We start from the raw sequence: 68,364 nt of genomic DNA on the forward strand, positions 1-68,364 counted from the left end.
TGATGCAAAATCCTTTTCAAATGATAGAAGGACAAGCCCACATAGCCTGCCAGGTGACATGAAGGTGTGAAAACATTAGTTTAAACTTTGAAACGCTTTTCTCGCACAATGCCATCACTGGGAGAGTCAATAGGATCCTGAGTTCATTTCACAGTTGGGGAAGGTTCCTTTAATCCATTTGAGAAAACGAAGTGTTTGAAGTACTGTTCCCTTTGGAATTATTCTCAACTCGTGGAAGAAGTCCACTGTATTTATATCCTGAGATTCATACATGTTCAGAGCATCATAAAGTTTTGTGCACTGTCTTTGCAGGTCAAATTCCTCCATTTCACACAGTTTGGCCAGATCAGAAAGAAATGCCAATGGCCAAACACAATTGCTCCTGCATTGGTTTAAAATGGGTATGGAGAGCAGTGAGAGGCTGATCCAGTCACAATAAAGTAGTCCATTTTTGGCTAGTCCATGCTTGCACTAGGTCTGGGATATATAATGTTTTTGATTTTCATGCAGTTTGCATTTCACTTGTGTTGATTTAAATACAGTTTCAATGTCCATATTGTAAGGAAAAACAGACTCATAGATATACAGTGAAACACAAATGTGGTTTATTGATGAACACACGTTGAGTATCAGACAACAGAGCAGATGAGGATATTGCAACCAGGTGAGTTGCACCACACACACACACTTGAGATGATTGTAGCTGAATAGATTGAATGACAGTCTTACACTTTCCTTTACAGATCTTTGGTGATTATCATTGGAGGAACTGGAGACAGGAGGTAGCGGAGATGAAGAAACAACACACAGGTAGGAAACCACAGTAAGTAGTCCATACAATGTTTGACGGAGTCCGAGTTGTAGAGCAGATGCCGATGAGTGTGTGGAGCTGATGAAGGTGAATAATGGCAGATGTGGATGATTGAGGAGAGTGTGCAGGTGGGAGCCAGGAGGGACATGGGAAATGTAGTGCACAGGTGAATTGTGACACATATGAAGTAATCTCAGCTGGAGAGGATTTTGCAGCCACCAATCTGGTGTCTCTCTATTTTTGCATAATGTCAGTTAGTTCATTTAGCTGTGACAATGCCACATCCAGTTGCATGTCCCTCAACTGGAGTTTCTTAGGGGCTGTTTACAAGACACCGTTTTCAACTTAAAACTTTTTATGCACCTTGGGCATTCATTTACATGACAACAGCGTTTTGGGTGGCTGAAAACACGAACTTTTGAAAACGGGTTTCAAAGTGCAAGTTTTTGAAAACGGTCTCCGTGTAAACAACAAAAACGTGAAACTCTGAAAACGATGATGTCATCCACATGCGTATTACGTGTTCAATCCATAGTGTTTCATCGCCATCTAATGGCCTGGCAACAAGAATAAAGTGTTTTTAGTCATGGGGATCATTTTGACGATGATATCTGTACACGGGAAAAACTTCTCGGTATAGTTGTCGTGCAAACGTACCCTTAGTGACAGTGTTCACTGGAAACAGAATATCATACCATATGGCAAAATACATATTTAATTCAAAGCCTTAATAAAGAAATAAATAAAAAATATATATATTTTGGGTAGCTGCAGTCCTCTGTCACTTTAAGCAACATGGCCCTAATATCACTTGTTATATCACTTATTATATTTCCTACCATTTAGGAGTGCCTGCAAATATCGTGCAAAGCCGTTGTACAATACCATTGAATTTTTTTTTTACCTATTGAACATTGCTTTTTAACAACATGTTAACATATCTCCCAGTGTTAAATTCAGGTTGTGACAACCGCATGGCATGAGGGATTAAGAAAGAAATTGTCTTGGACTTCCAGATTTGTCCTTTCATGTTTGCCCCATTATCGTATATTTGGCCCTGACAGTCATTTATGTTCAGTCCAAGGGCCTCTAGTTCGGCCAGGAGTGCATTTGATCCTTTTTTTCTAGTTTGGTCATTTACGAAATTGAAAATCAGTGAAGTGTTCTTCTACATTTATTCTAATGATTATATATTAACAAAACAGAGAATCAGTGACATTTGCTTTTGGTGGCTCATATCTGGTGTGACAAACTATTTTGCTCTCTTTGTGTCATTCACAATAATGTTTTTGACATTTGTGGCCATAATCAAAATGATCTCATTTTGAATCTGATACCCTAGATAATGTGAATGAGTTTCCGTATTTCTTATGCGTGTTCTTGCAAAGTGGGATCAAATTTGGCATTATCCCCAACAAGTTACCGTTGTTGTCTTCATAAAGCTTTGCATTTGTTCCTCGAAATCCTAAGCCCAATTGTGCTCAGACAAATGTTGTCTGTTTACTATAGAAGTCTACAGAAGTCATTAATCTAAGTCTCTATTCTTTTAGTCTACATCCATTTTACGGCACTTGTGAAATGATCACGGGATGTTTTGTTGTTTAAGCATGTCTCCAATCATTATTGCCCTGATTAGCAAGTTTGATCCAACTCTGACTTGTACAGTTGTTAAAGAGTTTACAAGAAAAGTAAAATATAGAATCTGTTTTCTTTGAATAGACAAGTCAGTATCTATGAGCTTGTACACAATTGGGCAAATTTCTTACATAGAAGTAATCAAAAAAGTGTATTTTTTTTTCTTGATTTGAGGGGGAAATAAAGCTGCACACGACGACAGGACCTTTTTCCACGAGTAAATCCACTGTCTTGGCATCTATATGCACAGGCCAATTACTAGGGTCGTTAAGGTCTAAAAGCCTCGCTGACACTGGTCTCTCGCTGTCGGCGGCGGAGCAATGCTCTTCATCAGTAGATGTTTACAGGACCTTGTTTTCCAGCCCAGTCCCTAATAAGCTGTAGTACAAAAAGAAGTAAATTGATTGTGTGTTTCAATTTAAATAAAATGTTCCAAACCTTATTATAAATAAATGTCTGTAGCGCGACCAAAAGCTACATTCTGTTTTTGCGTTTTGATGAGCCTGCAATGCATTGAAGCAGCATCTTCTTATTAGACACAAACTAAAATTGAGCATTACCGCTATCTATTGTTATGTCACGCGTCTTGTGGCTTCACAGTTCACTGAAGAGATCGTCTGATGATTGTATAAAGAAGTGGTTTCAGAAGGAAAAGCTGACCATTGGAGAATGTAAGGATGAACTCATGGTGGCCATTGGACAGTTCACACTTCTGCTTGATGGTGAAGTCCACAGGGCACATGCTGATGCTGACAGAGACAAGACAAACTTACACCGGGGGTTAATTGAAGAGTTTGAAATCAGATATGACTCCCTCAAGCCATGTGATCCTTTCTTAGAATTTGATCCTTCAACATGGCTTCAGGAAATGCAAGACCTCCACCGTTTTGGAAACTCAACAGTTGGCAGCATTCTCAAGATATATGAGGCCACCTTGCAACTTGACAAAGACACCACTGTGACAGAATGGATGCGCTTAAAGCAGGCAGGAAAACGCCTGGGAGCCTCTTCTGTGAATGACTTGGTCCAAATAGTAAATACAAGTAACCCAGATGCTTACTCCAACATCAACAAGGTGGTTAAGCTGTCTCTAATGGTGCGTTCACACCGGACGCGAATAGCGCATCAGGCGCGAGTGATTTCAATGTTAAGTCAATGCAAAGACGCATTACGCGCGTAAAAAATTCCTGCGTCAAGTTCGCGCGAATGGCGCAAATTGAGCGTCTGGCGCGTTACACGCGAATTATTTTATTAAGTGCTTTTTGTGCATTGACGCGTTTGACGCGAAATCGCGTCTGCCGCCCGAGTTGAAAAATCTAAACTTTGGCGTCAATTCGCACCGCGTTAACCCTCTGGGGTCGACAATCACGCCGGCGTGATCTGCTCGCTTTTTTTCTTATCAGTGCAAAAGAGACTCCAAATACTCGGTTGATTTTGATCTTACATTTAAGTGTTATACATCATTAGATCCTGTTAAGTTTCGATTTTTTTTGTGGATACTCACAATAAAAACAAAGTGTTGTGCTTTTCACCAAATAAAGAAAAACAAACATGATGCGAGTTCTGCGTTCTCTCTGTCAGTGAAGTCCATTCTGAAACGCGTCCTAAGATTAACTGTAACTCCGCGATTACTTGTCACACAGGCACGAGAGATTTTTCTTTATGAAGCTTGAATTCTCTTCTTTTAAATGAAGTGATTTATATAAAAAACAAATATTCTCAGTTTATGCAATCTGTATGAAAAGAGAGTGCTGTCAGTATTTTTTTTCCCAGCTCATTACACTTCATTACGCGTTAATCTGACACGCCCACGGAGGACGCGCGCTATTCAAACGCAAATGTCGAGGCAAGCCATGACAATGCCCACATCAGCCGTTCCACCGCGGCGGTAAAATGTGTGGTGTATTTGCTGCCTTTTACCGCTAAGAGGCGCTACAATCATAGACTCTGAAAAGTGTTCGTTTGTTCCGGGTTAATTCTCTCTAAAGCGTAATCTCCTTCCGCAGATATGCTGGCTGATTCAGAGCGATTGAAAGCTGGTAGCAGATGAATTCAACAAGTTAAATGTAGTTAAAATAATTCATAATCACAATACTGAAATTAGGCTACTGAAATGCAATTGAATAAATAATGAAAACATTTCAACATAAAACATTCCAATAAAAACATTTAGGCTACATCAAAGAGGCTTTACGACTTTAACAGCGTACAGACGGTATAGCTCAATGATCAACGCAACAACACGAGCTTCGAGAAGTTTCAATCGACCCGAGATCGAATCTCAATGTAGCATAGGCCTACATGTTGTTAACCGATGTTGTCCTACAGCGTCTATATTTTACCACCTTCATGCTTAAATAGGTAACTGTTTATAACTGTTTACTTATTTAAAGTCAAGAGTTTTGTTTGATTATCATTACAACATAAATTTGCTACATTCCTGTAGAACCGCAGCCGCTGCACAAACGACAAAAACTGATGAAGGAAGATTGTCAGCCGATTGCATCAGAAAATGAAAATGAAGAAGCTCGTCTTTAGTCTGCTAAATTATTGTGTAATGTAAAAGAACACTAAAATTACTTAAGTTTGAAACCAATTTCGGACATTTCAAGGTTTAAATAAAGTGTCGGGACAGTTTTTTTAAATTTAAAACATGGGTTGCATCGGGTTTAGAGTTTATTTCTTTTGTGATGCAAAATAAGAAACACTAGGCTAATCTTATTCTTGCGACATTTTAAATTTGTATTGCCAAAGAAATTACAGCTAAATTAAACAATTAAAACCGTACAAAACGAAAATTGTCCAAAGAAACATAATTAAATTAAAAACATGCGTTTTTCTTTGCCTCTCTCGAGCTGGATCTCTTTTTAACAAGTTTATTTAGTCTCCCTCGCTGCACGCGCCGGGTCTCTCTCGAAATTAAACATTTCAGGGTAAAAGCACATCATACAGCTGATAATACTGTATATGTCGCTGCGTGTCAGCCATACAAATCACGAAAAAATTATTTAGCCTTTAATTCTTGCTTCAAAGACACAGCATGCCTTGTTGAATTCGCCTTACAATAGTTTCAATTGAAATTTTGTGTGAAAAAAAACTTAAAATAGGCTACAATAAATAAACTACAATATTTATAATTTAATAAGATATGGGGCCTACATTTGGACACAGATTTATCCTTACAATCATTTTGCCTGCTCATCAGGCTGGCTATCCGACACTCTCCATATGAAAGAGGAACATTAACACCTTTGTCCAGCAAATGGCCCTCCAACCCCCCACAGGCTATCGGAGTCTGAGGCTGACTTAACACAAAGAGAAGTCGCAATTCACACTTAAATCGCTATTCTAGACAGTGTTGATAATGAAGGAATTAAATGATTTAAGTTACATGTAGCCTAGTGATATTTCTGTCATAAAAGTTTATTACTAAATATTTCATTATTTCAATAATTGATGAAATAAAACTGGTTTGGGGCAGCTTTTTCCAAGCAAAACTAAATATAATCTGAAAAAACGCTTGTTAATTTGTTGTCATGAACAAAATGTTCAACTTAATATTAAAGTCTACAGGGATCTTTGGATCCTTACAACCAGGCATGCAATTTGTGAATTAAGTTTTTATTTTATTTTGTATTATTCAAATAAATATCGAAACACGGTGCTTCGTGGTAATGCTGCTAAATTAAATAACATTTATAGAATAATTATGAACTTAAATGAAACAATATCGCAACATTTCGACAAATACATTATTATGTTTTTACATTTTAATTCAGGGCGATTTAGCCTACATTTAATTAGAGCGAGATTTTCACCCTTGTCTTGTCATTTTCTCATTGGGAAGCGCATGTTTGAGTAGATCCTCTGTACCTCTCGTTTTCATATAGATTATCCTACATAATCAGATAACATTTATTAGCCTAAATATTTAGACATTTAAATTCTTTAGACATAGCCGATTTCTTATCGTGACTGAGCTGAAGTGGCTTTCGGTTCATTTTTGTGACGCGCAGTTCCCGGAGACAGAGAGGACAGATATACTATTTTTGTCGTTAGCCAATATGAATACAAGTTTACAGTTTTGAACGATGTAAGCTACTCTACTCTTATCTGTATGACCAAAAAATTACGGAGTCGCCTATTAAGTTATTTTAGCTGTAATAATGAGATAAATAAATTAATCTAAATGAACGCGCCGCCGCGTTTGTCGAACACTAACTCACCATGCCAGAATAAAACCCGACTTTAGAAAAATGCATAGGGCCACTCGGCGTGGTGTGCCAAAACACTTAATTATAAACTTCAATATTTCGTTCAAAATAATCTCAACACGCTTTGTGAAATTTTGAAAAGCCGTGCATGCATTCAGGCCACTGGAACTAATGAACAACTGAAACGCTGCTTTTGATTTTATTGTTTGTCGTTTAAACGTGCCTGTTGCATATCTCTATTTTATATATTTGATATTGGTGAAGTAGCCTATAGCATTGATTAGCTGTGGAGGGAGGGGTGTGGGGATTAAAATAATTCAGCAGAAGTAGGGATGTTTAGACCAGAAGGAAATCCCAGTCCCCCCTGGCAAATCACACTTTACTTAAAACCATGTTTTTAAAAACTCTAGGTTGTAGGGAACAGACCTCTCTGCCATGCGCGCGCACGGTTTGGAGCACAATATCTGTCTCGCATGCACGCTCGCTCTAGATAGATTACGGGATATTTTAACTAATTTGCGGTATAACTAGTCGATCACGAGTGGCTCAACAGGTAGATCTATAAATAAACTATATCTTTCAGGAATTTGACCGACCGGGTTGACACTTCAGCGTAAGAAATCGGGGGTGTGGCGTGAGAGCCTGGAATAAAAAAAAAAAATATATATATAGCCTATATAAAAAAAACTGTATGGTGTAACAGAGTTTTAGAGCTAGACAAATCTCTCTGCAATAATAAATATAAAATTTACAGCAGACCATGTTTGTGCGGGATTTGAACCTGTGTCATCTTGATGATGAACCGTAAGTTCTACCGCTCGGCTATGAATTTTGTTATTGAGAAATATCCAAACGTTTGATTCTCACATGAGTGAGAAAACGTTTTGTCTTTAGCCTGTGAGTGTAGGCCTACTTTAGCCTTTTACAGTTTTAAAAGATTATATCTTATCTGTATGACCAACAATTTGTTGTAGGCTTATTTGGAAATTACCATAACTTGTAGTATTTCATCCTTAGGCTACTGTTAATAGACATTAGCCCCACTTACGTTTTGCTAAATGTCCCTTTGCGCCACCTGGCGGTCATTTCGCATACGACTTTGAAATGCGGTGGATGGCTAAAAATGGTATGTGGATGGCTAAAAGGTGTGACTAAAAATGTGCTTTTGGCTTTCATTTATATTTTGATTGTTTGTATATATATATATATATATATATGTATATATATATATACTAATGAGCCTTTCATTCAGGGGTGTCACACAAGAAGGAATGCAAGGACAATATATATATATAACTAAATAAATATTTATATACACACACACACACACACACACATATATATTATATATATATATGTGTGTGTGTGTGTGTGTATATAAATATTTATTTATTTATATATATATTGTCCTTGCATTCTTTCTTGTGTGACACCCCTGAATGAAAGGCTCATTAGTATGCAGTCTGCTCAGGTGAGAACCGCCTAATTATTCATGAGGGGGTTGGGCCGATCCGCCCATCCGCATATTGCCTTTGCAAACAAAAAAATGTTTTTCACAATTTAAAACAATCTATTGTTTTATGTGAATGATTAGGCAGAATGATTTTCAGATCAATTTGAAGCAAATACTCTAGGCGACAACATCCACTAGTCAAAAGTCTTGTGGACAGATATTTAGTATGTTATTTGTGGCCTTATATTAGAAACTTTATTTTTTTGTTTTTTCAATAACCACGCATAAACAATATTCTCTCAAAAATACAAACATGTACATACATGTTGCTCACATATTATGGTAGCCCTGTGTGTGCTATATAGAGTGTAATTTCACCTGTGCCATTAATATGTTTATAAGCAACTGAAAAAAGCACAAATGTCAGAGCATACCAAAACATCTCAAGGACCCCAAAAACACCTCAGACCCCAGAGGGTTAACCAATCAGGAGCCTAGCTGCTTGCTGCTGTCACGTGGTGAAGTATCTGGATGCTTCAATAAATTATGTTGTAATATGACTAAAAATATTTGCTTTGTTGTGCATTAGAACCACACCAGGGATTATCACATAAAACTTGATTTCAATATATGAGACATTCATTTTGTATTGAATGCTATTTATTCCATATGTAGATTATATGGAATATTATTATAATGTAAAGACAACCAACATACTATAGTGCATAAGTTCGTGTCTGGACAGTGTTGTGTGAGAGAGAGAAAAATCACAGGACAGGTTAATCACTTTTGGAGGCTGGCTCCATTTATCATCAACACAAAAATAAATGACATATTGGGTGGGTGAGGGCGAGGGTGATCCTCGCTCCGATGCGGGACAACAGGTTATCAAACTGGGTGCGGGACAGGCGGAAGTACCGCTGAAAGCGGCCGTCATCCAGGCTCAGCTCCTGGAGCAAGCAAATGGTGAAACTCGCCAAACTGGGTTCGCCTCCGAAGGGTCTGGTGGACACAAATACGGCGACGATGATCCCTACGCCGCTGTTCTGCTCTCCAGAGCAAATACAGAGCGGTGACTCTCCCGAATTTTACGCGCGTAAAAACAAAAGTTTGAAGCGGAATTTACTCGCGTCGGATTCGAAACCCGTTGGCGGCCATCTTTTTTATTTTGATCGAGCATTCATCGGGAGAGTCACCGCTCTGTATTTGCTCGGGAGAGCAGAACAGCGGCGTCGGGGTCATCGTCGCCGTATTTGTGTCCACCAGTTTCACTCTTGACACGCGAATTAACACAAAGTGGTCAAGCGTCAAACTAGACGCGAATTTGACGCACTATTCGCGTCCGGTGTGAACGCACAATTACACTGCCTTTAGCAGTGCAGCTTGTGAGAGGGAATTCTCACATCTCAACATAATAAAAACCAAGTACAGATCTCGTCTGTCACAAGCTCGTCTCACAGCCCTGATGCAGATACACCTGTCAAAGCAGGGAAGTCCCTAAGAAAACACCACCAGAACAATCAACACTCTATTCATCCTCACATTCTTCCGATTTCTCAGATGCAATTCTAAAATGTGATCCGCAGATCCATTTTGTCTTTCTCCAATCTTCAAGTGCTATACAGGGACACTATCCGCTTTAATATCAAGCATAGCAAAACGGATATGTTAATGAGCAACCATTCGATGTTCATTGTTAATTTACCTACACCGCTCCAACCTAACCAGTCTGTTTCCTAATTTTCAGATCACAAAGTTCCAAAATATTATCTCCTGCCGATCCCCTCTTCGTCAACGACAGTAATACTCACATCTCTTTTAAAAACATTGGTTCCAAAATGCTTTCCAAACAGACATCATTTCAAACGCGTGACACAGACAAGCTCATCAATTGCCCACCTCCTCCTTACCTACGCAATTGCAGAAATGTTCCCCTCCACCCTATATCTCCGATCAAGTGCTGCGAGCCCACCTAGCATGGGTTTCCCTTCAGGTTCTCCAGTTAAACTTTCATGTCTCACTGCCGCAGTAGTGCTTTCTCCCCTCATCAAAATACATTTATCTCACTACCGCAGTAGTGATTTCAGCTACTGGTCTAGCACCAGTTTTCAGAGTAAACTTCGTTTCTCACTGCCGGAGCAGTGATTTCGGCCACCGCTCCCACGCCAGCTTTCAGAGTACATTTCTCTCACTACCGCAGTAGTGATGTTGGCCACTGGTCTCACAACAGCTTCAGAGTAAACTTCATCTTCTCACTACCGCAATAGTGATGTTGGCCACTGGTCTCACACCAGCTTTTAAGACTAAATTTTACTCCCCACTGCCGCAGTAGTGATGTTAGCCACTGGTCTCACAACAGCTTTTAAGACTAAATTTTATTCCCTATTGCCGCAGCAGTGATTTCTACACTAACAGAGTGTGTCTGCTTCCCGAAAAATGCAAGGAAGACTTTTCCAGAGTTTAGGTGCTAAATAAGAAAAGGATCTACCGCCTGCACTTGATTATGATCTTCTAGGTATTATCAACTGGTCAGAATTTTGAGAAAAATTTCAGACTTGTCTGATATGTATTATCATTTATCATATCAAATGTTAGACAGTATTCTAGGTTATTACATGCAGGTGTTTTTGGTCTAATAATTAGAATCTCAGTTTTTTTTTTTTCAGAATTAAGTAGTAGGAAATTACTAATCATCTAATTGTATATATCAGCTTTGCATTTTGTGAATTTCTCACAGATTTCTGCTCGTTCTAAATCAGATATAGATAAAGTAGCACAGTAAAGATTACATTTATATGAATGCATTAGTGTGAGAGAGAGCGCTTGGGTGTGAATTGCACCTCCCAACGTTTCAGTGAAGCTGTGGGCTTTAGTTACTAAGAAATTATGCAAGAACTTTTCAGTCTCTACGCTACTTTAATGATATATCACAGAACAGAATTTATAATACATTTCTGCACTACTGAATGATTCTGTGTGTGCGTGATCTTCACGTGATGTGTGAGCTACTGTCTGTGTGTGTGTACATGCAGGCCCGTCGCCAAGGGGGGGCATTAGGGGGCCGTGCCCCCCCAGATGACACAACGTGCCCCCCTAATCATATGGTCATTGAGCAAACTTACTATTGAGAGCAAAAAAACGTATCCACGTATTCCATAACGAAATGTCACACAGGTGCACTAATCTCTGTAACTTTAAATAACACATTGTCTTCAGAAATATGAAAATTAGTCGGAGCGTGTAAGGCTCTGCGCAAGGCTTACCTTCCCCTGGCCAAGCGGGCTTGTTGAATTTTCTGATTCATTTGCCTGCTAAAAACAGCCTACTGTTTCCACGTAAAAAAAAAGGTAATTTTTCTCAGAATTGCGTGATATAAAATCAAAATGGCAAGTTATAAAGTCAGAGTTGAGTGATGTACAGTCACATTTGCGTGTTATAAAGTCAGAATTGTGAGAAAAACTCTGAATTGAGAGAAATCCATGTGAGAATTGTGAGATAAAAAGTCGCAATTATCTTTTAATTTTTTTTATTCCATGGCGAAAACAAGCTTCCATATATTTCTGATTGCTTTTAGAGGGAAAAGCTGTCCATAAATGCTGGTCTAGGATCAGTTTCCTCCGTAATAAAAGAATATTGGCTAAACTCCGGTGTTTTGAGCGGTGAGTGGATTAGTTCTACGCGCGTGCAAATCCTCTCGTTATAATAAGCAGTTAGGCTATGTAAATAAGGCATTATTGTGTATCAGCTTTACTGATAGCCTAGGAACTTTGTGAGATCGCGATGAAGTTGTATAACCGCTTTTTAAAGATAATAAAATTGGCGCTCTTTGCGAGCTTTCTGCCATGTCAAATCCTGCATATAGCCTAGTAAATGTTTTTAAAGGGGAAGCGCATATCCTCATGGTGTTAGTTCACCCTCCGCCTATGATCAGAAACTTAATATTTTGTGTTTTGGTGTTGTTTAAATATAGAATTTGGTCTATTTCAGTTATATTAGACTAAATAGGGGATGTTATTGTTTTTGTGACTGTCTGTTTTGTAGATCATAAAAAGTGTGCCCCCCCATGAAAATGAAATGCCCCCCCATTCTATATGTTCTGGCGACGGCCCTGTGTACATGTGTAATGCAGCCGCAGTTTAGAACAACAATTAACTTACCTGTACAATAGGCTGTGTAAAACGTGCATTCACCCGATCAATTTTGGGCATCCAGATGGTATAATCAAACATATGGAGCGCTCTCTGCGTATCCATTTATTTGTCATTTTGTCCAGAGTAAAAGTGGACTTTAAAGATTTCTTATCCTGTTGCGCCCTCTATAGGCCATGAATGATCAGCGACTAGTCGACGTCAAGCTTAAAACGTCATGGCAGACCATTAAAGTTGACTAGTCTACTAGTCTGTTCAACCCCTAGTCTCTATATAATGATATCTAGATGAAAGAGTCTCTATGTGTTAGGATTTATCTGACTTCTGTGTCGTTAGACACATTAGCCAGCACTTAAAATGTTTTGATGTCAGGTGCTCTGGCTCCCGGCAAACATGTGACTATGGTGGCTGGTGTCTCTATTTTCACTTTCTGTGTAATAGAATCGCCAATAACTAGGGCACATTCAACAGGATTCTCAGTGGGTGTTTCACTGAGTGGGGAGAACCCGTTTGATGTTGTAATCGGAACGGAAGAGCGGTGTTTTGTCCCGCGACTACAGCGTCTCACGGTCACCCAGTTGCCCTGCTGCACGGGCTCTATAGCCGGAACCGAACAATGTACAGAGTTCACTAAGCTAGTCGCATCCAAAGAAGTATCTAAAGCCCTTGCATTCTTTGGTTTGGATGTGTGTCTCTAGTTCTGAAATCTTCTCCGTCAGCCTGACTATCTCCCTGCATTTATCACATGTAAAGCCCTCAGTGCTGACAGAGAAGGTTATACTGTACACGTGACACGAAGTGAAAGTGACAATAACAGGAGATGACATGACTTACCGTGTTTGTTGACTGATCCGACTCACCACTGTTGTTTGATGGACTTGTAAATGGCGCGAGTGCACAAGAGAAAAAAGACGGCAAGCACGGATGGCAGGTTAACAGGCTAGCGAATGCTAGCACGTTGTGCTACCGATAGCGATAATCTGCCATGGTTCTTCTTTAAAATGAGACCAAACTTATGTCTATGCTCAGGGCCGGCGATTGCTATAGGCGAACTAGGCGGTTGCCTAGGGCGACAAATGTGTTGGGGGCGCGGGCGCCCTCTAGTGTCGCCCCTGGCCTACTTCCCATTAATCATAGAATTAGAATGACAAGCGAAACAAAAACATGTTTATTAAACACGATCATCCTAAGGCGCCCCTCAGCCATACGTTTAATTACTTGTCAACCTGATTATTAGATTGAATGGATGATTATTGTCGATCATTTCCTAAAGGGGGTGCGGGGGTTAGTTGCGTTACGTTCTATGGTTACGTTAGGTGAGTGCTCAGCTGCGCGCGCTGATCGAAAATGAAGCGGTCTAAACCCTCTGGTGCACAGGGATGAAAACGGAGAAAGCAACAAGATAAAAAGAAAGCCCAGTATAGAGGTAAGTCTTCTCATCTCATCCATTAAGGTGTCAAATGTTCTGGCCATCGGGACAACCGGGAGATTCCCGCGGGGCCGACGTGCTTTTTGGGCCGATACATATCTCATACTTTTATTTTTCTATTTTTGTCTTAACGGCCCATAAAACTCGTACATCGGTGGCCCATTCGTTTTGTTTTGTTTTGCTTAATTGGCGGCGCTGGGTTACTTCCAAATATATAACTTACTTTCAAGTAGGCCTATAGAAATTTGTACAATACTCATGAAAGTTTCCTTTATTTTTCAGTGCATTTGTTTTACAATATAGCCTATGGCAATTACTGTCATGGGATTAATATTATCTATTATTATGTAGTAGTGTAATTGTCAGGATTCAGGCTCGGAGACAGAGGTAAGTGATAAACATAAATGTATCTTTATTTAACTCAAAGGTAAGTATGCAGGGTTTCGGGAGTTCAACGGTGATCTCGAAGAGGATATATGTGGCAGGAATGCATCCAGGTGAGTGAATCCTCTTCTTAAGGAATAACGTGGCGGGTAACACAGATCAATAACTTGAGTTTTTCTCTCTTTTCAGATCGTTCGTGGATAGGCGTGATTCAGGAAGGATTCCAGGTGAGTAGATCCTTTGAAGTGCACTTGACAATGAGCTCACCAGTTCAGTGATACTTTCACTTTCTCTTGCAGCTCATCCAGTGGGAAACGGGACTCGTGGCGGATTCCAGGAAACGGAGAACATGAGTCATGGAGCGGATCCTGGGAACATCAGAACAAGGACAACAAGGTTAGTTTCTTTCAGGTAAGTATACTTTACGTCCGTTGCTGAAGGATGGCTCAGAGTGAGACAAGTGGTGACTGGTAAGGGTCGTTCCTGTTGGAGGCTTGACAATGACTGGGAGTGAATCGGGTGCTTTTGTGCTGGCTGGGAAGTGAGTGCTGAGTGGAAACAGGTGCAGGTGATCAGTAATCTGGGGACAGTGATCTTTGCGTGGTGACATGTGAGGGATCTGATTGGCTCCTGACAGTACCCCCCCCCCTCCAGAGTCCGCGCCAGCGGACCTTGGACCTCGACGTCGTGGGGGTCTGCCTCTGGGTCGTGGTGCAGGTTTCTCGGGATGCTGAGCATGGAATTCTAGGAGCAGACTGGGATCAAGAACATCATTACGAGGTACCCAACTTCTCTCTTCTGGCCCATATCCCTCCCAATCAATGAGGTATTCTAACTGACCTCCCCGACGTCGAGAGTCCAAGATCTCCTTGATGAGGTAGATGGGCTCGGGTTCAACGGGTGGTATCGGGGGGTTTTCTTCGGGTTCGACCTCGTTGACTGACTGGGGAATCTGTGGATGATGGGGTTTCAGAAGTGAGACGTGAAACGTGGGATGGATACGGTATTCTGGGGGCAACCGGAGCTGGTAAGTGACTGGGTTGACTTGCTTGACAATTGGAAAGGGTCCGATGTACTTGGGATTTAATTTCTTACATGACTGGCGCAGTTTGATATCTCGAGTGGAAAGCAAGACTAGTTGCTCAGGTTGGTATTCTGGCGTGGATCTTCGGCGGGTGTCAGCGAACTGCTGTTGTCTATTCACAGCTTGTCGGATGTGCTGATGAGTTTGGTTCCAGACCTGTTCGCTCTCCTCAAACCATTTGTTAACCGCGGGCACTTCTGAAGGTTCACCGGACCATGGGAATAACGGAGGTTGGTAACCAAGGATACATTGGAATGGAGTCAATTGAGTGGATGCTTGTCGGAGGGAATTCTGTGCATATTCTGCCCAGATGAGGTACCTACTCCAGATGTTCTGGTTGGAGTGGCAGAATGTGCGCAAGAACCGACCTAGATCCTGGATCTTTCTCTCGGTTTGTCCATTGGTTTGTGGATGATACCCGGAAGACAGACTCACTGTCACATTCATGAGAGTGAAAAATGATCGCCAGACTCGGGAAATGAACTGTGGCCCTCGATCGGAGACAATGTCCTCTGGCAGACCGAAATTTCGAAAGACATCTTCCATGAGAAGCTCAGCAGTATCAAAGGCGGTTGGAAGTCCCTTTAATGGAATGAACTTGCATGCTTTCGCGAAAAGATCGATGGCTACTAGGATGCAAGTATTTCCGTCAGAAATCGGAAGGTCAGTAACAAAGTCCACTCCGATGTGGGACCAAGGTCTATTTGGAATAGGCAAGGGGACCAGTTTCCCCACTGGCAGATTTCTTGGGACCTTGGAGATGGCACATGGGATGCAACCTTGAATGAACTGAGTGATATCTTGGCGCATGTGAGCCCACCAATACTTCTCCTGAAGTGTGGCTAAGGTCTTGGTTATACCTGGGTGTCCAGTGGCCACTGAAGAATGAGCTGAGGAAATCAAGGCGTTGCGAAATTCTTCAGGGACATGAATCTTCCCGGGAGGACATCCGGGAACTCTGGGTTGCTGATGAGCCAATTCTTGAAGCTGTTCGTTTATTTCCCACTGGATAGGATTTACGAATAACCTCTCGGGTAGAATGGTCTCAGGTTGATCAACAGGGCTCTCAGGGGCATGGATACGGGAAAGAGCGTCTGCACGGGTATTCTTGGATCCTGGACGATAGGCAATCTTGAAATGAAAGCGTGTAAAGAATAACGCCCATCGGGCCTGACGTGGATTTAACCGCTTGGCATCTCTCAGGTATTGGAGATTCTTATGATCGGTTAGGACTAGAAATGGGTGTTTGGCTCCCTCTAGCCAATGTCGCCATTCTTCCAAGGCAAGTTTTACTGCGAGAAGTTCTCGATTTCCAATATCGTAGTTTGCCTCTGCTGGAGAAAACTTTTTGGAGAAGAATGCACAAGGGAGTGGCTTTGAGGAGAACTCGGAACATTGGGACAGGATTCCTCCAACCCCGGTGGTGGAGGCATCGACTTCCACCATGAATGGTTTTTCAGGGTCTGGATGGTGAAGCAAAGGGGCACTGGTGAAGGCAGATTTCAGAGCATGAAAAGCTTTCTCAGCCTCGGGGTTCCACTGCAGGATCTTAGGTTTTCCTTTTAGCAAGGAGGTCAATGGAGAAGTGAGAAGACTGTACTGGTTGATAAATCTCCTATAGAAGTTGGCGAACCCGAGGAATCTCTGAAGCTCCTTCACGGACTTGGGAGTTGGCCAGGACAGGACGGTCTCGGTCTTTTGTTGGTCCATCTCCACTCCTCGATCGCTGAGTATGTATCCCAGGAAGTCGATGGTGCTTTGATGAAAGGTACACTTCTCAGCTTTCAGGAACAGAGTGAATTCTCTGAGACGTTGTAGGACTAGAGACACATGTCTCTGGTGTTCGACTGGATTCTTGGAATAGATCAAGATGTCATCGATATAGACCAGAACAAACTTCCCTAGAAAGTCTCTGAGGATCTCATCCATGAAACTTTGGAAAACGGAAGGAGCGTTGACCAAACCATATGGCATGACAAGATATTCGTAGTGGCCAGCAGGGGTTATGAAAGCAGTCTTCCACTCATCTCCTCTTTTGATACGGATTAGATTGTACGCACTCCGTAAGTCAAGCTTGGTGAACATCTTTGCCTCTCTGAGTTGTTCGAGAGCAGCGGGTATAAGAGGCAAAGGGTAGCTAAACTTCACAGTGACTTGATTCAAGGCTCTGTAATCAATGCATGGTCTTAAACCACCGTCTTTCTTGGCCACGAAGAAGAAACTTGCGGCGGCAGGAGATGTGGAAGGTCGGATGTAACCCTGATCTAAAGCTTCGTGGATATATTTCTTCATGGATTCTTGCTCTGGAATGGACAAGGAGTAAATCCGACCCTTGGGGAGACGTGCATCAGGGATCAGGTCTATAGCACAATCCCATGGTCGATGAGGGGGTAACTTGGAAGCAGTGACAGGATTGAAGACGTCAGAGAACTTAGAATAACAGGCTGGGATATTAGTTGACAAGTTTTCTGTGGGACTCTCTATGGACGTGGAGTTAACTTTGAGCACTTGGGTCCTTGGGTTACTGGATGAACGGGATACTGGATCGTTGATCTCTGGACATTGACATCCCCATTGCAGGATTTTCCCAGACGTCCAATCAATGGTGGGTTGGTGATGGACGAGCCATGGCCGACCAAGGATGAGATCTGTTTGGCTGTTTATCAACACAAATGGTTCAAACCACTCTTGGTGCGTCTCTTCCACACACAATTGAATAGGACCAATCTGGGTAGTAACGTTCGTCTTGTTAATTAACTCACCCGTTACAGCGTAAGACTTGGGAGTGTTGATCTCTCGCAGACTGAGCCTCTTACAGAGTTCTCCAGAAATGAAGTTTCCCGCGGACCCTGAGTCGATGATAGCTGTTACAGAGATGTGTTTTTCTTGAATCTTTAATATCACAGGAATCGTGAGTAGTGCTGAGACAATGGGTTGATTAAAGACTGAGCTTACCATCATTTTCCCCGGTCGAATTGGGCAGTTAAGTCTGAAGTGACCCTTGGTACCACAGTACATACATAACTTCATCTCTCTTCGACGAACACGTTCAGCCTGAGAAATTTTTGAAGTGTCGACTTGCATCTCTTCAACTTGATTTTCTGGATTGAGATTCTTGGGATTCTGAAAAGACACAGGATGGTGATGAGACTGATCAGCGTAACAACTCAAAGATCGTTGAAGGACTCGCTTGGCTTGCTGAATGAATTTCTCAATTCCTAAGCTGTCATCATAGATCGCCAGTTGGAGGCGCAAAGCTGGGTTTAAACCTCGACGGAAAACAGAAATCAGAGCTCTCTCATTCCATCCACTATTTGATGCAAGTGTGCGAAATTCCACAGAATACTCAGTCAATGACTTCTTTCCTTGACGTAATTGTAGGAGCTGTTCTCCAAATGAGGAATCATCCGCGGGTCGTCCGAAAACTTCCTTAAAATGTTTGACAAACTCTTGAACTGACGCAACCACTGTGGATTCCTGCATCCATAACGCCTCTGCCCACCTCAGAGCTGCTCCAGAGAGTTGCTGAATGATAAATGCCACTTTCGTTCTCTCATTGGGATAGAGCTGAACTTGCTGTTCCAGAGCTAGCGAACACTGGAGTAAAAATCCGTTGCAGTCCTCCGCCCGGCCAGAGAAGGGCGCTGGGCGCGACGGGGGAGTTGCAAAGCAGGTAATCGAAGAAGCGGCGCTCGCGGAAGTTCTCACTGGAGTAAACATGGGTTCTGTCGGAGGATCGGTGGTAGGTGTGGAGCTGGTAGCAACAGCGGGCTGTCCGGAATCCATCTCTCACCTCTTTCTGTTGTTAGGTCAAGCCTTCTGTCAGGATTCAGGCTCGGAGACAGAGGTAAGTGATAAACATAAATGTATCTTTATTTAACTCAAAGGTAAGTATGCAGGGTTTCGGGAGTTCAACGGTGATCTCGAAGAGGATATATGTGGCAGGAATGCATCCAGGTGAGTGAATCCTCTTCTTAAGGAATAACGTCGCGGATAACACAGATCAATAACTTGAGTTTTTCTCTCTTTTCAGATCGTTCGTGGATAGGCGTGATTCAGGAAGGATTCCAGGTGAGTAGATCCTTTGAAGTGCACTTGACAATGAGCTCACCAGTTCAGTGATACTTTCACTTTTTCTTGCAGCTCATCCAGTGGGAAACGGGACTCGTGGCGGATTCCAGGAAACGGAGAACATGAGTCATGGAGCGGATCCTGGGAACATCAGAACAAGGACAACAAGGTTAGTTTCTTTCAGGTAAGTATACTTTACGTCCGTTGCTGAAGGATGGCTCAGAGTGAGACAAGTGGTGACTGGTAAGGGTCGTTCCTGTTGGAGGCTTGACAATGACTGGGAGTGAATCGGGTGCTTTTGTGCTGGCTGGGAAGTGAGTGCTGAGTGGAAACAGGTGCAGGTGATCAGTAATCTGGGGACAGTGATCTTTGCGTGGTGACATGTGAGGGATCTGATTGGCTCCTGACAGTAATGTAGACAAACACTGTACTTAAAAAAGGTTTGAATTTTTCTTTGTTCAATTTGCACACTCAATATGGGTTGGAGCTTTTAGTTTTGAACTCTCAAAGTGCACCAGATTGATGAATTTAACATTAAAATGCACAAAATTTTCTTACGGGGAAATACCCCCGAAACCCCCTTAACCTTGTAGCAGCCCAATAGATTGTAATAATAGTAGGCCTAGTGGTGGTAGCAGTTGTAATTTGTCTACTAAAAGTTATTTATGGTCAGATAAAATATAGTTGTACAATGCAACTATGATATAAATATCCTTGAACGTTCTTTGTAGCATTTGTATGAACAATTTATTGTTTAAGTGTTTGAGTAACTATAAGAGCATGTTTAGTTTAATAAATACTTATAATTTTTTAAAGGGGGGGGGGGGGGGGGCGCAAAACTCAATATCGCCTAGGGCAACCAAAGGGTTAGAGCCGGCCCTGTCTATGCTTCAAATATTTATGACAATTTTTTGACAGACATTTTTGTCCTTAAAGACCTTAAAGGAAATTTTTTTTTATTTAAATTAAGGGTTAATGAGACTAGGTGTGATGTAACTTTGAATGTGCCTTCTGTGTCTAGCAGTCTAAGAACAGTAATAAAGTGTAATGCTCTCATGAATGTGAAAGGGCCTAATGACTTGCACTGATAAAATATTAAGCATTCAAATGTGGTCTTTGGACAGGTTTTTGTCAGCTGGGTCTCCATAGCTCTGTCTTTCTTGATCTCCTTTACTGGGTCATTTAACAAAACCTGCTTTTGAAATCACTGCAATTTCAGTCAAGAAATCTAGCTGCTTAAGTTTCAGACACATTTGTTGAATATATAACAATTGGAATATGAATTGATTTCATGAATCGACTTTTGAATGTTTTTCAAATTCTTAAATTATTGATATGTTCTGTACATTTTCTGTGATTTCCTAAATGGGATAACTTGATTTACGTGACACTTTAGCAGGTTTTTTTCCTTCTTTTTTCTGGATTATGTCAGTGTCATATCAGAACACCGAATAGTAAATCGCCCTTGACGCGCGCCGTGGGAACGGGCAAGGGGCGTCAACTGCGCGCACACGAGACACTTACTAGACCAATTCATCCTTCATGAGACACATGAAAAAGACAAGCTCGAACTGAAGACCGTGAAGCTCTCGATGGGTAACCATCACGGCGATCCCAACATGACCCGTGAACACACGGTCAGTAACTGGACCGCCGTGAGGAGGGACTCGGGGTTCGCGGGTCCGGTGCTCGCGCTGCTCACGGTCATGATGGTCATATTGATTACTGTGATTGTATGTGGCAACGCACTGGTCATCGTCGCCTTCAAGATGGACAAGAGTTTGCGCAAACAGAGCAATTATTTCCTACTGAACCTGGCAATCTCAGACTTCCTCGTTGGTAAGTAAAGTTCAGAGAAGTTTCATGGTCAGTGATTTTTAGTCAGAATCAGAAATGTGCCAGGGTTCGACAGGATTCTACGGTGAATGCTACAATTTACCAATGTGAAGAACTGGGTTGTCTGAAAAATTGCTATCAGAGAATAAAATTAAATTGAATACAATTTTAACTTTAATAATGAATACTAGTTTTAGTAAAAATTATTATTTAGTAAAATTATAATCTAAATGTATTAATAAACTATAGCCTCTAATTTCAGGTTGCATGTTGGTCGATTTTTTTTTTTTTTTACATATACATCCAAATATTAAATAAACAAATACTTGTTTTTCTCCATAATACTCAAACAAGAGTCTTAAAGAGAAGGAAAAAGAAAACTCGAGTTAATAGAGTTCTGCTGTAAGTACAGCACTGAATTCAAGTGAGATAAGTGCGGACAGCTATGTTCTGTTGCCCTTATTCCTCACATCATTGTGTGTTTACTGTATTTGTTTGGGCAAAGAAAGAAAATATTGCATTTTTCTCTCCCTCTATTATGTCAGAATCTTGCCTTGTCAAATCATGGTGTCAAAAATAATGCTCTAAACTCATTAATCACTGTATGTGATGTATTATATGTGTCCACCGTTGTCTGTTCTAGTGATGACAAAAAATTATTCTTGATGATTACTATGCTATCACAGTAAAAAAAAAAAAATTCAAACAACTGTTGAGGAAAGCAAATGGTGTGAAGCTAAAAAGTATTTGAATGAAATCCCTTTAAGGCAAATCAGTCTTGTTCCACCGTAAACATGTTTATGATTATGATAGTTCAGGGTTGGTTGGCTGAACATGACAGTCTCTATACAAAGTATTGGTTGTATTCTTGTATTACTTGAATTCTGAGGCTTCTCATCTTTATTGCCTGTATTGATTTGACTGGTGCTCTTATTTCTCATTCGAAACCTTGACTAATTGTATATGATTGGATATGCACTTTGAATGGGACCTTTTCTTATTGTACTGTAAGGAACTTTATTGTCTTTTATTGTATTTATATTATATTGTTACAGTATAATAATACATCTCCACATACAAATTACCGTAAGTAATTATTCTCTGCCTGCTGCTGGTGACTATATTGCTTCACATTTATTTTTTGATGCAGAATAACATTTACCGTTTTCTTATTTACATTAATACGTGCGGTTAATATGAAGTATGAATGGGTATTTTTTACTTATATACTTTTTAGTTGCATTCGTTTTTTTATTTCTTTTTCAATCTCAAACAATCATTTTATTTGTATTATTAAGAGGTTTGCACCAGAGTTAACTGTAAACTGTGCAAACATTAAACTTTGCTGAAATTAAATGTCTTGATTTGGTCTACACTGGAAGTGTTCTATTAACTCACTAAAACTAAATATATTAAAAATTAAATAAAAATATTAAACTTAATTTAATGAAACTAACTAAAAGTAAACTGAAATTTATAGGAAATTTGAAAACGATATACAAATAATTAAAAAATATATATATATTTTTTTGTGCAACATTCATTTTGGTCACATGGATTCCCTCCTTGACAAACAGAAAGCTGCTTGCTTTGAAAGTAACTTCTGTGTGAACTGTGCTTCATGCATCACTACACTACTGACAATGGACCCTTTTTGATTTCATAATTTTGCTAATGTGACCTCATCTTTACTCTTGAAACTGTAATGACTGTATACCCTTTTCACCCTTTACAACAAGGCTGACAGCATCAACACCAACTGAATAGACAAAATGTTGCAACAACACAAGTTCTTCAGCTTTATTTGAAGAATGACTATAATTGTGGCTTCTGATTGGTGTTTCCCACAGGTGCCTTCTGCATACCCGTGTATATGCCCTACATCTTGACGGGGAAATGGATGCTGGGTAAAGGACTTTGCAAGCTGTGGCTTGTCGTAGACTACCTTCTCTGCACTGCTTCGGTCTTCAACATCGTACTTATCAGCTACGACCGCTATCTCTCCGTTACAAAAGCGGTGAGGCCTAATTTTATGCACAGAATTTTATAACGAAATATATCATATTGTGCATTCAGTTATAGCAACGTGTATCCATTGTGACTCAGTATTCTTAGCTCATGGCAACCAGCAGAATAACCAACAGCAACAAGCTCTATTCAAAAAACTCATTCATTTAGAAACACATGCACAGGCACAGTGACTTATTTGCTTTGTTCACTAGTCTGGCTTACATGAAAGCCGAACTTGGATGCAGACTATTATGGAGTACCACATAGAACTGAACAAGATTATGATACTCATGCTCCTGTATTTTTAAGAAGCTACATTCAATACTGATGTATTGAGGGGATTGATTCTCACATTTCAGACTGATCTCATGAAATGGCGTATGTATGACACGCCAATTCGTATTTCCATTTTTGGCGTGCTATCAACACGCATAATCGCTTTTCAGCGTGTTTATCAACGCCTTTGACTTAACGTTATATTACTGTATTATGCATATATAAATATATGACCTACCCCAACCCCGTCCCTAAACCTACCCGTCACTGGGGTTAATACCATTTATGAGTCTTCTCCTACCATCCTAGGAAAAGAAATATCGCTCCACAGATGTAGATATAGATTTTGCTTCGTTTCGCTCGGACATTTAACGGCGTACACATACACGCGGAATCACTCGGACATTTAATGGCGTAGACATACACGCAAAAGATTTCGGCGTGGACATACACGCGTATATTTCAAAATGCGTATAGATAACACGCCACTTGAATTGAAAGTGGCGTGTATGTTTACGCAAAGTCATGATGTCATGTTGCACATTTAATACTGTAGCTAGGGCTGTCGACGTTAACACATGTGATTTAATTTAACCCTTTCATGCATGAATTATGATAACCTCAGTCAGGATTTTTTTTCCTATGTGTTTTTATTGCTCTTAGGGCATGAAAAACAAGATTTGATTTATAATTTTTTTTTTTACAAATTTTCCAAAGAGATTTTCAGGTGTCCACTTGAGTGGACAGCATGCATTTATGGTTTAAACTGAAGAGATACTATATTAAACATAATACAATAATCAAACAGATAAAGTATGTGTATTTAACAAACTAATCAATACAATTATATCAAATCATGTGAAAACTATAAAATATATACAAAAAATATAAATTCGAAATATTGCAAATGCAATTGAACTTCATACAAGTTGCACTTCGTGTATCTTTGATATCAGAACATGAGGACGTGATTCCATCAGAAATTTCTACAGCCTGTCAAGGTACAACAGTGGAAACCACTCAGATGCTCCCTCCAGTGTGCCAGAGTATGTCAATTTACCTTTATTAGCTGATAATTCTGATTATGTTCAAGATAGACACATTTCTAGCATAGGCCTCTTCTGAGAAAACCTAGCGATACGTATTTTTCAATCTCATCTGAAATTAGCAGTGTTGGGGCATGCATAACGCATTCAGATTACTTTTTTGATGTTACAAGTAAAGTAATGTGTCACAAGTAACGTGCATTACATAATCAGATTTGTTTTAATGTTACGAGTAAAGTAATGTATTACAAATAACATGTTTTACCTAATCAGACTACTTTTTGATCTAACAAGTAAAGTAATTAATTAAAAGTAATGTGCATTACGTAATCAGATTACTTTTTGTTGTTTACGAGTAAAGTAATGCATTACAAGTAATGTGCATTACGTAATCAGATTACTTTTTGTTGTTACGAGTAAAGTAACGCATTACAAGTAACATGCATTACGTAATCAGATTACTTTTTTGTGTTTTACGAGTAAAGAAAAGCATTACAATATAGTACATTACGAAATCAGATTACTTTTTGATCTAACAAGTAAAGTAATGCATTACAAGCAACATTCATTGGTAAACAGATAACTTTTTGATCTAACAAGTAATGCATTACATAATTAGATTACTTTTTTGATGAAATGAGTAAAGTAATACATAAGTCACATAAATTATGTAATCACATAACTTTTTTCGATGTCAATGAAATTAACATTCTAATAATACAAATACATTTATTTACAGTAAAAAAACGTCACTGCAGATTAAGCATTTTCAAAAACAATATTCACAGTATAAGTATGAATTGTAGCTGAAATATAGCCATTGATGCATGAGGTCCACTATAGTGGACAGGTGATTAATCAGATTTTTCTCCCAATATAAAATCAAAACTTGGAAAATTTTACTGTCATATGACTCATTAGATATTGCTTGATGCTGCAATATTTTTTTTACCTACAAGAGTCTCCTAGGATAGAAGGAATGGGTGGATATTCCGGAGCAACTTGGCATGTCTGACTGACCATTGGCCATCTTGGTTTGGAGGGGGAAAAACTCGAAACACAACGGCTTGCAACTTGGTTGCAATGTATAGGATGATGCACCAGGGTCCACTGAAGAGATTGATGTGCAACTTTGCCATCAAAACCCTTGCAAATTCAAGAAAATGCTTTTTTAATAGCTGTCCACTGTAGTGACCACTAGAGTCCTTCACATGTTAAAATAATTTAACCTAAATAAATTACTGAAGCACGTAAAATTGCGTCATTAACATAACGTCACGCAGTTAGATGATCTTGTCTGCTTTTCAGACAGCTCGGAATTTGGATTTTTCCCATCTCGCTTTTGGAAATAACATCTGGAATGCCACTCAAAGTCATCACCGATCAACTTTAACCTCACGTTATTTGACATAATTTCCAAGATATCGGCTGCTTCCAAACATGAATGTAAAAACAAATCTTAAGATTAGACATTAAGTTTATGTAATAATTTCAAAACTCGCTGTTTTCAAAGTGATTTTATGTTATCTTTTCCATAATTGACACAAAAACACGATATGCTCTCGATGTGTCATGGCGACATCATGTGGTCAACATGTGAACGTCTGATTGCCTGGAACTCACTGAGCTCTGAAGTGGGACATTTATTTTGGGATATTCCCACGTCCAACCTCATATGAAACGCAGCATTCGTCGGGAGTCACACTGAGCTTCTACAATGGCGCAAGCACCTGTAACCCTGGAAGTTGGAAATATTAATTCTTCTAACCGTTCAAGATGATTTCGCTTCTTTGTTTGCCAGAAACCGCTAAACTCTGTGGAAATGTTCTGTCCAATGATCCAGTAAGCGAATTCGTCCAAGCAGTCCAAAAAAGCTAGCCTGGATGCCAGCCCGAACCCCGCCCACAACATTTTTTGATCGGGAAGTTCGGTCTGGACTCGCTCCATTGAGGAGTAATTATAATCGGTTCAGAATTAGTCGGGCCAATCAAATTGCCAGGGCGGGCTTTATACGATGATGGACAGATGATCTGCAGTTACGTAATCATCACGTTATCAAAGAGCGCTTGGGTTGAACTGGTTTCCCCCAGAGATGACTGCAGCTGGAGAACTGAGATGTATTCCGCTATCGCGTCTGTTGTAAAAGAAATCGACAGCGCATTAATTTTAAAAGACGAACAGAGAACTGCAATCAAGGCATTTGTCGATCGGAAAGATGTGTTTGCCGTCCTTCCTACGGGATTCGGCAAAAGTTTAATTTATCAGCTGGCTCCGATGGTCGCTAAGAAGATGGGACGCAATGAAAACCCTGCGGTCGTTGTGGTTTCTCCTTTGGTCGCACTCATGGAGGACCAAGTAAAAGAAGCAACACTCATTATTTCACTACTTCTTCCAGCGTGCGTGTAGTTGAGTTCTGTTGACAACTTTGCGTAGCTCATAAAAAAAAACACAACTGCGTTGCTCTGATTGGTTGTAGGTCTATCCAATTGAGTGCAGAGTTTTTTTTTTCCTGGTTCGGTTAAGACACGCCTCATAATCAAAGCCCTATGGAGCAGTATCAGACTCACATTCTGACTAGAATATGAGTATGACGAAGTCAGGCTACAAAAAAGCATCAATGCAAAGAAAACGAGGCTTATTACATCAGAGTTGGCAGAGATAATAGACTCACGTTGCGTGTTCAGTGAATTATTCAGTCCAGTGTGTGTTTCGCTTCAAAACACGAGCTCTGTCATATTCTGTGTGAAATATATGGACTGAATGGAACGGCATACAGCCCTCTGCTGTATGGCCAGATGATACGCAAACTACGTTTCTCCGCTGGATAACGCAATCCAGCGTCTTGCTAGTAAAGTTTTGATGGATGAGGATTGCAATCAAGGTATAGACGATTGCAGTGACTTACAGGAGTCGTACAGTAAGCATGTGTGAGTCCATTGTATTGATGCACAAACAAACCGTGAATATGCTCTCGACGCACTGATCGCACATTGTATTTATGTACAGACACATTTCACTACATTCAGGTTGTTTCCACTCATATTGAGGATAATATTTTGATTTGTCATGTGTATGTTGCTGTTTTTGGTCATTCTGAATGGATCTGTGTACTGTAGTGGGTATATGCAGTCAGGTCAAGGCGGTTGGTATGGTTTTTTTTTGGCATGTAGTCCCGTTCGGTATCGCAACTGGACTTGTCTAAAATGTAAACAAGCTCTTTGCTGTTGCACTAAACACATCCTATACGAAATAAGAAAAGTTTTTTTTTTCCAGTGTGTGCTTTGGTGTGAACACAGTAAATGAATGAATTATATGGTCTCCTTATATCACTTGGTTATTTTGTGTCCTTTTGGAGTCTCCAGGTGTCCTTTTTTGGAAAGACATACAAGTAATTGTAATAAGTAATTGCACATATTTCAGCATGTTAAAGAGCAATTCAGATGCTTGTAACCCCGTTCTATTGACACTCTTGTGGTAATTTGATCCTTTGTTGGAAGAATTGCACTGTCACTATGGCAGCAGTGCATCTGTCCTACTCCGCCAACCTTTCTAAATGGTAATGCAAGTCTGTCAGTTGATTTTTGTGAGGATGCTTCCCTTCAAATCAGTGTCACTCAGTCCAGTCTCAGCGGTAATGCTGGGATAAGTCTCATGATAGGAATGGGTGGCACGACAATGGAGTCCCACTGGCAGCACATAAGTCAAAGATGATGCTGATTTTGCCTCATCATAACTGGCATTAATCCACTGCTAAATCCCACGTGTCCGGCATATTAGCATTTGTGTAGTACTTTTGTTCTGTGTTTGGGTTGGCAAAGCTCTTTTCCTTGGTGTATGTTACACTGCAGAACATATTTGATGATGTAAATAAAAGGATTGAAGTGTAGTAAAGTACAATATGAAGTATGAACTAGCAAACATACATTCCCTTAAAAACATTTTGCATTATTATCATCTGCTTTATTATTATCTTCCATATATTGGAAATGTGTCCATATTACATGTATTTATCAGAACACCCTGACAACACCTATCGGCCACCACAACAGTAAGGAATTCCTCAGAATTAGTAGGAATAGTCTCGTGATAGTGGACTCTAAACCAACGCGCCAATGGCGCCTTCCGTGGCAGATGTGTTTGTTTGCTCCGATCTTGTACGCCGTGGTTTTTTATGCATCTTGTTTTTTTTACAGTGCAGAAATGTTATGCGCTATAATGATTCTGCACATACCGGTTTTATACCTCCGAACCTGTACTGCATTGTTCGCACCTCACGTAACCACCGCGATCCTAGAGAAGGGCTCTCAGCTCAGGTGAGGATGCCGACCCTGCTGAGATCCCTGCGAAGGCGGAGACGCAAGCCAGGCAAGAGAGGGGGACTTCATGTCAAGCTCAAAGCTTGCGCTTGCCGACCACGGCTACCCAGCCTCCTGCTAGCTAACGTGCGATCACTGGAGAACAAACTTGACAAACTGAGTATCAGGATTACAACGCAATAGGAAATAAGTGCTCAAATTTTTGCAGAGACTTGGCTATCAGCCTGGAATCTGCCCTGCAGTTACAAACGCGCAGCTGCCTCCAGTAAGACTAAAGGGGAGGTGTTGTGTGTGTGTGTGTGTGTGTGTGTGTGTTTGTTTGTTAACAACTCATGGTGTGGAGTACAGGTTGTACAGGTTGTTTTTAAGCACTGTTCACCAGATGCTGCTACAGAAATGCCGTCCCTATTATCTACCATGGGAATTTGGTGCTGTGTTTTTGGCTGCTGTTTACATTCCCCCGCATGCCAACTCATCAGCAGCGCTTGGCAAACTCATGACGCCATCAAAGCACTGGAAACGGCTCACCCCGATGCTGCATATTGTTTATCGCGGACGACTTCAATCACTGTAATCTGCCGAAACATTTTCAGCATGTACACATTCCCACAAATGATCAGAATATGCTGGATCATGTTTACAGTAACATCCGAGGTGCACCCGCCCTCATTTTGGACTTTCTGATCATATTTGTTTGTTCCTATACCCAGCCTATAGACAAAGACTTAAAGTCCCCCTGTGGTGAAAATCCAGCTTGTAATGTTGTTTATATGTCTCTGTGGTGTTTTTAATATGCTTTATGACAAACCATGATCAAATTCATAAGTCGACAGCATTGCTGAGTATTTTCTGCTTAAAACTGCAGTGAATCAAATACAGTCTCAAAAACACGCTTTGAAATCGCTGGTGTTTCTGACGTCACAAACGACCTTGTAACCAATCAGGTCAACGTCAACCAGTGGATCTCTGAGCTGAGTGAGTGGAGGCGGGGCTCATTTGCATATTCATAGAACCGCGCATACTAAATGAGGCAAGGGTGTCGAGTTACATTCAAGCTATTTTAAGGCAAGAAGAATTTATTTAAAAATATGTCATTTTGGTGATCAAAGGTGAGTTTTAAGAGATACAATTATTGACTTTAAGCAAACAAACCCAACTGTTAAACAAGTTAAACTCTGGTCTCCAGAAACGGAGTGCATAATGCAACACTGTTTGGCTCAGACAGACTGGGAGGTGTTTAAATCTGCAGCCACACTGGAGGATTCTTCCATCAATATATAAGTGTATGCTGAATATGTGACTGGGCACATAAGCACTGGCGTCGACAACATTGTGCCCACCATACATATCTGGAGGTTTCCAAACCAGAAGCCATAGATGAACAGTCATGTGCGCAGCATGCTGTGTGCTCGATCTCTTGCATCTAGATCAGGAAACACAGAGGAGTACATTGCAGCAAAGTACAAACTAAGGAAGACCATCATGGAGGATAAAAGGCACTATAGAGAGAAAATTGAGAGCTTTTACTCTACTGCTGATGCTAGGTAGATGTGGCAAGTCCTGCGACACATCACAGACTATAAGAGCACTTCAGATGTAAGTAGCTCCATTGTCACCCTGCCTGAACAGCTAAACCAATTTTATGCCCGCTTTAGGACCTCACGCAGCTTTACACAGAGGGGCCATTCGCACAGCCAGATCGCACAACCCCCCTTTAACTGTCTCACTAGCTGAAGTACACAAAGCCTTAAGGAGAATGAATCCTTGCAAGGCTGCAGGACCGGATAACACCCCTGGACGGGCCCTTAGGGGATGTGCCTCAGGGCTGGCTGATGTTCTCACCTCTACTTCAATCTGTCAGTCTCACAGGCCACGGACCCTATCTGTTTTAAAACTACCACCATTATCCCAGTTCCCCAAAAAAGAGCACAGTGACCTGTTTGGATGACTACAGATCCGTTGCAATCATAATGAAGTGTTTTGACAGAGTGGTTCTGCCCCACATTCAAAGTAGTGTACCGGAAACGCTGGATTCCTTACAGTATGCCTACCGCCCGAACAGATCTACCTCGGACACGATCTCAGCAGCCCTTCATAAAACCCTCTCACATCTCGAAAACAAAGACGCTTACACTAGGATGCTTTTCATTGACTACAATTCCACTTTTAATAGTTATTCACTGATAAACTGTTACAACTTGGACTGAACTCTGCACTTTGTAATTGGCTGTGTGATTTCCTCACTGGCAGGCCACAGTCTGTCAGAAATGGAAATATCACAACAAACAGCATTGTGATGAACACTGGTACTCCGCAAGGAGGTGTCCTTTGCCTCACGCTCTACACACTGTTCACATTCGACTGCATTGCCAACCATAAGGATAAAATCATCCTGAAATTCACTGACGACACCACGGTTGTTGGATTTATCACTGGTGGTGATGAAACGGCATACTGGGGCGAGGTAGCGAGTCTAGTGGAATGGTGTGAAGAAAACAGTCTTACTCTCAATACAGACAAAACCAAGGAGATGATCGTAGACATGAGGACGGAGAGGAGAACTTATCAGCTGCTGATCATCCATGGGCGTGAGGTGGAGAGGGTGAGTTGTTTTAAATCCCTGGGCATCTACATCAGTCACATAACACCACCCAGCTGGTCAAGAAAGCACAACAGCAGATGTACTTCTCTTTCAGTGCTTCAGTGCTTCTCTTTCCTGTGGAGTCCCGCAAGGCTCCATTCTTGGCCCTATTTTGTTTTCATTATACATGCTACCACTAGGGTCAATTATAGCCAGGCACAACCTATCTTTTCACTGTTATGCAGATGATCTTCAAAGCCTGGTGATGTACAAGGTACTTTAGTTGACTGCATCGCGGACATTAAGCAGTGGTTTGCCCAAAATTGTATGCACTTAAATGAGGATAAAACTTAATATATTGTGTTTGGAGAATCTGTGTCTAACGGGTTTGGTCCCTGGTTTTCAACTGCCAGGCAGACGGTAAGGAACTTATGTTTGACAATGTTGTTAGGTTGAGCTTTTTTCAACTGCGCCTTTTGGCAAAGGTAAAATCGTTTTTAAACCGGCATGACCTTGAGAAGGCTATTCACGCTCTAATAAGCTCCAGACTGGACTACTGCAATGTCCTGTACATTGGTGTCTCCCAGTCCTCTGTTGGCCGTCTCCAACTTGTCCAAAATGCAGCTGCCCGTCTGTTAACGAGCACTAAAAAACGAGATCACATAACTCCGATTCTTTATTCTCTCCATTGGCTCCCGGTACATTTTAGAATTCATTATAACATTTTATTGTTCGTTTTTAAAGCTCTTAACGGCCTCGCTCCATCTTACATATCAGACATGCTGACCATTCGTAATTATGGTAGGACGTTGAGGTCGTCCAATCAACTCATGTTGGAAGTGCCCAGGTCAAAACTTAAACACTGGGGAGACCGCGCTTTTTCAGTTTGTATTTCATCCGAATAGAGAATCGTCATCTGCTTGAACATCTGCAGACCTGCCATTCTACAGACCTTGGGTTTTCGGATCCAAGTGTACCCGTGAAGACCTCTAAGTCAAGCACAGTAATATCGACTCTACATTTTCCACTCCCCACTCACAGAAGAAACGTGCTTAATTTTCATGAAGGCTTGCTTCCGCACAGACATGCTTCAACGAGCAGGTAAAAAATACTGCTGTGGCTAAACAAATAGACATAAATGAATCCCCTAGAAGTAGAAAGGCAGGTGGTGCTGGGGAGGAGGACTATGTCAGAGAAACTTTGATAGTGTGCTGCAGTGAACCAGTTTGCAGGAACACTGAAATAAGTCTGTTTATAATAGGGTTCTTCAAATCTGTCCACTCTCCTGCAGAGTTTAGCTCCTACCCTGATTAAACTAGCCTGCCTATAGTAATCCTGAAGGCCTTGAATAGCTTGTTCAAGGTGCTTGATTAGGTTTGGGAGTGAGACCTTGAATTAAGGTCTAGATTTGAAGAACCCTGATTTAATGCTAGGGAGTTTGCAAGCTCACTGGCTGACAGATTACATTACACATTACCGCTCAGCTCACTCCATGCACCTCACCGGCTGTTCATTATATAAAGAAACTGTGTCTCTTTAGAAGGCCCCGATTAAAATGCTTAATTAATATGGGTTACATGATAAAAATCAATATGAAATGAGTGATTCAATCCAGTCTTTTAAGAATGTCTTTAAAATGTTTAAGCTTCATAAAGTTCATAATCTTCCAATTTTATTTTTATATCTTAATTTGTGTTCTGAAGATGAATGTAAGTTTCATCAGATTGGATATTAGATGAAGTGGGGCTGTAACATTCAGGCAGGCAAGGAGAGTCAAAGCGAGGATCTAATTCCAGCTTCCAGGGTGTGTTCATGAAAGATAATTCAAGAAAAGTCATACAGACCCATATCCACAACAGCTGTGTACACACACCAAGACAATAACCGACACCTAACCGAGGAAAGTGTGAATACACAGGGATAACGATGAACCAAACTAGACACGTGACAAACTTAATCAGTAACTATAGAAGCAAATGAGTACGTATTTGGAAACCTAGATAACAAAGACAACTAACTAAACACAGGAAATTAGACCACTGATTATCAGCAGATACATAAAAATCAAACCTGCTGCAATCTTATATTGGTTTGATGAATGTTTGTGTACCTATCAGCAACTCTGAAACGTTCTCACAAACTGCCACTACCCATTACCTGCTTAAAGGCGATGTGAAACGCTGTTCACAGCACACTTTGCTTCCATATTCTAATATATTTTATAGAATAAAATAGGATATTTAACGAGAAAATTGAAGACTTGATCTCACTCACTGGGAGTTTATTGGATTGTGAAAAGTGGTCTCCGTGATGGTGGTTGGAAATAAGAGGGCTTGGTCAGCCAAAAAGAAAAGCAATTTCAAATGTGAAACAAGTACATTCCGATGAAATATTACCTATACTTTTTCTTTGGGATTGCATGAAAATAGGACAGAAAAAGAAAATAGGTTTGATATTTTCTCGAGTGCTCAAGCTCTCCATCATGGACAGCATGCCAAATACGTTTACCTTCATCTAAATACGCTTTATCTCACTAAAGGAGATGCGGAGGACAGACCACATCTCCAAATATATGACCCACTTTTTTCAGACATTGCTGCTGAACGTCTGATGGTTTGATGGAAAAAAAATCTGGTAGTTTCAGCGCAGAGGTTTCGGAGGTAAACAGCCTTCTGTAGGTTCTTAAGCTAAAGTGGTTCACAAATCACACAGCGATGCTCAACAACACACCCGTTCTCCCCACAAACTAAAGGAATTATTGATCTTTTATTATTTTACTACTTTTTGATCTTTGCTCAAAGCACAGAAGTAGACCACTCTACTTAATAGAGCACAACAGTAATAGTGCTTGAGCACATTAGTTGTAGGACTTGCATGCTATCGGAGACTTTGAACAGTTGTGAAAAATACACATGTATATAATTCATTGTTATTATTATTTCTATTATTATTGGTAGCTAGCTATAAAAAAAAAATCTACAGTGATAAGTAGATTATCAGTGGTGCAAACTAGGAATATTAGGCACCAGCAGGTGTGAACCTGGTTGGCTAGGATTGTATTTTAATTTAGGCATTGTTGAGTGGAGAGGTGCATAAACTACTTTTACTGTAGATAATAATAATCTGTCTAACTAAAGAAACATCCTGGGATGGCCTGGGAACACCGATATATAAAGCAGTAAATAATGTGGAATATTTACTTCAAAGGTTCCTCTGATGTTTGGTTAGACTCGGGTCAGAAAGCGTCCTTGAAAAAGTCTTGTTTTGTTTCGCCACACAAGCTCTTAACATCAGAGCAATGATACGAACATAAATCACAAAACGTAACGTGTGCCTTTAATCTGCAAGACAGCCATGTTTGATCTCACAGACTGCGCTTCAGCTTCAATCAAAGCCAGTGAAGAAAGATTCTTTCTATCGGCGGCAGCACTATGACGGTGCACACATACTTTGATATTGTCAGCAAAAGAAAGTGTTTGTCCTCATTCGCTACTGTGTTTTTTTTCACATTTGGTTCCTGTGTGGTGATCCTGGTTCAACTTGAACTGTTTATTTGCTGTAAAGGTTGGCCGCTGCTGCAGCTCTCAAACGCCATGTGTTCAGGCTTAAAGTCCCCCTGTGGTAAAAATCCAGTTTTTAATGTTGTTTATATGTCTATGTGGTGTTTTTAATATGCTTTATTGCAAACCATGATCAAATTCATGTCAACACCATTGCTGAGTATTTTCTCCTTAAAACTGCAGTGAACCAAAGACAGTTTTAAAAACACACTTGGAAATCACTGGTGTTTCTGACGTCACAAACTACCTTGTAACCAATCAGGTCAATGTGCCGGCGGGCTTTAGCATATAATTAACAGCGAGCTAGCAGGTCTCGAGAAGAGCCAGGATATCCCGGTATATTTTTCTGTTGATATGAAAAATCATGTAGATTTAGCAATATAGCCAGTCTATGATATATTACGATGTTATGATGAACTATATGCCTTTCTCCACTGACGTTCTGAGTTGTTCAAAGCCTATCTGGTGATTGTTAGAAGGCAGACTGAGATGCCGAACGGGAACATAGTTTGTGTAACATTAGCAACACATTATTAGTTGTTTGATAACAGTCAAGCAAAAGGCTAATCATGTTAATTACCGTTATGTGTCCGACATTGTAAAGAGCGACACCATTGTGCAGTGTTTACCTAAGTAAGTTGGACGAGTGGATCTCTGAGCTGCTGTGAGGGGCTAATTTGCATATTCATAGAACCGCTTATACTAAATGAGGCAAGGGTGTAGAGTTACGAAAAAACGTTTAAATATGTAATTTTGCTGATCAAAGATGAGTTTTAAGGGATACAATTATTGACTACAGGGGTACTTTAAGTGGGATATTTAGTATTTAACCAGAGATTTTATTTATTTAGCACATAATTGAATGCATAGAAAAAGCTTTGAAGTGCAAAATATAAATAGGCGAATAATTGTCTGGGATAGAGCCATGTCACCTGTTCATCTGATGATTCACTTACAGCACTTATCCAAACAGAGCTGCATTTTACAAAGCATCATAAGCATAAGTAGATCAAAAGAAACTATTGGCACCATACCCTCTTCGATCCACCCGTTCTCCAAACCACTTGTCCTCTGAAGGGTCATAGGGATGCTGGAGCCTATCCCAGCATCTCAGGCCGAAGGCAGGGAAACAACCTGGACAGATGGCCAGTACAATTAGGAGTTATTTCACAATAAACTAATGGAAACTCACTTTCATTGGCAGTCCGTTACAAAAATTAACTATAGTTTTACTACAGTAACCATTGTTGGTAACGCTTCCTTTTACAGTACAGTACTTACGTGTACTTACAGTGTACTTACCTAGAAAGTACTGGCTAATATAAGGTAAGTACATGGGTTAGGGGTAGGTTTAGGGGTAGTTCCTAGTTATTATCCAGTAATTGTAATTACTACAATAAGTACATAGTATGCACACGGGTAACAGGACTGTAAAAAGAAGCGTTACCCCATTGTTTGATTTAGTATTTGTTTAGTATTTGTAGTAACACCATGGTTATTTTTAATTAAAGGTGTACTTGTATCTTATAATACTAACATACACATGGTACAAGGTTATTGCCGCAGTGAGAAGCTAAAGCCAGGCTCAGACTACAGGAGTTTCAGGCCAATTCATGCCCGATTTACTCCTCCCGACATTCAGAGAAAAAAATTGTGTCCAGAGCATCGGTCGATTCTGATGTTCAGGCCAGATCATCTGGCAATGTGAGGCATTTTCTGCTCAAATCTTAAACCTCCTATCTGCTCACGGACACATCAGGGCCGTTCCGACAATATCAAACGTGTGATATTTAGGATTTTAAATCGGGATGATTGCGACTATGAATACTTTAGTACTTCCACAATAGCCAATGAGAGACTAGTCTGATTCTGAAATTCTGATTTAAAAGATCAGTTAAGTTTAGAAGTATTGGTATTGTTTTTGGTATTGACAATACTTGCCTTGAAAGTATCTGTATCGGATCGAAAAGCAGTATCGTCCATCCCTCAAGGGTGTCTGCACACTAGACATCACTTCAGTACAGCATTTGGAAAAAGTGCTGTGTTCAGTTTGAAATCAAGTGGGACTGGATTTGGAAAAGGTCAGTGGGTGCGTGTGGACCCCCACCACTGCACATTTTGTGTGTCTCCCTCATCTAACACATCTGATTCAGCTCATCAGCTCATTAGTAGAGATTGCAAGACTTAAATTGGGTGTCTGATGAATCAGACATCCAAGATGTGCAGTGGTGTGGGGCTCCAGGACAGGTTTAAGAGACACTTATCAGTCACGATCATGAACATGTGGATCAAAGGAATCTTGCTGAAAGACAGCGGTGCCAAACATTTCCGCCCTTTGTTATAAAAGATTTCTATTTCAATCAAATGCTGTTCTTTTGAACTTCACAGTTTCCACAATAAAATATTAAGCTGCACAACTGTTTTCAACATTGATGCATATTATTGATGCATAAAAGACTTTCAGAAACATAAAAAAAATCCTACCAACCCCAAACTTTTGATCTGGACTGACTATATAAACCACCTTTGTGCAATGTTCACTGTAAAATCCAACAGTCATTCTAATTAACACTTTTTAGTTCACTTTACTTAATGTCTTAACTTTAATTGTAAAACTCTGGTAATCTGTACTATTCACATAATATGCTTCGTTTACTCAGAAAACCCAAGTTAAGATGAATTGATTGATTGGTTTGAGTGCGGTTTTTGAGGCGGGGAAATTCTTAATGGACTGTTCATTCATTTCCTTCACTTCTGCAGTTATTTTTCTCTGTTTGCATTCACTCATTTCACAAAGTCATCTTGAATGTTGAATCGTCAATAAAACTGAAAAATTTGAGAGAATATCACATAAGTAGACTTCATAAATTGATGTTGATTTTCCTAAAATGTTTAGTTACCATTATGGTGATTAGTGTTCCCTTTTGTTGGGCACTTGAAACTTAATTTATACTATTGTAATTCTCTTCCCATTTACAGTGGGTACTCAACCAGAATAATACTTTTACCGCCGCCGCTCCCGCGGCGGTAAAATTCTGGTGTGTATTTGTTGCCTTTTACCGCTAAGAGGCGCTACAATTACAGACTTTGAAAAGTGTCAGTTTATTCTCTCTATTGCGTAATCTGCCGCAGTGCCGCTGCTCATTCAGAGCCATTGAAAGCTGGTAACAGATGATTTCAAGTGAAACTTGTAGTTAAACGAATTCATAATCACAATAGGCCTACTGAAATTAAATTGAATAAAGTGAAAACATTTCAACATAAAACATTGCAACCGAAACATATTAGGCTATCAATGAGGGTTTGGAAGAGCATAAGACAATATTTAACAGCGTTCAGACGATAGCTCAGCGGTTAACGCAACAACATGAGCCGCACTACGCTTCAAACGATCTGAGATCGAATCTCAATGGAGCCAATTTGCTGTTGGCCGAATTCGTTTATGTTTTACCGTTCTTGATGCTTCAATAGGTAACTGTTTATTAGCGAGTTCATTAACTGTTTACTTATGTAAAGTCAAGAGTTTTGTTTAAATTATCAATGGCACATTACTACAACATAAATTTGCTACATTCCAGTAGAGCCGCTGCACGACAAAACTGATGAGGGAAGATTAGCTGATCGCGTCAGAAAATGAAAATAATGAAGCTTGTCTTTAATCTGCTAAATTATTGTTTTGTGAATCATTCACGAAATTGAGGTGATAGACAGTGATACCCGGCCATAGCAACGGAAGAAATTTTTCAAACCAGATCCATAAATTGAACAAATCAGAAAAGACTGATTTTGTTGACTTGGCTACACAAAATAACAGACTAACTAAATAGTATTGCTTTCAATATAAAAACAAATGAAAATGTAAAAGAACACTAAAATTAATTAAGTTTGAAACCCCATCGCACATTTTTAAGGTTTAAATAAAGTGGGACAGTTTATTTGTTTAAAACAGCTGGTTGCATTGAGTTTAGAGTTTATTTCCTTTGCGATGCAAAATAAGAAACACAGAATCTTATTCTTGCAACATTTTAAATTTGTATTGCCAAATAAATTGCAGCTTAATTAAACAATTAAAACAGTACAAAACGAACAAAACGACATAAATTAAGAACATGCGTTTTTCTTTGCCTCTCTCTTGCGCTGGATCTCTTTTTAGCAAAGTTTATTTTGTCTCCCTCCAAAAAAAAAAAAAAAAACTGTAACAAATGATTTTGCCTTTGTTGCTTCAAAGACACAGCATGCCTTGTTGAATTCACTTACAATAAAACGAGGTTGAATTAAAGAGCTTTTTATCTGCTTCGTTTCGTCAACAGTTAATGTTTAGATAATGCCAGATTGTTGACAATCATACACACTGCTTCAAACATTCTAAAACTCTATAAAAACAGTTGAAACAACTGGATTGAACACTTTAATTTAAATTTTGTGTGAAAAACTTTAAATACAAAAAATACACTATATTTATAATTAAATAAGATATAGGGCCTACATTTGGACACATCGAGAGATTTATCCTTAAAAGAATTTAGCCTTTGCCTGCTCATTGGGCTGGCTATCCGACATCTCCATATGAAAGACGAACATTAACACCTATTGTGCACGCACGATAAAGCCACTGTCCCTCCAAACCCCCACAGGCTCTCTGAATCTGAGACTGACTTAAAACAAGAAGTCGCAATTCACACTTAAACCGCTATTAGACATTAGCATTAGGCTATTAAAGTGTTGATAATGAAGGAATTAAATAATGTGAGCTACATGTAGTGATATTTCTGTCATGAAACTTTATTACTAAATATTTAATTTCAATAATTCATTCAATTTCAATAAGTTTTTCTTTTTTATTCAAATAAATCTCGAACCACAGTGCTTCGTTGTGCTGCTGTTAAACTAAATAACATTTATAGAATAATTATGAACTTAAATGAAACAATAGCGCAACATTTCGACAAATAAATTATTTGATTTGTTTTTACATTTTAATTCAGGGCGATTTAGCCTATTTAATTAGAGCAAGATTTTCCCCTTGCCTTGTCCTTTCCTCATTTTTAAGCGCTCACATAGTTAAACATGTTTAAGTAGATCCTCTGTACCTCTGTACCTCTCAGTTTCAGATGGATTAGGCTACATAATCAGATAACATTTATTAAATATTTAGACATTTAAAGGCTTTAGACATGAGCTGAGGCAAGTGGCTTTCGGTTCAGTTTTGTGACGAGCAGTTCCCGGAGACAGAGACGACTGCTAAAATGTTGTTAATCTAATATGAATAAAAGTTTACTAGAAGCCTATTAAGTTATTTTAGCTGTTATGAGAAAAATAAATCCAAGTGAACGCGCCGCCGCGTTTGTCGAACACTAATTCAACATGCCAGAATAAAACCCGACTTTAGAACAATAGCGACACCCGACGTGATGTGCCAAAACTATAAACTTCAATATTTCATTCAAAATAATCTCAAAACGCTTTGTGACATTTTGAAAAGCCGTGGGCCTACATTAAGGCCACTGGAACCACGAACGTAGGCTACTGTAACTGAAACGCTGGTTTTGATTTTATTGTTTGTCGTTTAAACGTGCCTTTTGCATATCTTTATTTTATATATTTTATATGGTCTATTGGTGAAGTAGCCTAAGCCTATTAGCACCGATTACTGCGGAGGAAGGGGGTGGGGGGTTAAAATAATTCAGCAGAAGCAGGGATGATTAGACCAAAAGGAAATCCCCGTCCCCTCTGGCAAATCACACCTTGCTTAAAACCATGTTTTTAAAAACTCAATGTAGGGAATCCAAAAAATAGGCTTTATAGGCCTAGGCTATATATATATATATATATATATATATATATATATATATATATATATTTTTTTTTTTACAGAACTGCTTTTGAAATTACGATTGGTAGATGTTAAGTCATTCTGTTGGATACTATTTGTTCCAGTGTAAAATGGAAATGCATGGCAATTTTCTTTTATAATATAAGCAAAAACTAGGCCTATATGGTGCATAACAGAGTTTTAGGACAAATCTCTCTGCATTAATAATAGGATATAAAATGCATTAATAGGGTAATATAAAATTGACAAAAGTCCTTGTTTGTGCGGGATTTGAACCCGTGTTATCTAAATGATTGAATCGTAAATTCTTCCACTCGGCCATGAATTTACTCACTGTGAAATGCCCAAACGTTTGTTTCTCCAGTGTGTTCGCTCACATGAGCGAGAAAACGTTTTATCGTTAGCATAAAACACCTTTTACTGTTTTAAAAGATGATATCTTATCTGTATGACCAAAAATTACGGAGTAGGATAGCTTCTATCCTAGAAAGTTCTTTTAGCTGTTATGAGAAAAAATAATTTCAAGTGAAAGCGCCGCCGTGTTTGTTGAACTCTATTTCAACATGCCAGACTTTAGAATAATGCGTAGCGCCACTCGGCGTGATGTGCCAAAACACTTAATTATAAACTTCAATATTTCATTCAAAAACATCTCAAAACGCTTTGTGACATTTTGAAAAGCCATGAATGTATTAAGGCCACTGGAACCAGGATCGTAACTGAAACGCGCTGCATGTTATCTCTCAATACAGGAGCAGAAGCGCCGGTTCAGATTTTATTGTTTGTTGTTTAAACGTGCGTGTTGCATATTTTATATATATATATAATATATATATATTTGATATGGTCTATTGGTGAATTAGGCAAAGCATTGATTACTGGGGGGAAATCCCCCACCAGCATATCGCACCTTGTTACACAATGTTTTTAAAAACGTAGCCTATGGAACCCCATGAAGTTTTTTTTTTTTTTCTGTTTTTTTTAACAGAACTGCTTTTGAAATTACGATTGGAATTATTATACAGATTGATATAAATTCAGTCAATCTTGTGGATAATATTTGTTCCTTTGTGTAAAATGGAAAAATGCATGGAATTGTATTTTATAAGTAGGCTACTGTGTTTGGACAGGATTTGAACCCGTGTCATCTAAATTATTGAAACCTAAGTTCTACCACTCGACCACAACTTTTCTCACTGAGAATTTCCCAGAAGTTCGGTAGTTCAGCAGTCAGTGCGCGCACACGAGAGAAGCGCTCTTCTTCAATCCTCTCATTCCTCAATAGTTTAGGTCATTGCACCTAATTGCGAGAGAGGCCTATTTTAACTTTTGATTCATAAAATGTTCTGCTCTAAAAGTTTGTTATATTCTGTTTAAATGTAGCCTACTTTTACTTTACGTTTTGCTTTCGTTTAATTTAACTGAATCTGTTAGCCTATAGGTTAAACTATTTATTTATATATATATATATTTTTTGTTCTAAAGGTTTGTTCTATTCTCTTTCGTTTGTTTATTTTTATTTAATTTTTTACATATTCAATCAGTCTCAACTATTTCATCCTTACTGTTAATTGACATTAGCCCGTTTCAAAATGCAGCAATTGCGGCTGTTTTGCTAAATGCCCCTTTGCGCCACCTGGCGGTCATTTCGCAAAGGACTTTGAAATGCGACTAGTTTATTTTTGCCGCGGTGGATTTGCCGCGGCACGAGTCGCGGCGGTAATAGGCATTCTGGTTGAGTACCTACTGTATGCAGCGATGCAACAATAAATTAGTTATTTGGTTTCAAAGGAAGAGAAGTAATATATGCATGTATGTATGAATGATGTATGATTAATTAATGATATTTTATAATCTTGTTGTTAACACTTATGCCCTAAATACCTTGTGAAACTTTTTATCGGGTTTATATAATCCCTCTATATTTGTGACAATCTTGCAATTGATCATGCTTGAGTCACACAGACTTCAACACTCAGCATGCAAAACACAACAATGGTAACAATTATATTTTATTTAAAGTAAATTATCAAGTACTCTCTGCAGTTCTTTTTTGGTTACTAGAACTCTTGTGTAAGTACACTATACAAACTAAGCAGTTGACTCATTCATTCATTCATTCATTCATCACAGATCAGTTTGCAGCTTTTTTCTATTGGACACAATATATTTGATTTTTAAGCAACATATAGAATATTTGGAACAGTAATAAGCATGTATGTCCGGTTAAACAATTAAATAAATAAAATAATTCAACTAAACTTAATTACCGTAAAACTTCAAAAAATAGCCCGGGCTTTTATTTTCCCAAATCGCCGAACTGAACAGGCTTGTATTTGAGACAGGCGTCTATATGAGACAGGCCTTTAATTTAGTGTTGAGATATTGTTTATTGAGTGTAGGCCTAGAGATAACGATCCAAATAGTAGAGGCTGATAGACGGAAAGCATGACAGGCGGAGGTTACCACGTTATATTACGTTTTATTTATAATTAGACTGTGTTTAACAAATCAGTTAATGTAAGAATTAGCCTACTATATTACCGTATGTCTAAAGGGAGTCGCACACCGGACGAGAAGTGCAGCGACAGCAACAGCTCAAGTTTTATATTAAATGTACATTAATTTGTCCCAAATCGTCTTTATGTATATACTGACTTCACCCTGTGCTGCAATATAGATTTAGTTTTACATTCATTTACAGAAATCAGCTGGTTGAATGAAAATTGCTTATGTTTTTGGATTTTCAGGTGATATTCTCAATTCATTCAGTTAACGGACGCTCTGAGATAAAGTGAATTCAGATGTATGTATTTAATTGTACAGTACAATCTTAATATAGTACAGACAGACATGATCTTAATTCCATAATGTCCTTAAACATAACAATATTGCTGCCCATAAACTGACAAAGTGCGCGTCCGGTGTGCGATACCTCGAGTTGTCATAGATGCGACTGCGCTTCTCGTCCTGTGCGACCCCCTTTAGATTATTGGTAGCATAAAAAAACGAAACAATGTGACAGCCATGGGCTGAACAATACAAGTTACCGGTAATATCCATCGAGCCTATGAACTTTTTGCCTGAAACACATCAACAATAAAGAATGAAGGCTACCCTGTAAAACAACTGCAATCATGTGATACAAAATGACCCTATTTATCACTATCCTCATCACCGCGATCCTCAACTACAAGTTAATTGGTGAATTCCTCCTCCTCGTCGCTCTCCTCCACTTCTCCCTCTCCGGCCTGATGGGTTTTAGAAGATTAAATACAACCCGAAACTAAAAAACAACTATTTGAGACCGGCCTCTATTTATCCAAACCTGTCGCCACACCAGGCGTGTAAAAGAGGCTGTTTGGGACTCGGCTATTATTTGAAGTTTTACGGTAAATTAAAATAAATGCAGTCACTTAAGTGAGCCTAAACCTGCAGTTCAACAATAGTTAGAACATAAAACAAACTTCTAAATTAAAATAAATGCAGTCATTTAAAAGAGCCTAAACCTGCAGCCATAGCTAGGGAATTCTGGGCCCCCTGAATAAACAGATGTGGTCCCCCACTGCCCTCCGCTCATATCATATACAATATAAGACATGGGCATGGAGGCCCACATTGCAAGCGGTGACGAAGTGACTCAGCAGGATACTTGCGATACTCACATTTCAAATGAAATGCGCTGGTTTCAGATTCGAAATCACACGTCATTCATGCTCTACCACTTACTGTCAAACATTTTGTATATATCAGAGCATGTGAGCGAAGCGGTGTAACATTTCAAGCTTTCTTTAAATGTATATGTTTCATGTTTGTGTGATAAGTATTCACTGAGTTTCAGTTCATTTTTGAGGCTTGTTTCATAAATATTCTCACAGAGACAGCTGAAAACGCACCGTTTATTTTTTTATTATATAAAAGCACAAGGTTTTATTGTTATTGTTATTGTGAGTGTACACAAATAAAAGTAGACCATTTATAGTGTATAATGAAGTCTTGCACTTATCTGTATGGCCACAAATGACAGAGTATTTTAAGTTGTTTCCACTGTCATGAGGAAAAAAATGTCAGTTCGTCGATGACTTGACTTTAAAAAATGACTTGTTCGTCGACAAGAGGGTTAAAGAAAACGTAGCCTATTTCGTTTCAGATTTAATTCGTTTTCAGATATTCGTTTAAATATTAGTTTATAATCTAATTTTTTCATTTCATCTATGTTGATTATGAAAAGTGAACAGCATGAGGCTACATCATAAGATGCGCAATATGTCGGGAGAAATGGAGTGGGTCAGACATGATTTTGACCACTTCATTAAGATTTGTTTTGTAGAAAGCTTTTCTTTAAAGGGAATTTTTTTGTATAATTGTATCTTCATTTTAATAAACGTTTCATCATCCAATTGCCTGGATTTAATAAGAAGCAAACAAAGAGCGGCGTGTCTGGAATGGATTGAAGTGCGTAATAATCGAACCCACTACCTTGTTTCCGCGGCATTGAGTAATGCCAATAGCCTACGTCTTTCTGTTTTTATTACATTTCTTGAATACATGTTTTAATTACAGTAGGCCTATAGATAGTTATGATATTTGTGGCTTTAAAGCAATAGGCTTGTTAAGAGTGGTCTAAATAAACGTGACGTGACGACTGGAGTGCTGAATTGCAGAGCTGGTGCAAACACATCCATATCGATATGATCAGATCAGACGCTTTCTTACTGTTTTTTTCACCGCTCTCATATTTGTTGTGTGTTTTTGTTACTGAGAGAAAAGCTTGCAGCACATATTGACATATTCATCTAAACGGCACTCTCAGCAGTGTGGACGGCATCGGGATGTTCATTAACAGTACAACGCTGTGAAGGTATTTCAAAGATATTTGGTTTACTCGCAACCAATGTACGAACAAGAACTTAGGAGTGTGTGTGTTGGAGAGAGAAAACTGTTCAAATGAATATAAGAAACTGATAAGATTCTGATTTTAGTTGGTCTAGGCACACGAATTCGCTTATATAGGGTTCCCTTCGAGACACGAGCGCAGTGTGTGTGTTTGTGTGTGCTTCATAACTGTGCAGCCCAGGGGGCCCGTCATAATAGCCTGCACCGGGGCCCGTCATTACTATGTTACCCACTGATCTGGGCACGGCATCCCATCACATTGACACCCCTGCAGTGCACTAACCTGTCTTGTTAAGGAACATTTTTATTGACACACATTTTCAGTCAGTCTCGCTTCCACTGTAACTCTACTTCTAACTTAACTTCACCTGTTCTCAGCCTCAACTGTGTGGAAGATTTTTAGTAATCAAATGATAAATGATTTAAGTATAAAATAGCCATTTTTACTCTGCCATTAGATACTATTATAATATCCGACTTCTCGCTCTGCCATTAGATATAGCCAACTGTGTGTGTGTGTGTGCTCTCATATGATGAGTAGCCATAGAGAGAAGCATGTGACGATCTTGTGCTCAATCATATCTGCCATGCGATGATCCTATGCTCATATATGATAATCTGAAGAATCTTTGTGCTTCCATCATATGAGAAAGCATGTGATGAACTGGGATCTCTTGTGTTGCTTGGTATAGTATAAGATCCACAATAGCAGTATAGGAAATGCATTAGCTCTACCTTGATTGGATTATATGGAAAACTGTATTTAAGGCTGTCAGAGACAACAAACTGGAGTAACGAGCCCATTTCTAATCCGTCGAAATCGCGGCACCAATCAGAAACGTTGGGGCGGGCTTTACACGATGACGACAGCACAGCGACGGTGAAGCAGATTTTGTTCATTTACAAAGAGGGATGCCGCCGTGGAACTATATACATATACAGACATACAGATTCCTTGCTTATAGAAGGATGTTGTCTGTGTGTGACGACAAACTGCAAACTGCTGTTTATAATATATCTATAAATATATAATATATGTAAGGGATAATGTATTGCGAGGCGGTTGTTATAGCGTTTGTATTCGCTATAGCAACCACCTCACTATACATTATCCCGCTTATTACATGGCTACTACCAAATAAATCAATAATTTCACACAAAATATTGATTTAAAAAGCAGTTTATTTATTTAAAGACGATTGTATTGCTTCCGCTAAAGAAAATAGTCTGTTCCGTCACTTAACTGCGTCCATGGCAACGCTCTGTTTTTCATGGCAACGGTGTGTTATACTTAGCAGCGGTGTGTTATCAAGAATTATACCATGGTCTGGGTGAATACTCGATTCTGATTGGCTGCAGGGTGTCCGTTAAAAAGTGATAGAGGACACCTAGTAAAGTAGTTCTGATGAAACTGACTGTTTACCATTCGAAATTAATAAATAAATGCGCTGGCTACATCAGCTGTGAGTAACCATAGCAACAGGCAGTCAAAGTATCCGTTAACAATTTGCTCCATCAAAACAAACATCTAACGTTAGTTAGATATTACATAGCCTACTAATACAACAATGAGCGACTTCGTTATTTCTTTTAACATTTATGGAGAATATGACAACTTTGACGACTGGGATGCTGCTGAAGAAAGAAAAAATGTAAATAAAACGGAGATTGATCTGATTAATTTATTGCCCTCTATAAGCGCAAATCGCTGGAGCGCAGAACTAATTTTTTTTTATTTATTTTTTTATTGTTGTTTGATTAATTGTTTAAGGGTTCTACAAGCTGAGCGGACTATAAATATCTCCGGTTGCTAAATAAACCGTCAGGCAAGTTATTATTTGTAAAAACTAGATTTAGCCTAATTAAAATATAAACTAATGTTTTAAAAATGTTTTATTTGGCAAGTGACCATGGTATAAGCGGGTTAATGCCCTCCGAGGTGTCCATTGTCAGGTTTTAATGGACTTCGGCGGAGGCAACCGTCCTCCGCTGCGCGTCGGCTGGTTCACACCTCGCCGTCGTCCATTAATGGACACCTCGTCAGGCATTAACCCTTACATAACAGACCGCATTCTACATTGGAATTCTACCAAGCCATGTAATAAATGCCTATATTTAAATGCAAATATAAACAATTTCAGTGTATAATAAATCACTAATATATCCCTAATCGTGCACCTGTCCTGTCCATGCTGCTGGGTCCTTCCTCATCTGCACCTCCGGCTGCCACAGCACTCTTTCCACTACGGAAAAGGTCTGTTAATTTGGCGCATTTAGCGGCCTCTTGTGCCAAAAATCTTTTCTTTTTAATTCTTATTTTTTCGGCCCCACTCATTTCTTTCTCTTCTTTTCGCCATTTTTACCGTCCGTCTCTGTTGCATTGCATTCACACAAACCTGCCAAACATGACCAAAAGTAAACTCCTTTGATCGGCGCCTAGTTTGAGCCAATCGGATGTCAGGAAAAACGAGGATCAGTCCAAGTTGGGAGGGGCCGCTCGTATCCCCCCTCAGATTGAAAGTATTGGTTTGGCCCGGTCTGAATCACACACACACACACACACAGCGTTCTGCTGCAGCTGAGCGGCCGGTTAGGCGTATCATAAAAAAAAACAAAAAAAACATCTTTGACCACCGGCCGGTCTTCGGCCTGAAATGGACCGGCCGTTCGGGATTGTTCCCGGTATTCCCGATGGCCAATCCGCCCCTGGACGGCAGCCATATTGCGCCAGAACGCCACCACACACCAGCTTACTGGTGAAGAGGAGACAGAGTGATGAAGCCAATCAGTATATATATATATTTTATGGGGATGATTAGGAGGCCATGATGGACAGAGGCCACTGGGTAAATTTGGCCAGGATGCCGGGGTTACACCCCTACTCTCCTGGGATTTTTTGTGACCACAGAGAGTCAGGACCTCGGTTTAACGTCTCATCCGAAGGACGGGTGCAAATTCTCCTTCTTTGACCCTTTGTTGTTTTGCTCATTTTTTTCTTCTTCCAGCAAGCGAGGCAGATATGTGTCTTCTTTGTATCAGTAGAAGGGACAGTGCTGCTTCCTTGCTCTTGATCAGTTTCAAGATAAATAAAGACCATAAGAACTTTTGGAATTTTTAGAACAATTTTAATGATGGAAGTAATGAAAAAAGGTACAACTGAGGTTATGACAATAAATCCAACTTAAGTAATTGAAGGGTCCTAGGTTGTCTTTCCTATGTTGCGATTTTCTACTAGAGGTTTAAACGAGGCGGGTGTAGTCTCCGAGGAACTTTAACCAGTGTTGTGCCATGGCTGCCCCTGTCTTCTCTGTCCAGTGAATATTGTCCGTGGTGGTTCGGAATTTTGTGTTGGGTAGCAAGGGGATGTGCTGTGTTTTGTCTCTGAGTATCCGGTTGAGTTGGTCTAGATTTTCTTTGTGGGCTGGTGGTAACATGTGGGAGTAGTTAATGAGTTGAAAAAAGATCATGGCTGTAGCGAATTGGGTCCCGGCCACTCCCTTAAGCCTTTGAATCATTTTCGATAGAACGTTGGGGTTTCCTACTTCCTTATTATTAAGGCCGATGTTAAGGATAACAATGTGAGTTTCCGGTGCGAAGATCGTTTTATTCTTGAGAATATGGAAGATGTGTTCAATCTTAGCCCCTGGGTAGCAGACTACCTGTGTGTTGGAATTCTGGATTGGGGGGAGGCGAGAGAGGTTGGAGTCCCCCAGAATTATAATTGGTTTTTCTGCCGTAAGGGACCAGTTCTCGACCAAGTTTTGAAACTGGCGTAGCGCCGCGCATTCCGCATCCTGTCTGAAAGCACCGGATCTAGCTAGACCGGAAACACACTTGTTGCGAGCCGGCCAAATAGTAGGTTAACGTTACGTTTTGAGTGGATGACGAGCGCGAGACGCCGAAACGGATGCCAATAAGATTCTGAATTGAAAGTTTACTTTTAAAAAGTTGCCAAATAGTCCCATTGACAAGACCAAAGTGATCTGTGTGTTTTGTCGTTGTGAACTGAGCTATCATCATCGCAGCACGTCCAGTCTGAAATACCACTTGATGGCCAAGCACACACACACACACACACACACACAGCTGATGCGAATTCTCCGCCCCCTCGTCAATATCAGGACCTCGTCAGTATTTCTTTCACCCTTTTATTGATGGACAGTGTTACATTGTGTGAGAGATTATTTGCTCCAAGTGAGAATGTTTTAGTGTGAAAGTGAACACAGTATATGTCAATGTTGTTTTCAATAAAAAACATTTGCACGAAGCAAGCCGATCCACTTTTCCATGTTGATAAGAGCATTAAAATGAGAAAAAATAATGGGACAAAAAGAAATCAAGAGACATTTAGAATAGATAAAAATGTGCGATTAATCGCGAGTTAACTATGACATTAATGCGATTAATCGCGATTAAATATTTTAATCGTTTGACAGCACTAATATATATATATATAGCTGCTCTGGAGAAAACAGTGATGTCATCATCCAGCTCAGTTCTCATATAATTAGGCTTGGGTATCGAGTATCGAGTATCGATTGGAACCAGGACTAGCTTTTCGATTTTCCCGGAATCGTTCAAAAGTTTAAATTTCGATTCCTAGTTTCGATTCACAGTCCGCCGACCGGACACGCCCGCGGTAGCAGAAGCGCGGCTGTCTGCTTTGCGAGTGGCAAAACGCATTTTCCAGCTGCACAGCTAGCACTGTGAGTGTCTAGCTCACTCATTGGCTGTGCTGCGGCAACTGCACATCCAATGGTGCGGGCGCCTCCAACGTGTGCGCCAATGAGCTAGCATTACATCATACACGTCATAGCCCGCCAAGGGGGCGTGGCCCGACGCCCCCGAAAAAATAGCCATTATAGCAGCAGTTTACCACAGCTCGCTCCGAGCGATCAATGTCGGTTATATATACTGTAAAACTTCAATTAATGTTAATAATATTTGTTTCAATCACTGAATGAAGCCTGCTATATTTAGGACAAGAGTCGTGACCTTAAATTGCTTGCACAAAACTCTTGATCAGCACTCAACATTTGTTTATTGTTGTTCATTTAAACCGTTATGCGCAGAGAGCGTGAGGGCGAGAGAGAGAGAGAGAGAGAGAGAGAGAGAGCCTGCGGTTGAGCGAGAGTGAGGTCTGCGGTCTTGGCCATTAGTTGATTTACTTGTTTTTGTGTAAGTTAATACGTTGTCAAATATGTTTAAACTTAAACTACCTATACAAGTAGTTATGTCCCTTTGTATTAATTTGTCCTGTTATTGACGTAATGCGCGTCATTGACAAAATGCGCAACCAGATGTTCGAATAGTTCGAATATATGTGGTTTCTTTAGAGGGAATATTCGAACGTCATTTTTGAGCAATTTTGACAGCCCTAGGTTAGCCCTTCAGTGGGAGCACGGTAACATGTTCAAGTATCTGCAGCATCATACACTCATGTGTAAATGTGTTTTCATGAGGTTTTAAAAAATAAAGCTCTCTTGAGGAAAGTGTACCCCTGTGAAAATATATTCATAATTTATAATATTTATATTCAAGTTCATAGATTTGATATTTATATTGTAGTTGAAAACAGCCCTGTGAGAAATTCATAGTAAAGTTCATAAAAAGTAAAAAGTTCATAGAATTAAAATTGATGGAGAAGGTCAGACTATTTCCTTCAGAAAGACTGTTGGTTAGCTAGCTCATTTAAAATATCCTTAACTTTTTTGACCCCGCCTCTTAAAAGAATCGGAATCGAGAATCGTTAGGAACCGGAATCAAATCAAGGAATCGGAATTGGAATCGTTCAAATTGAAACGATACGCCACCCTACATATAATGGTGTCAATGCTGTCAGATCAATAATATAGTTGAATATTAAATGTCCCCAACTAAGCAAGCCAAAAGCCAAGGCGACAGTGGCAAGGAACCAAAACTCCTTCAGGAGACAGAATGGAGAAAAAACCCTTGGGAGAACCCAGACTCAGTCGCTCAGTTCTCCTCTGGCCAACGAATGAACAGTGTGTGATTATGATTCAAGCAGCATTACAGGTCAGAAGTCAGATTAGATCAGAATATTTATCCAGTTCCATCTGGTTGAAGATCGGAGTCACGCCGGTATGGAGACGGGTTTGTTGAGGATCAGGGCCCGGATCCGGCTGACTACAGTAAATCTCGGAATAAACAGAAAGACTAACATTAGCTTAGATGTCATCCTGGTTTTGAGGAAAATTGCCCTCGAAACGGCGATCAATGAAGCAAGCAATGTCTACCACCTTATTGACTTTCTCTGAGGAGTAACGGTGATCATCCATCATTACCTTTTTCATTTGTTTTGTAAGGGCATCCGTCGTCCTCCTCTTCATTCAGTATGGCAGTGAGGTGCTCCATAACAGGCTTCAAAGATAGCAGGGTGGTCTGTGTTTCAGAACCCAGTAGATCTGTGAAGTCATTTAGAGGCCCCAGAAGTTCACAGACCGTCTCCAAAATGTGCACATCACTGTCTTTCGTCATTAGATGCCATGAGCTTCTGTCTGCTGCGAGCACTGCACTGCTGCTCCAGAAATATCTCAATCATTTTGAAAGTGGACCCCCATCTCGTCACTACATGATGAACGAGTGATTTTTCAGGAATGTTCAGGATTGCCTGATTTTTCTTAAATTTTTCTCTCTTTCTTTTCCAGCTGCGAGAGATTCCCTGTATATCATACTCTTACAGCTGAGTCAACGCTTTGAATTTTGAGCACTTTGGCTATAGCTAGATTTAAGTTATGTACATGGTCGGTCGGTTGCATGGTCTGTTGTGATGCTAGACAAACACTTTTTCATGATTCTTCAGTCCTGCAGCATGTTTACAGATAAATCTAAGATGTTGTCAGCTGTGTGTCCTCTGGGGGAAAACAGCTTAGAGGCAGAAGGGCTTCAATCTGGAGAGAGGAAATGCCCTGTAAAGCTGATGTTTGGTTCTCCACTACCACCATTGCTGGTCCAAGCATCGGTAGTTGCAGAAAAACACGCTTTCTGCCAGTTGTTTCTGCACCTGAGCCCTGACTTCTGTGTTCTTTTGTTCTCATCTTAGGGATTTCATTCTTTAAAAAATTCCCAGACAGGTTTTATATTTTATGTTTTTGATTTCATGTAAAAACATATACTACTACTGCTAAGAATCATATCAAATAATGCTATAAAATTGATTATTGTTATTTCAGTGTCTCACACACACACTCTCTCTCTCTCTCTCTCTGTACAACACACGAACTGTCTAATTTTTTTTTTTACACAATGGTGGAAGACTTAAACAAAAGTAGAAGTGATACCAGCTATATTTAATTATTGTACTAAATCGCAGAAACACAGTCTGCTCTTCCCAGGTTTGTGAAGTAACGTGAAGTGGGAAACTAGCTGATGTTAGCTAGCTACTTAGCCATGTTATCTGCCTCGGTAGAAAGCCAATAGCATTGCTTTCACCAGAGCTAAACATGCTAGCTCTCTTAGTTGGTTGCAAATGTTCATTTCAAATCAGTGTTACCATTAACACATTGCCTCGTCTAGTAGCCACTCTTCTTAACACGTCTTACAAGTATCTTTCCTCCTCAAAGCGGGCCAACTCGGGCTTTAGGAGCGATTAAACAGAAGATGGATGCACGTTTTCTCAGTCCTGTTAGCAAAGCATGTTTAAAAGCATGTCAATTCCTTTGTTTTCCCCTCAAGAAAGTGTTTATTTTAAAGAAATGGCTGGTTCTATGTTCCAATAATTGATACTTGTGACTAAAAAAAATCACTAGGCTTATATATTTAGGCAAGGTGTATTTTATTAAAAAACACAAAGCCATTTTTTCATTTTAAAGAAGACCGAAGCCTCAAGTTTATCTTTTTTTTGTTGCATTAAATAATTGTATAAATGATGGACAAAACAAAACCGATAAAAACAGTGGTTTAACTTTATTCAATATTATTTCCCTGATTTCAGGTGTCTTATCGTGCCAAGCAAGGAATGACCCACTTCGCTGTGGTGAAGATAGCAGCGGTTTGGATTCTGGCCTTCCTCCTGTACGGACCGGCCATCTTATTCTGGGAGCCGCTGACCGGCAGGAGTCGCGTGCCGGACAACGAGTGCTTCGCCGAGTTCTACTACACCTGGTACTTTCTGCTTTCTGCTTCCGTGGTTGAGTTCTTCTCGCCTTTCTTATCCGTGGCTTTCTTCAACATCAGCATCTACCTCAGCATCCGCCGGAGGAGACTCGGCAGTAAAAGAGAATCCCGTTCTCCAAAGCGCCAGGACGCCTCGGCTCTGTACGGGAAGAGGACAGGCGTGAGCGTGCGGATCTACTGGAACTCACTGACACTCAAAAAGACCGAAGACAGCGAGAAGAAGCGCTCCGAGAGCGACGGTCTGTCCATGCGTTGCGTTCAGCGCTCGCGTCTGAGGCAGGACAAGAAGATCGCGAAGTCCTTGGCGATAATCGTGTGTGTTTTCGCAGTGTGCTGGGCGCCGTACACTCTGCTGATGATCGTGCGGGCGGCGTGCAGAGGAGACTGTGTGTCGCATCACTGGTACGAGGTGACGTTCTGGCTGCTGTGGCTAAACTCGGCGATCAACCCGTTCCTCTACCCGCTGTGCCACAGCAGCTTCCGTAGGGCCTTCGTCAAGATCCTGTGCCCTCGGCAGAGGACCACCATACCCCTGACGGACCGTCCCTCCAGCACACACAGATAGTGTCAGCGCACATGTACTGGAAACACTGTTTAAAAAAAGAGGATTCAAGTGTCTATACATTTAAAGGAATGTTCCTGGTTCAAAACAAGTCTGTTGACAGCATTTGTGAAGCATTAAAAAAAAAAAATTGCGAGTTTACATCTCGCAGTTCTGACTTTTTTCTCATAATTGCGAGTTTATATCATGCAATTCTGACTTTATAACTCGCAATTTATGACTAAATCACGCAATTTTGAGAAAAAAAGTCAGAATTGTGAGATTAAAAGTCTATGTGATGAACTTTTCGAATACTTTTCTAGGTGTATGAACTTCTAGTTCAAAATTGTGAGATATAAAGTCACAATTATCTTTTAAATTGTTTTATTCCCTGGCGGAAACAAGCTTCCATAAATAAACTTCATAATATACAGTAAAAAAAAAACACGACTTCAGGATGATATGTGTTAACATTAGGTAGGTGTCATAATATCACTTATTAGCTCTTTTTTTTTTTCAGGAAGCTTATGCATTCGTTTAACTTCACTGACATGACAATATATGGATTAGTCAACCGGGAAACTAATATTACACAACCATAAGTTTATACACCTAGAAAAGTAGTTGCACTTCAAAAAAGTATTCGAAAAGTTTTGGAGGGGTTTTTTTGTTGAAAAAAATAATAATTTATTTTTCATTTATTTAAAGGGGTCACGGCATGGATTTATTTTAATATGTTCCTTGAGATTTACATATAATGAACTATTAATAGTGAATAGCTATTTGTTGTGTCATGACCCCTTTCACTTTGATTTTAACTATTCACGAAATCTGGTTTATGAATTAAAATGATTTTACAGTGGATGGACATTATGCTAGACAATGATAGAAATGATAGAAAAATGATGATGAGTACACGATGATAAACATGATGATCCTTATCAAAAAGGGTCCAGTAGGGGAGACCAGAGATTGTAAAAGCAAGGTCCGCTGTAACCGCACCAGTTTCTGGGAGCCGTGTGGGCATACTGTACATTATGTATAGTTTTGGTTTCCAGTGTCACATGTGCCAAGAATTTATATTTACATCAGCACTGATACTTTTAGAAATATAATAGTAGAAGTCATATATTATCATTTCAAGTAAAGTTTGCATTACATTCATGTAATACTACATGCTGTACCTCAAATTCTACAACTAGCAGAAATACAATTTTGAAATTTTGTCTTTTTTTCCAGTAAAAATATGCTTTAAACAAGATAAATGTAATATTATTTTGCAAAATTTTAATTAAGCTTCTTCTTGAAATTTCAAAGGCACTAGAAGCGCATTAAATATTCTCCAAAACAAACGCATTTGCTGAAGCAACCATGGCATTTTAGCTTTGCTTCTATAAGTCTTTGAGCTCTTCTATCGTGACTCGTGTTTCACGTGAAGTGCAAGTGCAATGCTGTACCAGCCAGGACTTTTGTTATTTTATTTTATATTTATTTATTTTATTACCCTAGCTACGGCCCTGGTACCAGGTGAGCTGTTCACTACGCTTTAGAAAAGCCATACATGTGCTGCAACCCAGACAGCAACATGGATTCCTCACGTACCAGATGTGGGCCGACACCATGTTGCTGTCTGGGAAATGTCTAAATGTATTAGTTGCTCTATGGCAAAAGTGTTTTGAGATCATAACAGTATTTCGCAAGGATCGGCATGAAAATAAGTCTTTATTAATCAGCAATCTGGCCCCTGTGATCGCTGTTTTACTGCCACTAGTGTTCATTCCAGCACACTGCAGTCAATTGGATGTATGGTTTTGCTAAAATGTAGTTAGTCATGTTTTTCAACTGAGGTTTTTTACCATGTGCCATGGATTAAATCAACATGAGGCACAGCATAAACAGTTTAGGTTAGTCACGGCTGTACGTGTCTGATGTTTTATACACCCGTCATTGAATCGAGCTGTGAGCTCTTTAATAAGCGGCTCACTCATTTCATCATTTTGATTGATATGTGATTGACAGTGATGACGTCTGAGTGTGTTCGTTGTTTTCTTTGTAATTAGCCACTCCATTTCCCGCAGAACGAGACACTCAGGATTCGTGCCGTGATTGCGAGCGTGAGAAGTGGGCTGTGGGCATTCACACATCGACAAGGCAATCAGCCAATCAGAGTGATTGAGACTTTCAGCGGTATCTCGACGCTCGACCCTTGCATTGGCATCACGCTTTAGGAGCACGAGGGCCTGATAGGGGGAGTAAAGTCACATGGAGGCGTAATCTGGCACAGTTGTCCGAAAACAAAACCTAGAACATCCCTAAATTACAAAAAAAAATAAAAAATGATGACATTGTCTTCCATCATGTCTCTCTCAGAAATATGTTTTAGTATTTCATAATTCTTTAAAGCTTGTACAGCACACTCTATGTATTATTACAAACTACACTGTCAATTCTTCAATGTATCTGTAAAATAGACACACATTTGTATGATTATTGGGTGTTACAGTAAGCAGAAGGGTTATATTCTTAAACTGATTACGCTTGTTGAACTGTACTTACTGTAGATCTGTATGTGCATGTTGTGCAAATCTGTGTTCTTCTTGTTCTTATATTCAGTATTATACTCTCTGCTAAATGTTATTTAGTGGAAATTTGGTATTGTACCTTCTTCAACATTGTTACACACATACACATTTAACATTAACTATTCAGTTTTAACAATATTAGCATTTGTATGTTGCATTATTTGTATATTATAAGCGAATGTATTTTACATTATGAGCTCTGTGTAATATGTTTTTTTCTTAATCTATGATTTAAATGATAAATAGAGCTATTGTTCTGCTAGGAAGAAATCAGAAATGAATATTCAGAAGTGATAAAAGCTTGTAAAATATGAACAAACTTGTATAGTAATGTTGATTTTGTGGTTGAGATTAAAGGTGCAATGTGTAAAATTTCTGAGGATCTATTGACAGAAATGCAATATAAGATCCATAACTATGTGTTCAGTGGTGTATAAAGACCTTACTCAATGAATCGTAATGTTTTTATTACCTTAGAATGAGACATTTATATCTACATAAACGCGGGACCCCCTTCTATGAAGGTCGCCATATTGTGATGTCATGTTTCTACCGTAGCCGACAGCGAACACACAGCGTTACAGAGCGCGTTTCGTCACTACCTTGAAAGAGAAGCCGCAGAAAGCTAGAAGCTAGTCATAAACACTGTGAGTAGTGACTTTTCCCTTGTCAGTGGTGTAAAATATGTAGTTGGACTGTTTCATGTAACTTAGTTCTTCTCCCTCGCTGACAGCGTTATGGCTTTGACAATCAGCTGATTAGTAACGTTACTATTGACCGTAAAACAGTAACGTTACAGGAGTCACCAACCCGTCGATCCAATCTAAGTCCATCTTGGAAGCAGTTTAAGTCGATCGCGAAGAGTTTTCAAAGCCAGAGAAAAAAAACAATATTTTTATTCATTATTATTTATTAATTTGTGTGTAGTAAATGGTGTCTAGGGGATGCGGAGGCGCGCGCGCTGTTACAATCCTGTCATTTTCGCCGCGCGCACCTTTGGGCTCATGCGGACGCGTCGAGTTTAAACAAGGCTTAACGCTTTAACCAGCTCAGCCACAGTAACAGCTCAAATTAGCCAGCTAAACTTTTACTACCCTGTTAGAAAACATATATAGTTGCATATTTTCATGTGGTTCTTCTCCCTCGCTGTATTATGGGTTTGCTATGTGGGGAGAAATGTGCTGGTTATGTTTGTGAGACAATCAGCTGATTACTATCATTATATTATGTATTAAGACCCTTGATCCTCACCTGACTATGGCTTTGTAAACTTTATCCATGATGTGGTTTATAATGGACTGTGGTACAGAAACAGTGACGTACACTCTTGGCTTACTCTGGCTATTCTCTGCTGTCTCAGACGACGACATGTTTGTCCCGTTTGAGCCACCGTAGTTTCTTCGAAAGGGAGGGGTGAGCAGTGGGCGGAGCCATTAGTGCAACTCGCAACCCAACCACTAGATGTCGCTAAAAAATACACACTACCTTTAAACTGTGCACAGTACGTGTCAGAAATTGGACTATCATTAATATTTATTTGGCTATTACTATTTCCACATTTATAAATAATACTGAAGTCATCCAGTTATTACATATGAACTGTGACGCACAAATGGGAAATACGTGGTGAAAAATGTATTAGACCCTTTGCCTTTTTACAGCTCTTGAGTTCTCATGTGTGGCCACTTTTCTTACAGTGTCCGTTCCAACTTTTGACTGGTAGCGTATATTTAGGCTGAAGTTAAAACATGAATTAACTTAAAGTGTGTGATAGCACCTAATGTCATATACTGTCACTGTTCTCAAAGTCACTGCCTACAGAGAAATCATACGCGTGCGATGACACCATATTACCCAGAGACCAATATAATCACACTTCTGTCAAAGTATTTCAAAATCAGTAAACGAAACCCATTTCTGGGTGTCTGTATTAATCCTGTATAAAGCTGACAGATGTTCTGTTGTTGTGCTGACTGAGTTTGTCCTTTAGATGGCACTGTTGATCTTTCTCTTAAACACATTTAATCTGATTGTAATTTTTGGGGTTTAATAACTCCAAACTCATATTTGAATGCATGTATTTTATAGTTTGTATTTCAGCACAATGATTTAATTAGGATATAGTTTACTTAAGTAAAACATCTGCTCATCTATATGAAATAATAAATTATGGTCAGACATAAAAATATTCGAGGACGTCTCTGACATCACAGCGGAATCTATTCCTCTGAAAATCAATATTTAACAACAAAGATATTCATTTAGTAAGGGTTTACTGTAATCTCTGATTGTTAAGTTTTGAACTCAAAACAATCCGACTTATTCCAAGCCTACAGGTTATGTGTAGCACTCGATAGATTCCCATTTAGTCAGATGAATTAGTAAAGTTTTTCTATAATACAATATGCTTCCAATGTCACTTGACAATATGAGTTGCTTCCATAATCCATAATCCAAGTTCAATGAAAAGGTTTGTATTTTAAATCCTTTTTGATGCATGGCTGTACAAATACTACATTTGCAATATGAATAGGAAAGATACAAATAACATGTCAATGTGAAAAAGGAAATAAATAAATATTATACAACAAATGAAAATTGTGATTTTAAGGGCATGTTTTTTTTCTTAACAATCATGCAATTAAAATCATTAAAAAATATGGTATAGCAATTTAATAATCTTCCATCCAAATCCATACTACACCGAAATACTGTAGAATTATCCTCAGATTTTGATATTTTGAGGTTTTCATGGGATATACTGTGTTTCTGCTGAAAGTGTGGGCTATGAATATGAATGATTAGTTTTATGCATATTTTTTTTTGTTTTTAATTCACTTTGGTACTGTTTTCAGAAGTAATGTGTACATTTTCTTAACTCTTTAAAATTGATCACACTTGTAATAAACACCGCTAGTCGTTCTTTCAAATCCTGATCTCTTGCTTTCATTTGGTTTAATCACCAAAACACAACAGTATATTTTTATCAATTTAGTCCTTTTATCAATCAGTTGTTTGAGAAGCCAACAATGCAAGATACATGTTTCAAATCACCCTTGTTGCTAAATTAAAGATGTCATAGTAATGCTACAGTTGACACATTATAAAGTAGACTTACATTAATTATGTAACTGACTTCTATAGTGTATGTAATGGTATTATCTATACATTGCTAACGGTCTAATAAAACTGGTGTCTGCACAGTCATTGGTTGTGTCTCTCTTTTGTGTTGTTTGTTAACATTATAAAGACGGAACTAGAAGAGATGGAAATGAAAAGTGTGATTGTAAGAGCATTATGAAAGGCAGTTACTGTGAATGAAATACTTATTGTGTAATAAAAAGGGCCCTTTTGCTAAACTGTTATCAGATTAGTGTGAAGAGTTAGTACTATGGATTTACCAATTGCTTGTAAAAATAGAAGCAAAGCAATAATAAAAATCCCTGTAATGTGGATACAGTTTTTCACTGTAATCTTCAAGTCTTCTCTAATGCCATTGCTTCAGTGAGTCCCTGAGGAACATCACAGCAAGAAGTGATAATGACATGAAACATGGAGAAAAATGTGACTTGCTTACATAACATTTCCCATAAATATCCCACACAAGACATTATTCTGTTGTTCTTTAACGCTCATCTCCATTTTAATGACATGATAGTTTTAAAAGATGCTGCTCCATTTTGTTCCATATTTAATTACGTTTCACGTTCTTTCTTCAAAAGAAAAGCAGAATAAAAGACAAATATCAAAGATAATAACAAAGAGAATGGAGTGGTTGATCAGGAGTGCTGTTTGTCATGAACAATAAGCTGTTTATCATTGACTATACAGAGCGTTTGGGGATCTAGAAGAGCTGCTTGTAGACGAAAAGAAAAAAAGGGCACTGAAAAACAATAAAACAATAGAATAAAATGCCTTGAACCCAACCATACAAGTCAAGAAACCATTTTAGGATATACCAAGTTCTGTCATGAAACTCTAGATGGCGCAGACTGATGGGTCTTTAATGCAACCTGATGACTTTTTATATCATTAACTACATGGCACAATCTGATTGGTTCCGGTCACATCTGCAGCCAATGAGCTTGCTGCTCAACATTTAAATAGCTAGTTAGTGTTCACTATTGCAGTTTGCAGTGCTTTAAAGGTGCATTGCGCAACTTTTCATGTTAAAAATACCTGTTTTTCTATCTTATACATGTTTAAAGAACTGCCTGATGGGCTGAATGAGCCCTTCTCTGCGCACTGAGATTGCCTCTATAATCCTGTACAGTAAAATATATAAGAGGGATTCGGGCTCGAATTTGAGACTGGGCGTGACGTCATGCGCGTTCACGCTCACCAGGCTATGTCTCGCAGGTTTGTGTATTCGTCAGTTCGGTGTTAATATGGTTAGTTTCATTGATAATGTAAAGTTCATTATTAAATTAGTTCAATTCATCTATAAAGATGCTCAAAAAAATAGTATTGATTCAGTTTAGTGATAGTGTAAGTTCATTAATTATGAAATTAGTTCAATTCGTGGAAACATTTTAGAATACTGTTCAGTCATTAGTGAATAAGTACACCGGAACAAATGAGTAACGCAATATTTATAAGTCATTTGTGCAGCAGCAGTATGCCTTGCATGCTCACAGCAGAGTATGTATTGGCCGTTGCAAGTTTCTATACTTGCTTTGCAGCAGCAATAATCTATAACAACAGCAATAATCAACAGAAGCAGCAATATTAGCAGCAGCAGCGTAGCAGATCTATTCTGCCAAGACCAAATACATGAACATTGTCCATTATCCATTACCATGCTAAACATTTTCAGAGAGTTCTGATATCCTTTTATATGTCTTTTATTTAAAAATTATGTTCTTTGGCATTGTCTTCTCTGTGTTCAAACAAAGACACACCCTCTTTCTTTTTGAATCATGGTTTTGTCCGAAATCACCCGTCTACAGTGCACCATTTTAGGAAACAACCATTTGTAGTAGTGTGTTAAACCATAGTGGACATTAGAGTAACTCATAACAAATGTGCAACCAATGTACACACTAATGTTACCAATTAAATGTCAAAATACATTGACATGGATTTTGAATTTAGTTTTTAGTTTTTTATCCCTTTTGGAACTCACAATGCACTCATATAATTTTTGTTGGGGTTTAACGTATTGGTGTGTACACATTTTAAGTCACTTTTAAACTAAATAAATTACCTATTTCAAATATACATATTTGAAGACTATACAAATAATACAAATAAGTTCAAGATCAACAACCACAAATCTAGTAGTTAAACAAGAAGACTGATTCTGTCTGATGGGTGACTGAAATGTCCTGCTTTAGTTTTTACTTCCACTGTACAAATGCCCCTTCTTGGTAGTTGCCTCCTTGCGCCATAAACACAAACTACACCATAACAGTGAGAGGAGCTGAAGAAGGTGGTGGGAAAGAGGGTCAGAATCTCCAGGTGAAGAGAACATGGCAGAAACAGCAGAGTGGACTGCCCAGACAGAATCAGAGGGACGATGACCCATGACAGAGCCTTAGGAGTTGCGAACCAGGGTGGAGCCAGGGGGACTAAAGACAGAGGATGAGTCAGGGAGACTGGGGACCAAGGCGGAGCCAGGGGGCTGGAGAACCAGGGTGACGCTGCTGAGCCAAAGGGCCAAGGTGGAGCCAGGGGGCTGGAGAACCAGGGTGACGCTGCTGAGCCAAAGGGCCAAGGTGGAGCCAGGGGCTGGAGAACCAGGGTGTTTCTGCTGGGCCAAAGGGCCAAGGCGGAGCCAGGGGGCTGGAGAACCAGGGTGTTTCTGCTGGGCCAAAGGGCCAAGGCGGAGCCAGGGGGCTGGAGAACCAGGGTGTTTCTGCTGGGCCAAAGGGCCAAGGTGGAGCCAGGGGATCTAAGGACCAAGGCAGAGCTAGGGGCTGGGAAGACCGAGGTGGAGCCAGAGGGAGTGAGAACAACGATGGAGCCGACGGTAAGGTACTCATGTGTTTTTGTGAATTGCGGGAGAGTAAAACAATTTGCAGAACTCCCAAAAAAAGGAAATATCTAAAAATAAAAATCTAATTGCACAAAAGCGACAAGAACAAGTAAAATGAAATAAAAATGATTTACAGGTGCAAGAATAAGCAGAATTTCTATCTATAACATGTTTTTGAAGTGTTGTGCAATGTAGCCAATCACACACATGGCCAATCAGATGCATTTAAGTTAGAATCCACTCACCGCTCAAAACTGAGTTTTTGTTCATTGCTGAGTTCTGGATGCTGGGGAATCCTCTGATTATAACAAAGTGTAGACATTATGAAAGATTCATTGTGTAGTCAGCTTCATTGACTATGATGGAGCTTTGTGAGATCCCAATGAACTTAGATGTCAGCTTTTTAGGAATTATTAAGGGAGCGCACTTTGCGCGCATTCTGTCATGCCAAACCAGGCACTCGGTAGCCTATGCTTGCTTGTTAATAACAAATAATTTATCAGGAGAATTTATGCTGGGATGTGTAGGTTGTGACTAGGTGACATGTAACTTGAAACTATTTCATGGAATTTTCATGGACGTATAGAAAATTTATATTTATACTTTTTTTCTGGCGGAAGCAGGAGAAGGCAACATATATTTTTGCGGGAATGGGACAGAATCCTGCGGGAGCGGGACTGAAAAATATGCGCACTCATTATAGTATTAGTAGATTGTTAGGTTAGGGTTAGAATAAATTGACATGTAGTTGCAAAGTTACTTACAGTCAGTAGAATGTCTGTTGGAGGACCATCACAATAAAGAGTTAGCAGAACTACTCTAATGAGAGTTAACTTATAGTCAACAGAATGTTGAAAAGGGACCATTAGAATAAAGTGTTACCCAAAATATTGTTTTGTAAAGCCTCCTGGAGGCAAAACTGGACCAGAACAAAGCAACAGCAGATTTTTAACAATAGTTTCCACACAGCAAAAGAGTATTACCAAATCCTCATCATCTGAAGATTGTGTTAACAGGACAGTGTTAAGTACAGAGCAAATGGTGAAAATTGGTCATTCCCACAAAAAAAGTCTGATACCATTAATGTTCATTCATTGTTGTTGTACTGAAGTACAATACTGTACTGTCCATCCAGAAGAAAGTCTTAGAGATAGGAATTTCCAAATGACTTTTGACATGCTGATCCAGGTCTGAAGCAAGTAGTTCCAGTAGTTCCAGCCATGGAATACTAGTTGTCTTGATAGGTGTAAATCTGGCCTTTGACATTATAGCCTACAGTTAATACAGTTAAAAAAAATGGCACCATAGGCCAGGCCAACTCTGAAGCATCATTAAAGTGGTTAGAGTGGACAGCAAAAATTAAACAGCCAGCCATCTTTTCAACTCAACTGTTATGTGCTCATGTATCATACCAGCAAGGAGCAGTTGTCCAGGGGGGAACCTTGAGGGAGCTTCGCTGATTATGTGGAGTGGGTGCTGGTATCCTGTGGATCATCTCTGACCGTTGGACCAGCTGACGATGACACCCGCCCCACTCCCAACCCAGTGCCCAGCCAGAGACCATCCCACTACGAGGAGCAACAGCACAAGCTCACCGCAGCCCAAGAGCCCAGTCCACCTCGACCCGTCACCTTGGCTCCTGACCTGCACCTGCGCTCCTTCCTCCCTCGACTCCAGCAAGGAGCATCGAGCATTCGGCCTTGCCGGGCTCCTTCAGGCCGTCCGCTGCTTGCCGACTCTCCACCCCTATGGCTACGGCTCCGCCTCGCCCTCTGTTGCTCCAGCTCCATCTCTGCCTTCTGAATCCCTGCTTCCTCTCTGGGTGTCGTTGCTGCAGCTCCGTCGCGGCTGCCAAGGTCTTCGGTGTCTCTACTAGGGCTGTCACTTTTGTGAAAAAATCCTGTTCGATTTTTGAGACATAAGTATTCATTGAATCGATTGTAAAATTTTCACATTTTCAACACCAAATATAGGCAAATCCACGGACACCTAACAGGCATTAGGACGAGCGTAAAGATGGCTTGAGACGCACAAGTCAGCAATATTCCTGATGATTTATTGGCGTGAAGTTTCGTGCACAATGACAAAAAGGAGCGATGAGATTAACACCCTCGACCCGCCAAATGCGGGTAAAAATGAACTTTGGCGGGAAACGCTGTCAAATTACGAGCCAATCTGGCGTGTTTCTATGTTTACTCACTTTGCTGGGAAGTTCGTGTAAGACAAATCTAAACGGATTTAGCGCAAATACGCAACTGGTGAGTCCTCATGATATATTAAATACAGTTTAACGAGTTCGTTTGCCCATAAAATCTTTAAGATATTAGGTTAAACTTATTTGGCTTGCTGTCCGCTGGAGAGGGGCTCGATGAAGCAGCTTCAACTCGAGCTCTGATATACCCCCCAGTGGCTAAATGTAGGACCTGTTAATTAAAGGGCAAGGTACCTAAGATGAAGGTGGAGTTTGGGGAGGTGGAGGGATACTGGAACAGCTGATACTAGGGAGAGGTAAGCGGCTGCTTATATACTCTGTTTGTTGATTGAAAGATTGGATGGGCTCGCTCCTCCCTAACTTACGTTTAGGAACTTCATTTAACGAGTTCGTTTGCCCATAAAATCTTTAAGATATTAGGTTAAACTTATTTGGCTTGCTGTCCGCTGGAGAGGGGCTCGATGAAGCAGCTTCAACTCGAGCTCTGATATACCCCCCAAAAGTGTTGAATAAATATTTGGGACAGCAAGTTAGAATAACGTGATCAAATACAGGATGCCTAAGAGCTTAAAGTATGTTACCCCCCAAAAAGAGTGGAAATTTAAAGCTGTATGGAGCATGGATGGACGCTGCTGCGGCAGTGATATGTTTAATGGGGCTCCTGGCTGGAACTGCGTCTCCCTACTATGCCCACCATGTGGGGCTATGAGTGGAGCTCCGGCGGGAGCTGTGTTTTAAAGAGTGTGCCTGCGTTCGTTGTGGAGTGAAACGACATGGGCTTGTGGAAATTTGACTGGGGTGCATCTCACCGCTGCACTGCTGCGGCAGTGACTTTCAGAAATTACTCCTGCGGGAGTATCTTGGGACTGGAGGTTTGAGTACGAGGTTGGAGAACGCCCTGCCACATCCATGACATGGAGCTCCATGGAGTTAGAGAACATGGGGCTTCCAGATGTCACAAATGGGGAAGAAGGTCCTCGTCCCTAAAGGCGAACGGGCCACCGGTGTCTGAAGCGAAACTCCCTACGCAGCAAGAGGGAGCCTACGGTATACATAGGAAATGCAGAACTACCATCCTTCTGACACGGGGGGCGAAGATCACATAAAGACATAATGGCCCGTCGCGTTTGAGGGACGTACGATCCTTGGTACCTCCAGTCCTGATTTTTTCGGATAGGAGGGCCCACACTGCGATCCGAACGGGAGAGCCTCCATGGTAAAAACATGAAGGATCACACAGCGATTCGGAAAGGGAGAGCCCCCACGGCGCCCGAACGGAAAGCTCACACTGCAATTCGACTGGGAGAGCTCCCGCTGCGTTTCGAAGGAGAGAGCCCCCCCCCCCCCCCCATATGTATAAATAGGGAGTTCACTCGGCGATCAAAACGGGAGAGCCCACACAGCAAGTCGAACGGGAGAGCCTATGATGCATCTGAACAGAAGAGCCCACACGGCGATTCAGATGGGAGACCCCACTCCAGGAGTGGTAGGTCACGCACATCTGTAAAGGGAGAGCTCTCACTGCATCCAGATGAATACACGCCCTGCGGGGCTAGGTAAGCGGGGAGATGCAAAATAGTAAGGAGAAGCGGTCCAGACTTAGAGGGTTGCTAGTGTTTGCTGTGCTTGTCTAATGTTATGCAGATCTGAACGAACGTATGTTTCGAAGGCGAGGGACGACCATCGACCTAGCATTTTGATTTGGTGATCGGAAGAAAGCCAAATTGAACATGGCGTCTGGGGCTCTTGTTTTGTTAGGAGAACAAGACCTGAGCGGAGAGTGGTTAGGCAGACGCTAAGAATGTCGACGGTTAAAGTTAGCTGAGGAGCGGCGGACAGGGCACATAGAACGGGCGTGAGCTCCGCCACAGAAATTACAGACATGGAGGAAGTGGCATCGTTGTCTGTTGCAACGTGATGAATTAAAGCTGTTGCACACTTGTCTGCCTGGAACTGAGGTTAGAAATCTGGTTACGGTCATTCCTTGATTGAGGGACATATGAAGTGGATTTTTCTTGGAAAGGAGCTGGATGGTTCGGAAGATCTGAGTTGGTTTGGGGACATTCTGAAGTAGAATGAATGATAGACCTGCAGATGGCGCAAGAAGGGCTTCGAACGCCTAAGAAGACTCTGTTATATAGTTCGAGGTCCAAGGCTCCCCAGTAAGGACACTGGTTCCAGGGTGTGACGCGGGCGGCGCATTTAGCTGGAAAAAGCTTATGGTATGTATAAAAATTACTACCTCCGAAAGAGAGACTGAGCTCTGCTATGGTAGAGAGGTAGTCATTTAATTCCTTGCGTCTGGCTGGAAATGAAGAGCAAATTACTTCTGTGTATCTGGCAAAAGCAACGCAGAATTCTGAAAGTGTGAGAACTCGTTTTGAAGGTTGTACAGAATTTGTAAGATCAACGATTTAAGTCAAACGAGCGGTGGGATTCATTGAGAGGGACGAAAGTCAGTAGAGAAGGAAGATCGATAGTTGCACCTGATAGAATTAGGGAACGGAGATGGGCTGGGACTGGTAGTGGTTCCATGGCGATTGCATTGTTAGGAGCTTGTTGAGAGTGAATGGGCTGGCAAGCGGATTGTACTTTAAGATGCTTCTTCAGGTTGGAGGTGGAGTCTTTGGACCATAGACAGTAAAAGAAATGGACACAGCGACCCCGTTGATTTCAACAGAGAGAGTTGAAGCCCAACATGGGCACTCACTATCTGATAGCCAAGCGCACTGCGCAGGCTCAAACTGAGCTTGACGACGATCTGACCTTCTAGTAGCTGTGCCGGGACAAATCTGACCTTCTAGTAGCTGTGCCGGGACAAATCTGAATTGAAATCTGAAACAAATCTGTTGTTGAAATATTTTGTCCCGTTGTTTTTATGAACTCTCTATCTATGGGCTTCTACCTTGACTTTATGCCTCCATGTCCACCCGATTGCCTCATAGACAGTAAACGATTGCCTACGAGCTTCTACTTCTGTCTACACGGTAATTTCTCTACTGTGCGACAGAGCATCCCGTTGTTATGACGCAATCGTTAGCCTATTTTTACAAGAATGGCTTCTACGGGGCCATAACGTGTAAGATACAAAGTAATGGAGTCTTTTATACATTGTCGTGTTTCTTTAGAAATAAATAATGGACAAATGGAGTCTTTGGACGCCTCAGATGTAAAGTTATTCGCTGTCAAAGTGACGCCAAAATGAATGGGAGTCAATGGGATGCTAACAGCAGGTGATAGCCAGCTACAATGGCGGCCCCCGGAGGCAGCTTCAACTTCCGGCTGATGGATTACCCCCTTGCTTTGGACGCTGAAAGGAGGTTGGTTGCTGGC

General features: G+C 40.1%; 1 protein-coding gene across 1 annotated transcript; it reads left to right on the plus strand.

Moving 5' to 3' along the window:
• Nucleotides 1–20,754: 20,754 nt before the first annotated feature.
• Nucleotides 20,755–54,372, plus strand: LOC130100209 (histamine H3 receptor). Its single transcript, XM_056265634.1, has 3 exons — nucleotides 20,755–21,068; nucleotides 22,916–23,082; nucleotides 53,538–54,372. The coding sequence occupies exons 1-3, from the start codon at nucleotides 20,822–20,824 to the stop codon at nucleotides 54,282–54,284; spliced, it is 1,161 nt and encodes a 386-aa protein (XP_056121609.1). The 5' UTR covers nucleotides 20,755–20,821; the 3' UTR covers nucleotides 54,285–54,372.
• Nucleotides 54,373–68,364: the final 13,992 nt, after the last annotated feature.

The sequence above is a fragment of the Rhinichthys klamathensis genome, unplaced genomic scaffold, assembly GCF_029890125.1.
Source record: "Rhinichthys klamathensis goyatoka isolate OS25496 unplaced genomic scaffold, OSU_Roscu_1.1 h1tg000011l_1, whole genome shotgun sequence".
Lineage (NCBI taxonomy): Eukaryota > Metazoa > Chordata > Actinopteri > Cypriniformes > Leuciscidae > Rhinichthys > Rhinichthys klamathensis.

Coding starts and splice junctions, on each gene's coding strand:
- LOC130100209 (XM_056265634.1), top strand. CDS start 20,822: ATGGGTAACCATCACGGCGATCCCAACATGACCCGTGAACACACGGTC. Junction 21,069..22,915: donor AATCTCAGACTTCCTCGTTG/GTAAGTAAAGTT, acceptor TGTTTCCCACAG/GTGCCTTCTGCATACCCGTG. Junction 23,083..53,537: donor ATCTCTCCGTTACAAAAGCG/GTGAGGCCTAAT, acceptor CCCTGATTTCAG/GTGTCTTATCGTGCCAAGCA.